The 72,089-nt window shown below is 39.1% G+C and overlaps 3 protein-coding genes across 3 annotated transcripts; 2 read left to right on the top strand and 1 right to left on the bottom strand.

The window, feature by feature from the left end:
* Positions 1-11,978: 11,978 nt before the first annotated feature.
* Positions 11,979-44,340, bottom strand: AP3S1 (adaptor related protein complex 3 subunit sigma 1). Its single transcript, XM_080362104.1, has 6 exons — positions 44,188-44,340; positions 41,916-42,007; positions 39,883-39,994; positions 32,369-32,440; positions 22,532-22,639; positions 11,979-13,264 (listed from the first exon to the last, which is right to left on the bottom strand). The coding sequence occupies exons 1-6, from the start codon at positions 44,254-44,256 to the stop codon at positions 13,136-13,138; spliced, it is 582 nt and encodes a 193-aa protein (XP_080218230.1). The 5' UTR covers positions 44,257-44,340; the 3' UTR covers positions 11,979-13,135.
* Positions 44,341-44,496: 156 nt separating this feature from the next.
* On the top strand, positions 44,497-49,021 carry ATG12 (autophagy related 12). The gene is made up of 4 exons (XM_080362648.1): positions 44,497-44,730; positions 44,887-45,023; positions 46,546-46,608; positions 47,003-49,021. Exons 1-4 carry the CDS (start codon positions 44,562-44,564, stop codon positions 47,060-47,062), a joined length of 429 nt encoding a protein of 142 aa, XP_080218774.1. The 5' UTR covers positions 44,497-44,561; the 3' UTR covers positions 47,063-49,021.
* Positions 49,022-58,686: 9,665 nt separating this feature from the next.
* CDO1 (cysteine dioxygenase type 1) lies at positions 58,687-68,747 on the top strand (the record flags this gene model as incomplete). Its single annotated transcript, XM_080362424.1, has 5 exons — positions 58,687-58,883; positions 61,158-61,235; positions 63,195-63,352; positions 66,207-66,376; positions 68,557-68,747. 5 exons carry the CDS (start codon positions 58,687-58,689, stop codon positions 68,584-68,586), a joined length of 633 nt encoding a protein of 210 aa, XP_080218550.1. The 3' UTR covers positions 68,587-68,747.
* Between the last annotated feature and the right edge of the window lie 3,342 nt (positions 68,748-72,089).

Here is a 72,089-nt window from a genome sequence, read left to right as displayed (position 1 = left end):
TTTTCTGAACTCTGGAAGCCAATTCAGGTAAGTAGGTAGATGGAGACCTCCAATTTGCTATATTAAGGCAGAACCCCTTGTTACTACATTCTCCTACAGCTGGGCAGACTACAGGCAGAGGTTTTGTCTGTGTGAAGACAGAACTTTAATGCAGACTGCTTCTCTGAGAACTTTACTGTCTGGAAATGGAAACTGCTACCTAGAAAAAAAAAAAAAAAGGCTCAAAGCTACTTTATGAGCCTAAGCTTATGGCCATAGTAGTTAGGTGTTGAAGTGCTTTTTAAACATGGCCTCACAGACCTTCTTGTCTTTGCTTGCACAGCCATATTTTGAACCACTTAGGAATGTCATGATTTGTGGTTTAATACGACCTGTGGTTTCAAAATGATACTAAGCTTGTTATTGAGGTTACCCTGGAGAGACAGACAGATTTGTTTAGATCATTTTTTTGCCAGTCTTTGCTAATCTTTGCACTCTCCAGAGGAGTTTGTGCGAACTGTAACATCTAAGAGGCTTCTAGAATTACAGAGGTCCCAAAAGAAAACAAAAGAGTACTAAAATACATGGAGCAATACTGGCAAATTTGATCACAGAGTTCAGTTCCCATCCTGCTTTCAAGACCCTTTATGAAACTTGCACAACCCCGTAGTCCAGTTAAATAAATACTCAGTTAAATAAAGGTACTCTGGCTTCACAGCAAGATCCAGCTTTCAGTTTTCATTGTTTCTGTCACAGTCTCGTGCACTGAGGTGCAACAATGTCAAGGAAGCTGCTCAGTCTCAGAAACGTAAACCACAGGTTTATTGGTTTCCTTCCCAAAGTTCGGCTATACAGACTGATGGCTGCCACTGATACTGTGTGGAGTCTCCAATGGCTGGCACTGCTGAAAAGTTCAGCTCTACATTTTGATAAAACTAGCACGATTTTTTTGAAATCCACATTCTCTATGGTGAGAACTCTGGATTTCCTAATCCCACCACTTCCTGGTACCAAAGATTAAGGAAGAAAATTCTGCAGATGGTATGAACAGGCAACATCAATAAAGAACCTGGTATGTAACCTCTCTCTACAACCTTCATAACCTGGATTAAGTTGGATGGATATGAAGGGTGATATAAGGATATAATGTTTTAGAAAAACAAGGAATGGTAATTATAAACACAGACACCTTTCTCCCTGTACAACATTAAACACCACCTGAAATTAAGAATCTTCTCTATCTTTTGAAAATGTTGGATTTTACCATTGCATTATACAGAAAATAAAAATGCCCCACTTGTATTTGAGATGTTACATACTGAAACAATAATCTTTTATAGTAATTTTAATACAAGATAAATGAATGTGTTGGATGTTGTATGTTTTCAAAAGGAGAAAAAAACCATGCACATTAAGTGAAGGTAAAATTTCTTGTGGTTGAACCCATGAAATAAATGCAGAACATGTTTTGTTTGGATCTTAGGGAGAACAAACAGTTTTTATGATGGGGTAATCATATTACGCTAAAGAAAGCACTGTAATGTATTGCATTTCAAAATCACGTATTTATAAAATCAGGAATGTACTGACATCCAACATAATCAGTCTCAATCACAAAAACTGGAAACAATTCTGGAAAGTGAAAACTTTAAAAAAAATACACCTTTATTTTCAAAATGATTAGAGGAGGAAAAAAGCCTGCACTGAATGCTGATTTAAACCTTTATATCACTAGGGTCTAACAGTGAAAATCTGTTTACCATACATGAGTTTCTGATGTTGAGTCTAATTCACACTGCCCATTCAAAATTGTTACACTTGCAACATCCTGTATTGTTAAACCCCATTAACCTCCTCATGATCCAGGTCTTCATGATGCCGTATTTTATCTTAATTCCCATACTTGTGTTTCACTAGGAAAACATACGACAAAAATAGACATTGTACATCATCTTTATTAAATATGACTTGGCAGGTATTTTGCATGTTTTACTGGTAAAATTAAAAAAGATGGTATCTTAAGACAATTACAGTTCCCAAGTCGCTAGGAGGAGTGTCCGGCAACTTTTCAAAATTTGAAAATTGTTCCTGTCCCATTCAGGGAGAAAACAAAGATCTTCTAAAATCTCCTGCAAAGAAACAAAGCATGAGAAGCTCAGAGAATAACATTTTGCTACCGAACTACGATTTGACTGCCGGGCAGCAGTCCATGCACAGGTGCTGCTTTGGGAGCTCCTTTGGTCCTAGACAAAGATTGCACGCAGTGAACACCCTCAGCAAGAACTCCTGTCAACTGACTCACTCATTAACAGCTGTGGTTGCAACTAATCACCATTTTACAAACCCCTTGTTTTGCAAAATTCCTAACCTGCTGAATTGGTGCCTCTCTCCCAAGATAAACAAGCTGCTCTGTATTGATTTATGAGTGGTTGCATTTGGGAATTACTATGTGGTAAGGAATTATGACATTTCTGTGTAAACAATGATGCTGAGCATGAAAATGCTAGCCTCTGTTTGTGATCCACTGAAACACAAGACGGATCTCAATATTCCTAAAGGAGGAGTAAGCTAAGCTCATTAGTTTCAGGGATAAACAGTGTGTTTTGAATTATATCAGTGAGTCACAGTAGAGTGTGAATTAACATGATACTTTTGTACGCCTGAAGGCTGTTAACCTCTTCAAAAACCAGTGTGCTTGTCCCTCTTCCTTTCCTCAAACATCACTAAGCACACTAGTCCATCAGCACAACTGGGGACAATTGAGGTCACAACCCTTAAACTCCTTCATACGAGGACATTTATACTGTCACTACATAAGTGCTACATGAGGCAGTAACACAGCCTCTTTGCTGGTTGTGCAAAGTGGTATGAGTGCTGTGTGTGGTGGAGCTTAAGAAGTGTGTTACTACATAAGTAGTATGTACGTACTACATAAGTAGATATGAAAACATCCCACTCACACCTACTCAGAACACTTCAAGCTCAAAAACATTTAAAAATCTACTTTTCAAGGCTATCCTCATAATAAAATGGCCAGAAAAGGGTAGAAAAGAGTACATATTTAAACAAAACTGAAACTTCAAAACAGGGATTCAGCTATGATGGCCTTCACAAACTCTTTCTTGTGGATCAACATTTTGCAGCCTATTATTTCTTCACTAGGGGCATAAGATTTTTCATATTAGAAGTGCACTTTAGATAGCTACAACTCTAACTTCCTGATTGCTTAACTTTTGTAAAACTCTGTTCATTAAGAAAACAGAAGAAAAGGAACGGAGGTTACCTAAATATGAAATTTTGTGTGGGTCTCTGTTTTTTTGGGGAGGTTGTTGTTTTAAACTGGAGACCCACCATGATAAATTAATTATGACAGTTGTGATGATTGCTCAATCGCCACATAACAGTAGGCCATGTGTACAGTGCATAGTCATCTTGGCAACACTGCCATGTGAGTAAGGCTATGGTTTATTCAGCTTGGACAAAGTACCTTTTCATAGCTAGAAAAAGAGTTTAGGGAAGTAGTAGGAAAAGAAATTACTGTACTTTTATCTATCTATCTATCTATCTATCTATCTATCTATCTATCTATCTATCTATCTATTCTTTCCCCCTGAGCCCACATCCGCATGTTAGCTTAGAAATGTCACAAATTAACAACTTTCTGATAGATATTTGATCCCATTTTCCTCCATAAGCATCAGCAAGAACCTCCAGATCCCTTCCTTGATTCACATGCCTCTCTCTGCTAGTGCCTCCACACAAACAATTCTATGCAAGAAAGGCACATGCAATACCATTTAAGTGTAAGATCATACTAAAACAATGCACTAATAAAAAGAACACAACTTTTATGTATTAACTCCAAGACCAAGACGTTTTATAGCTCTCATTTGGATCTGTACCCTTTGCCAAATACATTAGCATAACTCATAAAAATTCTCTAGCGTGATTAAAATTAAATTTATTCTGGAGCAATTACTGTATTCACAAAACAGAAAAAAAAACCCAAAAAACAAAACAACAGCAAAAAAAGAACACCACCAAAAAAACCCAAACAAACCCACACAAACCAACAATGGGTTTGATATTAAGATTTCATCTATGGTGGAAAAGTCTGTGCACCTGGAGAAAACATTCCAGAGCAATCTGAAGAGAAAATTTCCCCCAAATTCCTCCCCAGTGGCTTGATAGGATCCACATAGTTTACTGAGCCAAATGACTCTGCATCAAAGTCACAGGCCTTCCTGATTTTCTCATCTGGCAGTCCTCCAGCAAACTTCAACCTGTGCAGCAGAGTCTCCCAGTAGCATCTTGATTCTTACTCTCCCATTCTGCATTTGTCAGTCACCTCTCTGTTTTTTTTTTCCTTCAGAACTTTCTTTGTATGTCCTCTCTGTGCCTGTCTTCCTTCCCATTACTTTCTCCACCATGTCTCGTGAACTTTTTTTACCCAAACTGTCCTCAACTACCATTCTCTCCTTGCCAAGAAACTTCCTTTCTCAGTTTCTACTCCTACCCCAAAGTATTCTATTTCTTTCTGTTGAATTCATTAAATTAATGGATTTTGTCAAAAACAGACTCTTGCCTGATTCCAAGCAAGGAAGCCGAATGGCCCCTCATGCAGAAAAGCTGAAGTTGCAATTGCCTTTCCAGCCAAACGGGGAATCTGCAGCTCCTCGTGTATGCTGCGATCCAGAGGATTAGAGGATCTGCCCAAACACGAAGCTGTGAGCCCCAGCTGCCATTAGACCACCTATAAACGAAAGCTCCTCCTGAACTGCCCCCTCAAACTCTCACTGAATCTTTACAAAGAAGAATAGGGTCTCTACGAAAACTCTGAAGGAGAGGATAGATTTTTTAATATATATACTGAAACACAGAAACTCTAGGGAGGGGAAAAGAGAACAATTTTGTTAAGGCAAATGAAACATATGGTGTAGTAATTAACTTGAGGACAACATAAAATCATAATCTAATATATTTGCACCGGCCTTGTGCTGAAACTCTTTGTGCTAAGCAGGTCTGTGTTTGGCCATTAGTCACTGAAACTCCCAGACCTTCAGCACAGTGTTTAAATGTAATAAAAAGACTAAATAAGTGGAAACCCACTGGCAGCACGTCTTCTGGCAATAGACGGTCTTTCCTGTTCTCCCTAACTTGAAACCTCCCACATTCAGCCTCCCCACTGCTGTGCAGACTCAGTTCTGCTTTTGCCATCTGCTGTGGGGTGGGTGTGCAGCCCAAAGCCCCAGCAGCACATCCTCAGCCCTTGCTGGGCTCTCGGCCTCGCGGGGCTGCACGCAGACCCCACCCGAACTGGAATGGGAAGGGGAAGGAGGGCAATTGCATGGCTGAGGCACAAGAAGCCAACGCATGCATATGTGCTGTGCATCGCAGGGCTCATCGGGGGCTGCAGTTTCCCCAGGTCTTCTGATGAGTCCAGGTGTGGTGTTAATGGTGCCATCTCCAGCTAAGGGAGGTATAGTCCACAGGATCAGCCTGGGAGGAAGTGTGTGCCTTCACTTCGACAACTCACTTATAACCCTTCCCACCTCTATTAGCGCTTTCAAATGGTGCCATCTTGCAAGCATACTCGAATATCTTCTCAGAATTTCATTGCTAAACAAAGATGAGGAAGGCCAGTGGGCACAACAAGCAGAGGCATTTGAAATTCCACAAGCGTGTCCTCCTAAGTACAGGTACGACTGCTACAGCACACATCAAACAGTGAATGGACATTACATGTGTATACAGGCAAATTTGGAGGAACACACAACAGTGGAATTGCTAAATACACCTCTAGAGTATGAAACAACCTGTTATTTCCACTCTAGTTTTTGATCAAGAAACTTTGCGTTGCCTACATGCTTTCATATTTCAGTTCTTGGAAATAAAATATCTAAAAATTTAAAAAACCGGATACCAAGCAAACTTACTGATTTGAAATATTGTTCATCCTTTTGGTAGACAAGAGAGAAATTTTATTAAAAGGCAATGTCTCACACTCTTGGCGCTGAAATTAACATACACACTGAAGAAATCCAACCCTCCTGTCCTCTTGGCCTGTCATTTACTTAATAGGTAGTACTGCTAGAAGGGCGCTGGAGGAAAGGGGAAGCAAGGGAATTCACCTGTTACCATTATGTACCTTGAATACTCACCCCACTAGCAGCTCTATTAACTGTTTTGCATCAGAAAGCACACAAATAAAAGTAATTTCTTACATTTGCAAACACGTTAAATACTATGTAGCACTTACTAAGAAAGAGCAAGTTTTATCTTTTCTTGTAAGCAAATCCATTTGCTTCCTTCTTGTGTCTTTCTCTTTTACTGCTTCCTTAGCACTCACGCCAGCTTTAGATAAATGTTTGTCAGAAAAGTAAAATTAGACCAACTAGCAACTGTCAGAAAAAACACACGTATTTTAGAAACAGTTTAAGGCTTCCTGCCTTTGTCTTTACCTGTGAAAGATCTGGTTTTGCAAAGACTTGTCTGTTTTCCAGTATGTGTCATTTAATGGGGTGATACCTTTGAGCTTTTGGAATCTGTTCCACAGATGGCAGGAGGAAAAGGAAAAGCACTAACCATTTCTTATCATGCTACAGATTTCCTGGGTGACTCTAAACTGTACAATGCTCCGGCTCTTCCTATGTGCTTGTTTGGTTTGGGTTTTTTTTTTGTGTGTGTTTGTGTTTTTTTGGTTGTTTGGTTTTTTTTTTGTTTTTGTTTTATGGGGTGGGGAGTGGGGGCGGGGGTGTCGCTGTTGTTTTTTCCTGAAGATCATTTCAGTGATGGCACCTCTTGCTGGAGAGCTGCAGTTCAGGCCTTTTGTGTAGCCTCATACTGCCCAGGAGAACTGTGACCCCTCATGAGGCTGTCTCTGATAACCAGTCCTGCACTACAAACTCAGGTTACATGCTGGCAAGAAGGTCTCATATTAACTTTCTCCCTCCTTCATCTGTACCACGACTCCAGCATGCAGGTCTGTACAAAGGCTTGTCCCTAACCAACATTTATCTGTCCATGTTTCCAAGTGAGCTAGGGAAACCTGAACCAGGATGCAGGTGCTTATAGTAACATTTATCCACGTAGAAATATATTCTATATATTGCCAGCACAATCACATCTTGAATGAGTGCACAACAGTTTGCAGAAGGACAGCAGCCAGGATGTGGGCTGCTGGACTTTGTTGGAGGTATCTGTGATGACACCTGTCCTAAAAAGACACAAAAGAATGACGGACAGATGGCCTGCACTTGTGAAGCAGCATTTGTACAGAGACACAGGCAGGGTAGTCTATGACACACGGGATGCCATGGTGTCTCAGAGAGAAACAGGGAGAAACAGAACCATGAATTCATCCTAGGATTTCTGACATGAAGTAAAACAGCACCTCACCTGCGAATGGGATGGCTGTTTGAATCATAAAAGATCTTTGTTGTCCTGACACACTTCAGCACAACAAATTATTGTAAAGACTATTTTGAATGCAGAGCCCATACCCATTTTGCTTCTCTACACAGTTTTGCAGACTGATTGGTCAAATTTGTGGGGATGGGCCTCTGGTGGAGATGATGTGAGTGCCAATGTTTCTTAGATGTATACACAGAATATTGGCCATGCAGGTATCCTGCCATACATGAGCCACAGGGGTACCAAGCAAACATCTAAAGCAGGAAAATACAACTTATGTCCCACAGTGACTCTGCTGGGTGGGCGTTGAAAATCACACCAGAAGAAGGTCCCTGGATTGGACTGTGAAAGCCAAAAGAAAACAGGGAGACCATACACTCGTCCATCCAAGCAGCGTGTGGTCATCATTATAGGCCTGCTTTTGCTCCAGCTCTGGTGATGCACCTACAGTCCTGTTCAGAGAGAATGCAGAGTTATTTGCTCCACTGCTGGTACAGTCCTGTTGGCTGGCCAGACAGCAGAGCCAGCCCAGAAAGGGACACTGGGAGCCTATGTGTACTGCTGAGTTTCAGAAGAGCCAAGCTGGGCAGGAGAGCAGTGGAATATGGCACGTGTGCCTGTTGCGCAGCTTCATGGATGGATCCTGGATCAACTCAAATGCCTCTAGCACTCCAGCCCCAGGCATATGCAGTCTGCACAAAGAGCACTTGATCTTCGGTTCCTCCCCAGTCACACTGCACTGCCACAGCACTCCTAACGCACCACAAGGCCAAAGCTTCTGCAGACAAGACATGTGGCTGCTAAGCTGACATTGCAGCTGGCTAGCTCTGCATTTCCACCTATGGAATGGAGGTAATAACATTACCCAAGCTCATTGAGCATTTTGGATAAACACTGAACACTAACAATTGCAAGGACTGATCATTTCCTTAAATGAAGAGAGGAAGAGAGATTTACAATTTGTTATGCTAACCATAAAAGTAAATAACAAAAGATCTTTTTTTTTTGTAAAATTAATTGTTCACCTTTTGTCAGTTTTGGCAGTACTTGGCTGCTTCCCTGGTTCCTAGCAGAATTATGAATACTCTGTGCATAAGCTAAGAAATACATTTTGTGCAAGACTTAGGCTCTGTTTTTCTTTAACAATTAAAAACAGACAATGATTTGATTTGTGACATTTTAATTTCAAATTCTTTCAGTATTTTATGCACCATGTACTCTATAATTCAGTATCAAGGAGCTTTATGAGGTAACCCTTAGAAGATCAGCAAGTTTCCATTCAACTGTCAGCACAGCCCCAAGTAAAACTTAGGACTAATTTTTGCATGTATTGGAATGTGCTACTAGAAAGAAAAGGTCAAATGTGCTCACGGGAAGGCAGCGCCAGTTTGAGTTTCTGGTTTGAACCTGTTTCTGCCTTGCAATAAGTGACACTTCTCTTTTAGTGAAAAAGTCAGAAGATTTTTTCAGTAATACTCATTGCTGCTGTCCCAGCAGGAAAACTAGCTGCTCTGTTTCAAGTCTGCGGATGCAGCTGGGAATGTCCACTTACTTTTGATACTTTTATCCTTTCTGCCTTTTCTCCATTTCTTTAGCAGCATCCCTCTTGCAAGAAGGAAGAAAATAATCTGTCTGCTTCACATGGTCCTTCAGAGAAAGTCTTTGGCTTCTGAAAGGAAAATGCTTCCAACACCTTTCCTCTTAATACTTGAGAGTCTCTAGCCCAGTACAGATATTTTCTTCTCAAAGAAAAAAAATTACTTGCCAGAACTAGTGGTTGTTCTCACAGGCTAATCAGACTTAATCTTCTCCCCATTATTAAGTTTCACAATAAATACATCTGAATTTGAAAGACACAATTCACAATGAGAGAAACAGTCACAGTTTGGAGACAGGCAATGTGAACAGCCACTACTCCCAAGCCTCAAGCTTGCTTTCTGAGGGCACTTCACCCTGAAACCCCAGAATACAAACAAATATGGAAAACACTTAACTTGTGGAACATTGAGACAAGTAAACACCTGTGATATAGGGACTTTCAGACAATAGAAAAACAGGAGGTGTGGGGAAATGGAGGAAAAATAGATTAGTTAAGACATCCTGAACATTACTGTTTTGTATTACTAGTGTTACAGTCTCCTTAAAATAATCTCTGTGTGATTTATCAAGGACTACAAAAAAGTAGTACAGAAAATACGTACATCATTTAAATTGCTGTGATCACATGAAGAGGTTTCTCCCTACAGAATTTCCCCAGCAGACAAACTGAATTGAATAGGAAAGAAAATCTGATGTGGTAAACCAACACAAAGTGTTGTCTTGGGTACCATAAGTACTGAATAGTCTAAGCTACTGTTTAATAATGTTTCATTTGTAGTTCTAAGAAATGCCCAGGGTCAGGAAAAATGGCTTTCAGTGATTCATTTACACATGCTGGCATCTTGATAAACATTACTGAAAAGGCAGGCCCTATGGAGTTGAGTATTGCAAATCAGTTGCCTGGCTTCTGCAGCTATAATGTGACTCAAGATGACCTCGTTTCATTTTTAACAACAGCTAGAGCAAAAAATTGATGCTATATATACATCTATACACACACATATATATACATACATATGTTAAGGTTGTTTTGGTTACAAAAGCATTAAGATATTTAAATTTCTAATCAGAAGCTTAATCATTTACAGCCCACACTTATTTCCATTTTAAATCCTATGCAGTAATTAAGAGGACACTAGTGAAATAGAAAGAATTGAAAAGGCACATTGTTCTTATGATGGTGATGAATACAAGCAGATCAGCACTGTGGAAAAGCTTGGAATATCTGCAATATAAGGCAAGGCTTAGAAGGTCAAGAGTAAGAATACAATTTCCATCATTTCTGTCAATCGAGTATCCTGTATCTTCCTCTGACTGGTTTTAGTTTAAGTCTTGTCAGTGGCAAATGACATAGTAAGAGGATATCTCCCCTGGCAAATTAAAGATGCTCCTCTGGCAAAGGTTTGGCAAATAGACAGGTTCAGAGACCCTGAAGAAGCTGAACCACACTGTCATACCATCTGTTTTTATTTAAGAAAAAAAACACTACCATTCAGGCTTTCTGTATGGTACCTCTTCTGTGTGTGAGAAAGAATTTATCTTTTAAAGGAATGCAATTTTGCTGTGAAAATCTAAGAATTTCTTCCCATTCAAGAATCTTCCGAGTAACGAAGCTCCAGTTGTTAGTCACAGCCTTGCATTAAGTATTTGCTGGCCAGCCACAGACAGAGAAGCTTCTTGAAAAGTCTGGTGTCTATGGAAGAGCTGTCCAGAGAAAAATCCTTTCCAGCAGAAGCCATGTTGACAGGTAGGAGAAAGGTAGTATAAACAACAATAAAGCAAAACACAAAGCTAAAAAAAAAAAAAAGCTTTATAATAGTCATATCACTGCTAAGACCTAAGATGTAGTTCACTAAAATGAACAAAAGCCTGTTTATTGACAGATAAGAGGTTAAGAAATTAATCTGAAATATACTTCGTGTCAAGATGCATCTTAGACATACTATTTTCTTCAAGGATTTGGAAAAATATTTGAATAAACCCAGCAAAGATTTCCCTGTGAGGAATGAGAAACGTTTTATCTACATAAGCTTACAAAACTGAAAACGAAGCAGAGGAAAAAAAGAGACAAAAAACAGAGGACTAAGAAGAACTTCTGAAATTGTGAGCTCCTTTCATATATAGCCAGAAAAACTCTCTGCAGGTCAGAGCACTAAATGTTTCAAAACTTCCCATTTATCCTTTGGCAGCAGCACTAAGTCCTCACAGGGGAAACAATGCCGATAATTTTCGAGATCTTTACTTTGAATCCCACATGGTCTATACCTTAAGTTCAAAAAAAAAAAGTTGGCAAAAGTAGATGAAATTATCACAGTTTCAGATTTGTACTAGCGAAGCTGTCTAACTTGGGCATACTAAAGAATACTCCATAGAGAAAAAAATGCTGCACTTTTCATTCTTTCAGTTTCTTCAGTGGAAATGAGAAAGTGGCAGTTTTCTACTTAAGCCCCACCTGAAATTTCCTGAAGTCTCAAACCTAAAAGCTAACTTGGAAGAATAAATGTTCTTTTCAAGAGGCATGGAGAGGGCAACACTGTTTTCAAAAGCATTTATAAAATAGTGTTACTTGATGCTTATTAAGTGTGAGACCAACAATATACATTGGTGTGTGTCCCCTGCCCCCCCGAAGTACATTTAAATTCCTTGGATTGTATCAGATTTTCTACTTCAAAAGTAATTTCTCTTTCTGCTTTTCTCTCTCAAATGCTCTCAAAAGGTACCAATGATAGTCACTATGGATCAGCTGGAAAATGTGATGTGATTCTAAGTTTATCCTATGGGGTATGTCTTAACGTTGAACTCATAGGAAAAGAATGCTTCTTTTACACCACATCCAAATTTCTGAAGTAACATGGGACCTCTCAGGCTATTCCTGAAGTGTTTGTCCTTAAAACAATGTTATTATATTTCATATACTTTGTCAACTGCAATTCCTTTGGAAAACAAAACAAAACAAAAACTTCACAAGAATTCTTAAATATCTCAATGATATTTTTATTATTTATTTAAACAGACTTGTACATCACACAGAGCTTAAGAGCATGATTATAAAAACCAGTCACTATCCCCTTTTATTTTTTTTAGATCACAGAAGAGTTTAAGAGCTGAGTAACTTACACAGAGGTGATAGCACAGATTCTCTGAGGTCTTAACAATACTAAGTATCTCATGAATCTAATTCTCAAAGTAGATAATCACAAATGTCACCAGGCACAGAAGCCCTATTAAGGTGTCCTCATTTATCTTTCCAGAAGTCCTTTCTTATCACATTACTTGATACCTTCATGTTTACAGTTCTGAGTTGCCCAGTCTCCTCAGCCCACTCTGTACTTTTCACAACACACAGGGCAACTGCAGAGACCCTTTTTTTCCAAAGCAATGTCAGACCCTCAGAGAGAGTCTATCAGATTGTGTAAGTATCTTCTCAACACCTATGTGTAAACAGAAGTAATCAGATCTTCAGTAAAGGCAGTTTTTCCTTCAGAATAATAATGAACAGCTTTTGTGACAAATGTAAAGAGCCAATACGCTCAATACAATACCACCGTGTAATTCCTTCAGAGATTAAACTACAACATTAATGCTTGCTACAACAGTATTCATATATAGTCAATTGGCTCAATGAATAGGAAATTACATGATTTATTGCAAAGAGTAGATTTCTGACAAACAGGTATTCAGAAGTCCAGTTTGTTATTATTTTATTTAAACAAAACAAGAGTTTAATGTTTTCATGCAACATTTGCACTTAAATAATCATAACTAACAGCAGAAGTAGTTAAGGAATGCACTAATTATAGACCTTAGTGAATATACAAAAAACCTCAGCATTATAGGTTATACAAAGTAAAGAACATCTTAAATACTTTCCCAAAATACTGCAGCAGCCGAGACACAGTGATATGCCTTACAAGGGCATAGGAATGTAATTTAGAAATCACACGGGAACTACCCATTTCCTTTAATTTCACAAACAAGACAAAAGCAACATTCAACTCCACGCACTGATTTTTTCAAGTTATGTCTATACAGTACCTTGAGTTTTATCCAAATAGTAAAAGTACAACATGTCGTTTATTTAGTAAACAATTATGCAGTAAATCTCTATTACATTTCTTCCTTGGTTTTACCTGAAGTAGCCATGTTATTTAAAAGAGGGCAGGTTTGGCACTTTTATACTGATGTCACCAATATTAATATTTCTTGGGATCTCTGGCAGATTCATATTCTTTACAGCTGAAACAGCCCGGGCTGGAGCTCCTGCTAAACCAGCCTGTGTATAAAGTGAGGGAAAAATGCAAGTGAGACAAATTGGTCACAAGAAGTTTCACAAGCAGTATACACAGACAACTAACTTTTCAAGTATTTCAGTGGTTACACAATTAGAAAGACCAGATGGTAATTGTGTTTGGGATGAAATGGGTTACTTGGAAATATTAAACCATAAAGAGAAAACAGTTCACACATTCCTTTTTATATGGCAAAACACATAACGTCAACTTGATGAAAAAGTATGCAGGGACAGGAGGCTTATCCAAGCATGTGTAATGTGTAGGTTATAGAACACAGAATCTAGTGGTATTTGAAGTCCAATGTGCTGTCTTTGTCTCTTACCTATTCTGAAAGTTCACATGGTTCACAGTTCACTAACAGCGGTCACAGGTTCAGAACATGTAACCTCAAAGTAACAAGCTACTGAATGTCAGTTGTACCATATTACTAATCTAAATGAATATATACATGTATATGAAAGGTATTTCAAGGTGGCTTAGCTGAAACTGAAAAGGATAAACAGCTTACATTTGTGGGCGATAATGAACACGCAGACAGATCGTTCCTACAGACCAACTGGAATAATCTGCTGTCCCACAGTATCTAATTATATGCTAACATATCTGCACCTTCAGGCACACCACAACAACATATAATAATCTGGTTATGCCAAATTAAATGTTGAAGCACGTATTTTCTATTAAAGACCTCTACAGCATGTAGTCTCTCTTCACTTAAAGCCAGAGTCTTTCTGTATAAATATGCAAGTTCTACAATACAGAACAATGTTCATTACCGACTTCCATCTAGTTCTACTTTTTAGATAAAATAACTGCCAAGTTTACACACTAGAGTATATCACTGAAATGCGAACAAAGATTATTTACAGCTCAGAGGCCTGAAGACATGCAAAACAAGATCTTTACTTATTACTTCTGAAGAACATCTCTTCAAAACCTTTCCATTTTAAGGAATATTAGAAAAACGCCATTAATTTAGTTACTGTATTTGATGCTGTGTAGAAAAGGTACTATTCGTTTTAAGTATAGAAATGTTTCTCCTAAAAGTTCAGATTTTCTATGGGTATTTAGAATTAGCTGTGTGGTTTTTGATCAGGTTTGCCACAAAAGTGAAAAAATAATTTTGTTCTTGCTGGGAAAAAAAAAATCCTCAAAAATTTTAAAAACAGGGCTCTTATTTGCAGAAAAACACATTATATTCCAAATTCTGTGAATATGTTAAAAAGCTACCTTTTTATGTTGATGTTTTCAAAGTAGAATTAAAAATATTCAAAAATAAAGAAAAGCACAAAGTGATTTTCAGAACTACTACAGTTTTAGAGTGTGGCATATTGCAGGCCCAGTAAGATGGAAAAATTCACACAAAACAAAGCAACATGCTAAGCACTGGTTAAATGAAAGGCTAAACCTGTAGAAATTGAAGGACTTTCACTACAAGAGTGTCAAAGACTGAATAAACCAGTGCATTTGTAGATAAAATAATTCTGAGCAAGAAATACAGCAAAACAAAAGAAGAAAAACTCCTGGAAAAGTTTGTATCATATCTGTTAATTAAATAGTGTTGGTAGGTGACTATTGTTCAAAGCCTTTGACTTCCATGGTGTCGACCTGCACTACTGCAGAGAAGGACACAAACACCCCATATACTCCTCAGATAACAACTCCACTTATTGAAGGACGTGTAAATAAATAAATAAATAAATAAATAAATAAATAAATAAATAAATGAATAAGTAAAATCTTCCTTTTACTACTCTCCTGTAAGAAATACATCTAAGATTTCCATCATAAATCCCTAGATTTTAGTCACAGGAGGATTCCCAGTACCAGGAACTGAGACCAGAAAGCCACGAGTCATCCATCACAACACTCCCCCTGCCAGACACTCACACATGAGACATGCCGAAGTTGGGAGAGGCATGTGGGGGTGGAGGAGAAAGCTCAGGAAATCTTAAATCTCTAATGCCACCAAGTAATTTGCTCTCACTTTGGCTCCAACATAATCTAAATTAACAGTTCTCAAAAGTGCACACTAAATAAAACTCTAAAAGTGCAAAAAGCTATTTTCAAAGCCTCTTTTCCTCGGTTTCCCTTACTACCACCAAGACTGTCCGGTCATTCACTTCAGAGGCTGTTTCAATTGCAATACCTTCATGAAGGGAAAAATCTGGACCTAACATTAGTAGTATTAAGAAATGCAAGTACCCTAAATTTGCATCCCTGAATCTGCAATATCTTAAAGTAGCAGCATTAGACACTGCAATTTGGTGCTATTTATTAAAAAACAGTGCAGAAGACATGAAGCTGCCCAACACTGTCCTTTTATATTTGAGAACTAGGAAGTACTAATTTGAAATCAAGAAGTAACTACCAGTGAAGTTTCATCACATGAAGCAGTAAATGCATTTCCATTTTATTTGGTTCTATCCTTTAAATTTTTTATTAGGTAACTGGAGAAAAATTATTTAAGCAAAAATGAAAGTGGGGCAATGTAAACTGTTTTCCATAGAGAAGATGAAAATACTAATAGAGTAGTAACAAAAGCAATGAATTATACAACTTGTAACTGAAACAATGGGAAACCAGAAGAATATCGTTAAGTGATAGACGTGGTCCACACAAACAAGCATGGCTGGCAATTTGAAAGAGAGATGCCTTCTAGGTGACTAGGATGGAGATTCCTTACCCTAATTTAATGGAAATTAATTATTCTTAATGGACAAATAAAAGTTTTAGTATAACCGGTCATTATTTTTACCTACCTGCAGCTATCCTCTTTACACAGACTTACAGTCCCTGCCTCCCGCCCCAATGGCAAGGATACAATGGAGACACAATTGAGAATTATTTAAAACACCACAGTTGACATGACCATTGCCCTTCCACCCCCTTATGCAGTCACAACTTCCAACAGCCACATTTCACGAGGACCGTTCTGGATCAGGATCAGTGAAGATCCCTGACAAAAGTTCTATGAATTTTGGATAACTTTTTTTTTTTTTCTTTCTTTTTCTTTTTCTTTTTTTTTTTTTTTTTTTTTTTGTCCCAGTCAGATTGTCTTTCACTATCATTTGCTGGAGTATAAATTTTTAAACTATTACATTCTCTTCTCCTATAATTCTCTGTATTAAGTGTATTTGTAATTAAATGTATACATAATATGCATAGAAGAATGCTATTTATCAGAATGAATGTCAACCCTATCAAGCACAAGACAGTCATATAGTATTTCTAAGACAAAACAAACAGCCCGTAAAAATATCGAATAGATAAAAAGTACTTAAACTCCCAAACTGTATAACTAATACATTATTTCAAATTCTATTATATCTGAATGTCTTAGCATTCCTTTTTAGCATGTTGAAGAAGCAACCAGTATTCAGTCCTTCCATTTACTTATAATTTCTTTTACAGAAAGTGAACCGTATTTACACATACAAATGTACTAAAAGAAGTACTTCCAGCCCAATGTGATTTAAGGAGTTTTACTTAGGTACCTGATTAAAAGAGCCATCACTGTAACAGTGAACTGGACAAGTTTCAAATGCCTTTTTTATCAAATAATTCAGCAGGTAAGTTGGTGATGTGCAAAGAAAAAACTGTTTCACTTGGGAAAACAAACCAAAACAAAACCCAAAACAAACAAAAAAATCCCACCACAACATCCATGTAGCAAGTTTTAAACATGCAATGAATGATGAATAGTCTGTCACAGCAAGCAAATGACTTAAGCAAGTGAAATGAAACTTCTAAAGACATATTAATGAAATTCTGGAAATACAGTACGAATTGCATAGAGGTGGTATTACAATAAGCCAATACAATTTTTTTGCCACAGCTGCTTTGTATTCTCTATTTCATTTGTTATTGAAAGTTGTACTTTAATGTTGAAATGCTGTGTGTTAAAATTTTAGGTTCAGTTACCACAAAAAATTCTTCTAAACATTCTCATATACCTTTAGAGTGAAAGAGCAATGGCATATATGCAAAACAATAATGCTATTTTAAAAACTCAAATAGACACATTTAATAATAGAACTTTTATTCTCCTGATTCTAGTCTATCAAGTGAGAAATGTGAGCTGTTCCTTTACTTGGGTCATTATTTATCACTACAGGAATTAATTTCCTTCATTCTTATCATCACCCTTTCTCATAATGCCCCACTGATAATTCTACAGGAAAGTGATCCCAGAAACATTGTTGTACTCTTTAAAAAGAAATTCAGATCGTTTGGAGAAAGTATTGCACATCACAAATGTAGTTAATATGCACATACAAATAGGAAAAAAAAAAAAATTCAAACTGTCATCCCCAACAACACTACACAGAGCTAGCTATCGCTAAAACAAATATATAAAAATATACAGGCTACTAGAAAACAAAATAATGAAGGCTAACGCTTTGCAAAATAAGCCACCCTTTTCCAGTTATTTCAGAGGCACTAGGACCTTTCTGCTGCTGATGTTTCATACCAACGCTTCTTTCCAGAACACGTATGACTTCAAAGCAGCAGGGTTATGAAATCATGAAAGGATGCAATACGTAATATAAAGGAATGATCATGTCCCCTACTTATGAAGTTAAATAAATGAACATAATTAGAGAAAAAACAAAATGAAGTCTGCAAGTATATCAAAATGAGGCCAAACAGATAAGAAGACTTAAGACATACTCTTGGAAATTTTAAGCACTTGAATCACAAAGAGAGTAATGGATGGGAATGATTAATTATTTGTTTCTTTGTTTTTAATTGCCAGACCCAAAAATAAAAACAGAATATGTGTGAGCAGAATAGAGAAAAAGAAAAGTAGCTTTGCACAAATAAAAATAAAACAAACCTGAAATCAAGCTCCCTAGTGTTATGATGAAATACACATTATATGTTAAAAGTACTGACATATTAGGCAGAGGAAGGTCATTTGCTTGTTTTTCTTCATGTGCTATAGCATATTTCAAATTTAGGTAAAATGTTTCATACTACCCAAAAATATTTTTTAGCTAATGCTTTACAACTTATTGCTACTAAATCCAATTACAGAATTATATTTGTTAAATCTTAAAGCTATTGCATTACTTTATCCTAGAAAGATCATATAAAAGTAAAGAGCAAAGCTATTAATAAATTAAACAAACTTCATCTGCTTAAGATTCCAGCTTTTTAAAATACCTGCAGTTTGAATACACAGATACTTAAAATGAGTGGAAATGAATTCTGAAGTACTGCTACTAACGTTGACTAACCTTGCAAGTGTTGAGCTGAATTAAATGTTTTAAACAGGAAATGACAGCGGACAATGACCATAAGCTGAAATTCAAACATAAATTTTCCTCCTCCTTTTTCAGTTTCTTGTTAATATTCATGTTCAGTGACAGCAGTTAGCAAGATTTCTTAAAGCAAAATCAGTGATCCAGATTGCAAGGGCAGCAAATGCACATCTGAAGCTGAGTACATGCTGACAGCCCTTCTCATTTTATGTTTGATATACTTAAGGTTCAAAGATCAACTCTGGTATTTCTGCATAATTAATACAAATTCCACTGATAATTTTATTCTGTATGTAGAAAACTATTTGAGTTGCCTTTGTTGATTTTGATGTTGTGGGCTTGTTTGTTTAAGTTACATTCACCTGAAACTTATTCTGAAACTTGTCTTTGTAAGCAAGTAAAAGTTCTTTGTTTTCACTTGGAAATACTAAAAGGTGATGGTATAGAGTTCATATTACCTATCTTAGATTATGAGGTACAAAACTCTCCCAATAAGGAACCTATTTCTGTTATGTCATCAGATCATATTTTGTTATCTGTGTGTTCAATTTTTACTCAGATTAGTTTTGCAGTTTTTTTTCTAATATTCATATAAGTTTCTGAAACAATGATAGAAAGAAAAGTTAAATTCTAAAATGCAGGAAGAGAAATAAAAAAAAAAAAAATATATGATGTCAATGGAATGCTAGTAAAATACACTATAGCCAATAAAAAGATGAGGGAATTACAAGAAGAAACTAGCACAAAAAGTAGGCTACAAGGACTAGTATGGGTATTTTTACACATAATTTTTGAGTCTGGCCTACATAATTTATTGCCTTTGACATCATTTTGCTTTCCCTTTTTGTTAAAAGTACATTTTTTTCTAAAAGTCAGCAATACCTTTGTCTACCTGTCCTGTCTGGGAGACTGAAAGATAAAGGTCTGTAAGAGAGAAGAATGGAAAGAGCTAGAAAAGATCAGGAGGTTCGGAAAAAATGAGGTCCAACTTAAAAGTCTAAATCACACACAGTCGAACACTCCAAATAGAGAAGAGGTAGCCCAGGTTCACCTATGAAACTTCAGGAGGCTCTGGATAAAATCCCAATGACCCCTCTCCCAAAAATTCCCTCCCTTAATTGCAATGATCCTTTGGCTTCAGGAGGATTGACCGCAAATCCATTCATAGATAAACACTAAACTGAAAGGTAGGGAAATGCATTTAAAACAACATTTCTGAGGGTAGAAATAAAATTTACTTTGTAGCCCATCCAAGCAATGTAAGAGCTGAATCAGAAATCAAAGCTAGGGACTCCCTCATAGTGGTTTAAGTAATTAATCTTTGTTGAAAGCATTAACAAATTGTTTGACTTGATAGCTTTGCTCAAGTATTTGTGAATTTAAAAAATGCATTCAATCTTCTTCACTGAATTCTAACTGAAAGGCTGTTTAGAAACCTAATACATAACTAGACAAATACCTGATGTCAAATGGCTAAACTTCTTATATTAAGGGAAGCCAGGTGGGCAAAATACAAAATTTAAAACATTTCTGAAAATGTTGCTTATTACAACTTTATAAGCTTCATCATTTCAGCTACAAAAGGCAATTTTAAGCAGCTATTTTAAGGATGCAAAAACTATGACGGAGTCTAACTAGGCAAACAGACTAAAGCAAGAGTGCTGTGGCATAAGTGGCAGCCCTATAATAATACAATACAATATATAATTTCTAAATATATAACATAAAGGTTCTAATTTTTTTTATTTTTTTTATTTTTTTTTTTTTTTTTTTTAATTAAAGAAAACTAAGAAGATCCACTAGTTTTGATTTCTTAGTGACCAGCATTCAAAAATATTATCAACTGGTTTGGAATTACATGAACTGGATTTGCTCGTATCTTGAAAATACATGTTCAGGAAAGATATGTTCAAAGATTTACAATCTTGATCAAAAAGACAAAGGGAAAACAAATAGCAATCAGGAAACTTCTATGGATATACATGAAACAAATGATTAATGATCTGAGGAAATAGTTACCAGATATTATGAAGTATCTGAACACTACAGTAACTGTTACATTTGAAAAGAAACAGTCACTGAACTAACAAAAAAAATGTATTTGTGGTGAGCAGATTGTGAAATGTTCTACTCCATCCCAGCCACCAAGTGTTTTAATTTATCACTGCTACTTCTTTACCTTCTATAATTCATTGCTGAATGTAAAGGAACAAGTTGCTATTTGCCTTACCAAAAGCACGTAGAGCTCAGAGCATGTGTATCTCCTACCACCTATTTTTATACTAGAAGCTTCTTAAAAGAAAGAATGACTGACTGATGAAAAATGGAAAACAGCAAGTATTGCAGCTGGCTGCACTGAAACAATGAGTTTCAGATGACTAGTCAGAGACTGGTCTACCACTGACTTGGCAGCAGAATTCACATAATTAAAAATAAATACTTTAATGAAGTATTTTTAGGTAAAACGGATATGCACATAATACATGGTAGGACACAGCTGGTCAGTAAGTTCAGCTTTTGTGACACTATGTTACCCTTTCATCAAATAAAGAAAAAAATATGCATCTAGAATTATTCAAATATAGTAAGAAACTTATGAGAATAATTCCAAATACTCATCTCTGTGACCAATGGTTCATTCTGAGTTTGAGAAAAATGTTAAAATGAACGTTTTGGACACCTTCATAATCTACAATATAATCCTTTTGGATTTATACTGCTATGCACTGTATCATATCATACCTAGCTTTTTCCTGTTTTTCACAGTGTTGTGCTGTTGTTGGATACAGTTTGGAAGTTGTGCAAAACAGACAATTAAATGTATTAAAAGACTTGAGGTTGTGCAGTCGGTGTGAAATTGCAGCATTAGCAGAACAGTATGAATTGTACTACAAAAAAGCTGAAGAATTCATTTTTCTCTTTGTTGCAGTTTAAACTAGGAGGTTCTCTGGGTCTTCTAAAATGTCATTTAGCTCATATTTATGCCACCTGCAATATTTCAATCTACTCAGCTGACTTCAACTTTGGAAACAGTCTCCAACTCAAGCAAAGGTTTGTTTAGAAGTTCTAATATTACACTTCAAAAATCAGATTATGTGTTCTTCTGTGGAATGACTCTCATCAACAAGAATTAATCACAGACTTAGCTAAGATGTACTAGTAGTATTTTGGCTTACGAGGCGTGTCTGGTGATGTTAAAAGAACAACAATAGTCTGTGTCATAGCTGAAGTTAATTCTAAAATCCTAGCCTAAGTTTATTTCCTAAATACAAATTCAACAATTGTTGAAGTGAAAAAGGATTCCTACAACTTATGTGAGTACCCCCCAGACTGTTACAGGCACACACAGAATACCATTTCTCACTGTAATCTGTTTAATTGAAGACCCAATGTTCAGATTACCAAAATGGCAGAATTCATTTTTACTTTAAAGGGTCTAAAACTGGGCTTTGAAGTCTATCTACTCCATTTCAGTCCAATTTATCATTTTGTGTTGCAGCACTATTGTGACACTAAACATGCTGCGATTTATTTCAGGTGCTAGAAACATACTAGCAGACAGGAATAGGTAGTCTTTGTATACACACTTTGGTTCTTTACCTGATTTCACTTAAGTGTTACGGTCACTAGTCCAGCATAACAAATACACTGGAAATAAGATGCTTTCTGCAAGAGAAACTTAGAGAACTACAGATGTATCTCAATAGCAATGGTGCACAATGCTATTAAACACAAATAACAAAAACTAATCTGTAGCAACTCTAATCAATTATTACTTCAGATGAAAAGTACAACATCCTAGCCTAATGATACATTGTCAATTTTTAGCATTATAAGCAAGCAGCTGTATATACTTTGCTACTGAAGGGCAAAAAGCATTATATAGCATGCATTAACTACAACCAGAACTACAACTGTACGAACTACAACTACAACTACTACAATTTTCAGTTCCAAAACTACACAGTGCATCACTCTTACCTCAGATTTCTCCAGTTTATTTTGAGCATCAATCTGAGTGACAATTTCATTCATGTTCGTCTCCAAAACCATTCCACCCATGACCATTTCAGCCAATATATTATGGACCTAAAAAAGACCAAAGGAAGATTTAAAAACGCAAAATGTCCTACACACATGTGGACAGACGATATCTAGATTTGTAAATACAGAAACACATATATTCTATAAGTCATTTAAATGTTAGCTATTATTTAAAACCATTTGGGAACAAAGTTCATAACTTGATGTTTGTTAATTCAGTATCTAGTTCTGTTACAAACTCATCAGAGACACCACTTTGCTTATCAATGCTAGAAGAAAATTCCACATTCATAGTTCTTTCAGTACCTGTTTTCTGCCCACAGACTATGGACAAGAGTTCTAATCTGCATCAATAGTGGTAATACCTGTAAGGAGCAAGTTCTACAACATTAAACAAATTGCTCACAAACAGATGTGTAAAAATGACTTCAGTGATATTCACCCACCAAGGGTACCAGGACAAAGCTTAGAAATAGTATTAACATACCTTACCCACAGCCAAGCTACACCATAAAAAGTAAGTCTTCAGCATCTAGGACTAAGATTGAGAGCTAGGACTCAAACAGAAGGACTATATAAGCCATCTGGGGATATGAATTAAATGGGTATGTCTAAATATCCCTCTTCCCTGCAACCCCAGTTTGGGGATGGAGCTCTGTTTCACATACCTCTATTTCACAGTCTGTATTAGTATTTATCTAGAGACTATTTCTTTGAAAAAAAACCCCACATGCTTCCACATACTTTCTAGTAAAAATCCAAAGTTAATATGTAACGTATAATATTTTAATCCCACTACAATTCCGAAGACAAGGAACACTTTATTGCTTGTCTGAAATAAACACATGGTACAATCTGATACTTCAAAGCATAGTTCTACTACTATTTTGGATATTCTTGCAATTTCCTGGTGGATTAAGGATAGAAGTAAATCTCTAAATCAAACATTTCTAAAGATGAGTTGCAAGTAGTATATAAAAAACCACAGCACTTTCCATTTTTGTGCCATATCTCAAAAACAAAACTGAAGAGTTGTTTCTCTGATAAATCATTAGCATGTTTCAGTAGAAACTTAAAAAATGAACTTGTTTAGAGATGCTAAAAACAGCTCTTCCTGCCTATTGCTCCTGAGCAGAGCTACAAGAAAGACTACTAATCCTTACTGAGCCACTCTCTTACTCCTTGCATATATATTTCCTTTGCAACATACCAAGCTAAAAAGCAAAATATTTTAGTAAAAGAGGTGTCAAATAATTAATACTCCTGGTTTCTTATTAGGTAAATGTAGAGGCTTTTCACTGTCACAATCATTGGTAGTTATTATTCCCCCTAATAGGTACAGGTAAACAACTACAGTCCTGTCAACACCACTCATAACAGAGATCATGTTTTCCTCTAGAGTGCTACTTACCACTTCTCAGGTGTAGTAAATGCTTTAAAGAATAACTGTGGAAGCATCACAGGATTTGTGTCCAAATAAATCTCCAAATGTTTTAGAAAACAGTATCATTGTCTATCATCACTTGGATTGAAAGAGGTACTAGACTTTACTGAACATCCTACTTGATGACATACACCTTCAACTACGAATTCACAGCACATGCAGCAGCATATTTGCATATGGTTTTAAAATACTGAAAGCATGAACAAAAAGACTGTGGACTGGATTTGGTGCGTGGGGGGGTGTTGGTTGGTTGGTTCAGGTTTGTGAGGTTTTTTTCCAACCTGGTAGAAGGTGCAGAGATATTACTTAATAGGTGCGAGTAAGAGATCCAGTTGGTAACATAATCTTAAAAAAGCAGTGGTGGAAGGTCTCTACAATGTGCACATTATATACGACAGCTCAGGGAACAACACTATGACATGACCTATCTGATGCATCTTGCATAATATGGAGACAGTCATAAAATCAAGAAGTCGCCAAGCTTGGGTAGAAGAACTAGGTTGCATGGCCTCTAGAAGCTCCTTCCAGTGTAAATTATTTTATAGTTCTAAGAATAAAGAACTTGAACTGTTTTACTATTTTATAAATTAAAATGAAAAAAAAAAAAAGGCTTCTTGAGAACAGAGACCACTGATAATAAAAGTAAGGTTGTAGCTCAACCACAGCAGCAAAACAAGGCAACCACTGCATGATACTGAGAGAAAGAACCCAGTTTATAGGTTCAAAGAATGCACCTGACCAAGGCATCAGTTCCCTTGGTATAAACTCTGAAAGAAGTCTGAAACATGCCAGAAAGCTACAGATTAAGAAGCAATTGACAAAGGAGCACTGTCTGCAGATAAAGTGCAAAAGGCAAACTTCAGTTTGCTGGCCAGCTCTAGCACTGATGGCATAACTGTACAGAGCAGCAGTATACTTGTACAACTGGTCTTAATATCCGGCCTTTGGAAGTTATTGCCATTATTCTTATTATGATGGATGCAGGGAAGAAGCAGAATGAATACAATTCTAAATACAGCTTCCTCACCTAAAAAAAAGCTCATAATTGAGACTGTATATGCAGATTTACAAATACGACAATAACCTTTACAGATAGAAAGAACAATGGGGACTTATATTATATTATATTGTATTGTATTGTATCGTATCGTATCTCTAAAGCACATTAGTCCACAGAAGTCTTAGTATTCTACATCAAAACATTAAGAAAATACCTTCCTTAATATTTTTAGTCATAAAGAAACTATTTAATTACTGTTGGTGTTTTAAAAGATTGCTTTATTATCATCTTGCTCTCAAAAGTCCTCTAGTTAGTATACAGTACAAACTAAAGCATCGTGAATTACTGCTGAACACTTGTTTCAGTGTTTCATGTTCAGTGTTTCACCCTACAGAAGATGTACATCGTAACATTTACCTTTCTGACATGCAAGTTGCTTTAAGGTTAAGATTTCTATTTATGCTCAAACATGCTTAAAACTTTATTCAGTCAGAGGCAAAATCCAACTAGTTCGCTGTCTGGTTTCAAAAATTCACCAGTTGACATTTAAAAAAACTATGCAAGAAATTTTAAAAGTGGTATTTATCTTGACATAAATTCTCTGCTTCCAAATATCTCCAGCTTAAGGATTCCTGAAACACAGATTGTTTACTGTGTCTTCTGTGTCTTGCTATATTTATTGTATTTTATAGCCCTGTCACATTTTCCTTTGGTTAATATGTCTAATCACTTTTGAACCCATTTAGAATATTCTTGGCATCCTATGATAAAATGGGACAATGCCATTCCATAACTTAATTATCAGTCATGAAAAATACATTTTCTTTGTTTAAAACTTACCTCCTGAAATTTTATCTGACACACTAATGTTCTTTAGTTGTGAGACACACCATTGTCAATTTTCTTCAGGTCCTTCAAAACTTTATACACCTCTTAATCTCTGCCTCCAGTATCTTGAATATTCAACTACTTTTTCCAGGCAAGGTGTTCTGTCCCTTGGATAATGTTTCTTACCTTTCCTCTGTATTTTCTTCCTTCTTTTAGTAAGCAAAATGCAAGTCTAATATACAGAATTTTAAAATATTTATAAACCATGGATTAACACAATGGCTTAATAGATTTTTTTTTTTTAACAACTTTTATTTATGATTTTCTAAGAAACAAAATACAATGATTTTTACTTGTTAATCTGTAATGAAAGGAAATCGTGACTATGACCAATAATATTATGTAAATATTGTAATCCTTTTACTCCTTTCTCTTAAATAAACTGCAAGAATAAAACAGTACTAGCAAATATTTGCCCAGATATGAGCAACAGCAAGACATAAATTTTTAATATTAACTATACTTCTTTTTTCTTTGCAAATACATATTAACAAATTAACAAATATGCATTATCTTCTCTACTTTTCAAATTAATAATTTCGCTAATTATTTTCCTAAAGAAACAAAAAAAAATATGCTGAATTTAAAAAGCATTAAGTTGCAATGAAATGCAAAATACACTTCAATAGTTTATTCAAAATGGTATTTAAGACTGAAGGCACATGGAATATACCTCTCACATTTATATTCTAAAATGCATCAGACTGTTGAGAACTTCAACTTTTCAAAACCTGAAATTGCCATTTTGTAGTAATAATTTTGAAGTGTTTTTACAAAAATCAAGCATGCTTCTTATGTCTGCTCCATGCGCTAAAAGTATGAATGCATGCTTTAACAAATGTGAAGGAATGCATCAAGAGAAAACTCTCACAGGAAAATCTTGCAAACACCGTTTTTCTTATCTTCAAGCTGCACCCTGATTCTGAAGAGTTCACTGTTCCAGACAGATAATAAACTCTCGGAAGAAATAAAGATTCTCCCAGGGATATTTCAACAGATGGCAAAAACTTGTGGAAAAATAAAAGTATTTCCTTACATCAGTTACTGAATGTATTCTACTATTTTAGTTGTAAAAGATGCTTATGAAGTTTTCTGTGACAGCTTTTCCATCACAAAGTTCTGTACTCTTGGACTGTGTAGGAATCAGCATAGGACTGAAATAAATCTTCTCAGTCTCTGGAAAATGTAGTAAGTTTGGTTTGTTCTAATACAGCTGATCTGTAAAAGAGAAGCCCAGTTCTCTCCTGCGTGAACTACACTCCTTGACACCACAAGTCCTCAAGAAACACTATCTCATTCTCACATTCCATTCTCCAAATGTATTTCTAGTACTATAACAATATTCTTCTTGAACAAGTATGTATCTTGGCTTCAGGTTACTACAAGCCATCACTGGCTCTTGTATTATGTCTGCCTGATGAAGGTAATGTTTCCATGTAGAAATTCCACATAAAATGCTACTAAAGAGGCAAGAGCTCTTGAGATTGCACAGTTTAACTCTTCTACATGCTACGTAATTTCTTACAAGAGAGGCATTGCTTTTTTTTTTTTTAGGCAGTTCTAGCAACAGGATTGGAAGAAAGTTACCTTCCACAACTCCATTGAGAACAGAAGACACAGATAAACTTTCACACAAATTAGTCAATCTTCACTTTTCCCAACACCAGACCACTCAAAATAAAATATTTGAAATGTTCCACTCCAAACTATAACTAAGACTATGTCTAGAAGAAACATCCAGCAGGAGTTGCTGCTTTTCCCTAGTGAACACTTGGAATCTATTCACAAGCCAGGCTGCAAATACCTGATAAGAAAAAGTAAATGTGTTGCAACTCAGAAGACTTAATGCATTTTGGTTCTTGACAAGGTGACCTTATCAGCAGTTTAAAGATAATTTAATTCTGTAATTTCATTCTCACCTTCCTGGGTTTTGTTTGTTTTGTTTTTCTTATGGTTCTGCAAGAATGCTAATGAATTTGACCTGCACTGAATCAAAATTTTTGATCCTATGTTATGGTATAAAGTCTTACAAACCAATTACACTGGGGGGGAAAAAAAAAAAAAAAAAAAAAAGAAAGAAAAAAGAATGAAGACATCAGATTAGTCACAATTGCACAATTAATACTATTGCACTGCTGATAGTAGCCTTGCACTACTGCAGAATTTAAGCTTTCTGTTGGCTTATGTTCAAGTTAAAAAGTACTGCACTGGCTAATGACATGTTCAAAAATTTTTTAACTCAAGGGGTTTCACTGATCTTTTATTTTGGAAATGGGTTACTTTTGCTAAAAAACCTTATTAGTATTTAGGGTTCACATTTTCCTCAGAGTTTGAAGATTCTAGCCTAAACATTTAAAGGGATTCTCATGCAGTTCTTTATTAAATCAAATTAAACACTTAAATTTTAGCTTCTGTTTGACAAATAGTTTTAAAGAAGAAAATACCATCTCATATCTGATAAAAAGTAAAATATTCTTCAAAAAAATTACTGCTTTGAAGTACCTAAGTTCTCTACAATTTATTAGAAAGATGTTTCTCATACGAAGTGTAAAAGACTACTCACGTTAAAAAGTGCTACTGAATGAAACATGATACAGAGCAACAGCTTGGACTTCACATCAGCCAAAGCATTCTGCAGCTAAAGACCAAACTCCATGCCTCAAAACAATTGCAGTATATGGGTTCTTCGAGCTCAGAAGCCAATATATAAACCACTCATTAATTCTTTTGTACTTTAATCTGCTGGTTTGGAAATGGCAAATGTGTTCCAGACAGGCTACAAATCCTAATGATTTGTCATGAGCATGGTATCAGTTGAAATACCTACTCAAAGTCATTTGCAGTCCACTGCCTGATCAAGGTACAAGTGTTTCTTCCAAAAGAACTTCCTGATTTTGAAACAAACTAATTCAGTTCCAAATATTTCAGATACTTGTTACTATTTTTAGTACACTCTAGTGATTTTTGTCTTATTTTCTTTTTGCATCTTTTGCTGTTGATGCAAAAAGATGTTCATAGATGGGGAAAGGTGACTGCACAGAAAGCAACAGTAGGCATAAAATGCAACTGAAGACATAAATTCTGTATATACCTGAAATGCTGAGAATTATATAACATCAAGAGGTGCAAATGTCATTATAAATGAAAGATTACTGTAATAACAGCATTTCTCAAAACTAGAGCAATAAATGAAACAGTTGTTTCTTATAATTGGGATTATTCAAACAAGATTGTTTCTAAACGTTTGAAAAAATACATGTCTGTTTGAAATTCAGAAAAGAGAGATCCACACAGCATTTAAACTACATAATCATAACATTTGAAAGGCAACTGCCAATCTTAACTGGAAAATCCTATAACAATTTCAGTTCTGAGTAATATAACATCAAACCACAAACAAAATAAAACAAATTACTTCTTGAAACTAAGTTCTACTCTGAGAATATTCAGATGTCTCAGATTTTGCAATTATATTTGCAAAATTACTACGCATATCTCCCACCTTATTTTATTTTTCTTCAGAAATACATGTTCCACCTTAGCTTTCAAGTCTTAAAAAGAATATGTTTTCTTAAAAATAATATGTACTCCTGGAAAAAGAAGATGGGATTTGGAAATGGGGTATTTCCCAGGTGACGAATGAAGAGAAACACACTCAAAGATCTTTCTCACTCCCTTTCCCTTCACTACCCACGTGTTCTCCCTTTTCCATTAATTTTGTGTCTTGCCAGTAACTTCCTGAGATAGTATTTCCCAGTGAGCTAATTACAACTAATTGAGTCATGCTCACTGTCTCTCACCAACTCTTCTTGCTACATGTTGGCCTAATATACATATCAGCAAGATCATAGTCTAGATTATGCATACTACTGCACACACAGTCCAAACCACATTACTAGTAGGGAATGGTACCCTCACTGAAACAATAAAACAGGTTTGAACTTTATTCCAACTATTCATTAAACTCCTGTGGATACTCTTATTTGCATGTTCAAAGGCAAAGAAGTCTCAAAAGATGCAACATTTTAAAAAACAAGAACCAAAATACTGTTGTTTAAATCCAGACAGGTTTTTAGAGCAGTCATGAGAGTCTTACTGGTTTTCTCTGCCCTATATATTAATGATGGTTTCTTAGGGGAGGAGTTAACTTCTCGTTATTTGATATGACTGAGATGTTTATTCCTGGAATAAACTTTGGAAGTATTTGTTCCTGGAATAAATTCTCAGACAGTTTTTAGAAAAAGCAATTTCTCCAAAATACCCCAATAATATTTTAGCTCCCAGAGATTTACTAAACTAAATATTCTCCAGTCAGGCCTCCTGGTATGTTGTGGGGCTTTTTACTATCAGAAAGTAGGCATATGCCAGTTTTGCCATTTCTACATCACTATCCCAGTTCTGAACTGAATCATGGAAGATATGTACCCTTCATAAGGCACATGGGAGTGTAAAACCCTGAAGGGCACTGTAAAGACCCCATGAGTCATACTAACTGCACAGCAAGAATGGGGAAGGCCAGCATTCAGGTTCCACGCTTGCTGTGTAGCATAAGAATGTTCTCCATAGGTGATACAAAGAGAGTAGGTGTGAGCAGTGGCACAGATCTGTGAGGCTGATAAGGTGGTTAGAGAGGTGCTGCAGTCTCTCCATAAGCAATGCCTCTTGTGAGACACATAGACTCCAAAGCTGTTGTATCAAGCTTTTGAAGAACTTTCACGCTCTTTTGCACACCCTTGTGCTGGGCAAGAGAAAAACTTTGAAAGATCATGGGCCAGCTGTCCTTCAGGAAAATATCCAAATGCAGCAAAGAACAGTTTATTTTTAGGCAAATTGCCCTGGAATGCATGATGTACATCTAGTGTTTTCAACATATGTATGTCTTTTCTTCGGTAATATGTTTTGAAGGAACTGACTAATTTCGTCCACATGAGAAAGAGGAATGGAGTTCCTAAGGATATTAAATTTCCCCATATATCATGAAATAGGCAGCTAAGTGAATGGGTACTTTTAAGGATTTCACAAAGAGAAGGACTGCTGATTACAAAACAAAGCATCCACACAGGAATATTCCCCTCAAAATATAAATTCTCAGTAAGCTCAGTTATAATTTGTTCTGCTGCTGACAGGACTGTGTGTTTTGCTGTAGTTGTATAAGCCTCATCTCACTTTCCTCAGCTTCTTCCTTTCTTTACCTATCTGCCCTTCCTCTGCAAGGAAGCAGGGGGCTGCTCTTTTATTTTTCTCAGACTCCAAACTGGAAATATGGCATGTGAATAGGAATCACACACACCCTGAGCCAAGACAGTGACAGCACCAGTGTCAGGAACTGCTAAAAAGCTTTAAGTTTGGGAACTTCATAGTGACAGACCTGAGGGAGATGGGATGTGGGTATCTCCAGACATGGACAAGCAGCAGTAGGGAGCAAAGGCAGGTGGTACTGACATACTATGATATGTGCTTTGAGACAATCTAGAAGTAGCAAAGTGGTCCAGGTGTGACATAAAGCAAATGGTACTTGCCCAGTACTAACACAAACTAGCAGAGTGTAAGCCCAGAGACCAGAGGTGAGTGTTTAGGAAAGTCTCTCGGCAAGGCCAAGGGGCTGCAGCTCTGACGCTTCAGCAGTACTTGTATGGTTTTCAATAAACACCAGCATTGCAAAAGACCAATGTGCAATGACTTATATGTTGGACAAACCTAATGAAGCCATAACGGCAAGGATGCTCCATCCCTGGGGAGTGTTCAAGACCAGGTTGGATGGAGCTTTGAAGCAATCTGGTTTAGTGGAAGGTGTCTATGTGGGAATAGCACAAGAATGGCCAAGAGGCTAATTGTTAATACGCTCACGCAACTGCAGCTGGGGTATAGAAAAAACACATACATTGCACTAATTGTTTTACTGACCTTGTGTGCTTGACAAGTAGAACCTCTGTGTTAGAGAACATAGGCCTGTGAGAAATTCTCATTATGCCTGAGATTCCTGCTTTATTGCGAGAAAGAGCAGAACACAGCAGAATGCTGTGCCTGCCTGAAGCCTTGAAATACAAGCGAACACAGCAGGCCCAGTGATCTTCTACAAGGGCTGAATTCTGCAGCACCTGCATCTCTACTTGTACCACCTCTGCCCAGGAGCTCAGGCTATTTCAGAGATCCCCCAGTAGCAAGGTAACAAAAAAAAATTTGCTCTTTGCAATTGCATTCATGGTCTCTGGTTGTTTCTTGCGGTCTGCCTGCACTGGCTCACACAGTGCCCCTGCCCATGGCAGGGGATTTGGAACTAGATCTTTAAGGTCCCTTCTAACCCAAGCCATTCTATGATTCTGTGTTGACAAAAACTGTATATATCTGACTGACAATAAAGTAGAATAACTGCAGAGTTTAACACCAAGTTAAACTAAACATTTTACTTGACAAGAAATATTGCAAAAGCTCATCACAGTACCTTGTCTACATGGAAAATTAAATCCAGTTCACAGACATTTTCAAAACATTTGTCTAGTGTTTCCACAAATACCTGCGAAGATGAAGAAAAAGCCAGAGGTCAGGCTTTAACAGGAACCCATTTGGTGTGAGGTTTAACAAAAGCAAATATAGGAAAAACAAAAAAAAACCAAAACAAACAAAACCCCCACAACAACAACAACCAAAAGATCAACACACTGTGTAGATTTTAAAGCATTAAAAGCAACTATAGAAAAGATGTGGTTAACATTATTCCGTCAACAGCATGTTATCTGTAGAGGGCAAAACTGTATGAACAAGTCAGTTTATGTAATAACTCCGCTAAGTCACACAGTTTTAAACAATAGTTACATCTTGAAAAAACAGTAACATTATCTATGTTACATTTTTCTCAGCTGTGATTCAAAGTGTTCCTTCCCATTTCATTAGAATCCAATTATTAAGCAAATATCGGCTCATTTTTTCATTATTATTATTAACAATTACTACATTGCAGGTATCTCCTGGTTACCAGACTACTGTTAACTTTGCTATACAGAGACACATGTTCAATGCAAACGCTTAGCATCATGCAAATTTGTAAGCATTACAGCTTCCAGCAACAGTACAGCAGCTTTCATCTGGCTTAGACCTGCTGAAGTCAGGATGGACCATGGAAAAAGGTAGCTGTCTTAACATCACACATGCTGATCCTGCCAGGAATACTACCACGTAAATTTAGAAAAGTCCAGCAGCTTGTACCCAGGTAAACCACCCCTCCCTGAATCTTGAAGGTAAATTCACAAAGCAGAAAAATCGAAGCAGCTGCTGAAGTCCAGCCACTGCCAGATATGGACTTTATGTTACTCTGCTCTGGGTGCTTCTGAAACAGATTCCTTGGCACTGATGTTACCGAGCTTTGGTACACTAGGAGCATCCCACCATCCAGTTAGGGCAGATAATTAAAAGATTACTGTACTTGCAATCCCAAACTCCTGAATGCCAGTCACCATGTGCTTGTGGTGAGTGCTGACAAAGTTTTAGAGAGGTACAAGCACAGTTCCCTTTGTGCAAGGGATAACTCCTACTGACTTATATGAGATGTGTCAAGATGTTCAAGCTAAACACATGCTTGAGTTTGAGAGCTTAGGGTCCTCAAATTTAAAAATAATTTCTGCAAGAATTTAAAGATCATTTATTAATGGCTAGGAAATAAGCTGCAACTTGTGGAAAATTTTAATTGCACGGTTTATATGTTTCAAGGCTGTTTCGTCACAATGTGTGTTTAACATTATTTATTAAGTTGTCACTGTATGTATTTTTTTTTCCAATTCTAAACTCAAACTCTAAAGCAGCAATGTGGAACAAGTTAAGTTAAGCATCTGGTTTTGATTCTCCCCCTTTTCAACAATGTTTATTAATCCCATTTTAGTCTTTGAGAGGAACCAGGCTTCAAACTGCCTAGGCCCAGAGAAAGAAGATTGAGAAGCCATGTTCCACTGACAAAAATAAAGTGGATAAAAGGCCTGCTTCTATAGGTACATATTTATGTCTACAGACCCACTAAAACAAGTCTACTTGACATCAGCCCCTTACAGTTGTCTACCTTGCATATCAAGAAAGATTACTTTTACATCTGAATAACCAGTCTCAGATCCTGCTTACACAATAAGATCATATTCTGCTGTTGCTATTACAACTATTATCAATATGCATTTTAAAGTCAAACTACATCTAACTGATGTTCCATGCATTTAGAACAAGGATTATTCTCTAATATCAAATACCAATTCATAACAAACTAGGAACACAGAGCATTTTCACAGGTAGACTCAAGACAATAAGGTTCACTGGCAACAGCTAAATAATTAATATGCTTCTGTTAAATTATATTGAAGCTAAGTGAAGCAGATCTTTATTTTTCCTTCGAGTAGTTGTTAATTTGTTGTGATAGTAACAGTCTTCTATAAAGATGAGATGCAAGCAAACAAAAAACCTTCTATGTTAAGCAGAACTACACAGTTCATAACCATGTACAGCCAAACAAATGACCAGAAATACTGTCGTACTTTCCTTGTACCTTAGGAGAATGCGGTTACAAGGACGGTGCTGTTTGATATTAGCTGCAGGCAGAAGATTGGAAACAGAGTGTAAACAAAACCTTTGTTCAAAGATTTTAGTTACAAGAGCTAACAGTTTGACACTATTTTTGAAACAAAACATTCCTCATATACATCACTAAATTTGCACATGAATTTACGTACTGACTTTGACATCCATCTAGTTCCTTGGAAAATAAAGGAACAAGTTAAAAACAAAACCAACTCAAAAATCCCCAGAAAAGGCCCCCCACAGGCATGTGTATTTAGTAGCAGTATGTATACCCACAAATCAGAAACACCCAAGTTTCATCTTTGTGATCTTCTTCCAGTAAGTAGGTCTTCTCCTATTACAACACTTGATTCATCGTTACTACAGTAACTTCCAAACCTTTACCCATTACACAGTGACAACACCACATACTGAATGAACTCACCGATTTCTGCTCAAAATGCACAACCAATAATGCACACCAAACATTTATTTAATCTAAGGGAAATCAGCTGGCACTGAGTATTCTTCAGAGAGATTTTTCACCATGATTTCTCATGGGCACTTCCTCAATCCTCCATTCATGGTGGAGCGTTCACTCAGAGCAACATCAGCACTGACAAGCTAAACATCTATTATGCATCTAATATGAATAACTGGTCTTTACAATTATTAATCTGCACGGTAAACTACATTTTTCACACTAACATTCTTTCAGCAATTTTAAGATGCCTTCAAAATAATCAATATGGCAAATAAAATTAGGGCTCCTTTCATCACAGTTTTAGTTGAGAGTCAAATGAATTGCACACTATGGCATGCAGTGCTGGAATTCAAGTACTTCAGTAATTACCTCTGATGCTGCAGACTTGTTGATTAAAATAACCAGAAGAGAAAACACAAACTGTTTCGGGACAACCCCCCTACCCTCATGTCAGTTCAAAAGCATTTTGTGATGTTATTGGAAAAGAAACATAAATGAATAAATTAGTTAAATAGCAGGAAAATAAGGATATGTGCACAACGAACTACGAGCTCCCCCTTGTGCTTTATTTTTGAAATTGCAATCCTTTATAGTTCAAAGAAAAACCCATTCACATCTCTATGCAAATAAACAGGAAAACAAACACTACACAAAAAATAACCACACCTTTCTTTTGCAGTAACTATGCTTTAATAAAGACAGATACACACCTGGAGAGTGAAGTATAGGAACGAAAATACCACATTGTTAGTGGAATAAAACATACACTAATGTTGGGAAGACAACAAGGCTAGCAGAAAAATCAGAACACCTTATCAATTACATGCCTCTGATGCCAGGCAATGTCAAATACTAACAAAAGCAGGTACAAAAAATAAAGGAACAGGAGTAACTCATATCAGGAATATCCCATCCTTCTTCCTAGGCTAAACAGCAATGGTAAACTTTAAGACAGAATTAATTCAATCTGCCCATGGAGAGTCCTCTCCATCAGTGCTTTTGACTGTTCAAATGCTACTTGAAACTCCAGCTAGGTTAGAACATAATAGTCTGATCATATAGTGTAATCAGGCTAGGGGCTGAAGGGATTGAGAGCAGCCCTGCAGATGCCTTGAGGGTGCTGGTGGATGAAAGATTGGATGTGATCTGACAATGTGGGCTCACAGCCCAGAAGGCCAGTGGTATCTTGCACTGCATCAAAAGGAGCATGGCCAGCAGGCCAAGGGAGGTGATTGATTCTGCCCCTCTACTCTGCTCTGGTGAGACCGCAACCTGGAGTTCTAGGTCCAGTAGAGGAAAGACACGGACCTGTTGAAGAGGGTCCAGAGGCGGGATGGTCATAGGGCTGGAAAAGCTCTGCTGTGAGGACAGGCTGAAGGAGCTGGAGTTGTTCAGCCTGGAGAAGGCTCTAGGGAGACCTTATTGTGGCCTTTCAGTTCTATAAGAAAGATGGGGACAGACTTTTTAGAAGGGCCTGTTGTGACAGGACAAGGGGTAATCATTTTAAACTAAAGGAGGGGAGATTCGGGCTAGACATGAGGAAGAAATTTTGTACAATGAGGATGGTGAAAACACTTGCACCAGTTGCCAAGAGAGGTGGTAGATGCCCCATCCCCTGAGACATTCAAGGCCAGGCTGGATGGGGCTCTGAGCAACCTGATCTGGTTGAAGATGTCTCTGCTCATTGCTGGGGGTTTAGACTAGATAAGCTTTGAAGATCTCTTCCAACCCAAAATGTTCAGTTAATCTATAGCCAGCTCTCCATAAACAAGACAGGTTTCTCTTACAAGTGACCTTTAATAAGTCATCATTCACTACCACTGCAAGCGTATGAAATCAATTACAGCATTTCCACAGCCTTTCTAATTGGGAAATCCTTGGGGCAGCCACTGCATTTTCCCACACTTACACTGACAACCCTGTTTTCTTTCAATATACTTCTTTTAAAAGTACTCATAGATTATACAGAGAATGCCAAAATTACAGCGTAAGGGAAAGACTGTACAAGTCCTGCTAATTAGTCAAAACAGAAGCGTGCTATGTTTTTCAAGTAGACCTACCAATAGACTTAATGCACTACCAACAAGGCTTTTTAGGGCAAAATGTTCTTTATTCTTAATTCCTGCCCTTTACTTTCCACCTAACCCTAAAATAAACCAGTAGTGATATCAGATTTATTCAGTTCACAAGACAGAAAACTCTTAAGTGCATGAAAACATCTCAACATTTCTCAACAAAAACCAGACAAGCTTATTTGCTTGAGTAAGTGTGTAGGTGTATATACTGCCAGTCTGCATTGCACATGGGATTGAGATGTAATAATATACTTTCTGAGGGCACTTTTCCAGTGCAATATACGTTTAATTCTGATTGCTAAGAGGATTAAACAGATCCTTCTTGTGATACAAACTGGAAATTAAAAAGGTTTAATTAATCTCCGTGTACTTTCTACGATAATCAGCAGGTTGAATTATAATGATCTAGAGAAAGAGGAATACTGAACAGCTGCAGGTGCTGTGGCATACAGGTCAGAAAAAAGTATCTGTACTAGCATGTAATTAATGCTCAATGGAAAAGCTGTGCAATATAAAGACTGAGAGACTGAAATTCATCAAACTACTTCTGGCAAAAGAAACACCACCATTTTAAGAAAATTTTAATATCTCCCACATTCAGAGATTTTGAAGGCTGTACAAATATAGATAGTAGTAAGCTGAAGTAATTTGCTTCAACACCTTAAAGTAGAATCTAGACTACACTGTGTAACTGGAAATAACTGGAAGTAACTGATATGAAGTTTTTAATATACCATAATGAATAAATCATAGTTGAACTAGCATAGTAGCCCTGCAAAATATAACAGGTCAGACTGACTGACCTAAATAGCCTTTCCTATCCTTTCCATCTGATTAAGCATAAGATACTTATTACATCCACTTGATGTGAAAAACATCCGAAAGTCACATGAAATATTAACATATTTCTTTTCCCAGTTCATAAATATTTTAGCACTTCCAAGTAAAAAGACACACTATGCAACATGCAACTAAGCAACTGTACAACAAACTGCTAAGAACAGGCAAGGCCATTGTATCCCTTACTCAGTAACTTGCACTGTGCAGATATTGAAGAATGTTTCTATGACCAAAGACAATATAAGAATCTAGAAAAATGAGATTCCTTCCCTGCTAAACACACAGCCACTGTGAAAGACAATTTGGATCTACTGTCCAGAAAAACACTGTACACTGAAGAGCTGCTCTGAACACTAACAGGTAACTATGAGAATCCACTTAGCTCCACAAAAGGTCTGCAGGGAACTATGAGGCCTTTAAAGCTCACAATGCTTTCTGCAGTGAAATAATCAATAGATACAGACCCATATCTCAGGATACCACAGAATTTACTTATGCAATAAATCAATTATCTTGATGTGCAAGCTTATATATATATACACACAAGACCCATTTTATGTAATGACACAAATCACTCATGGTGTGAAACTATTTTTTGCCACATTTGACTACACTAACAATCATCAGTGAAATTGTTTATGTGCAAATTAGAAGTTGAAAAATCCCTGGTGTCATCAGAGTTCTCTTGACATACGTGTGTTTGTATTACCAGACATGATTTTTGTTGCTGAGTTGACACAAGCATATATAACAGTTTAAACCATACATACTGTATTGGAAACCTTGCACAAGACATTGTATTTGAGGAGTCAGTGATCTTGAACAGATCATGTCTGCTCTACTGGGCTTGAAAAGACTATATCTTATTCATGTAATCTCTAACTTATAATGTATTTGGGAAAGGTACACTGTAGGTGGATCAAGGAGTAAAGTATATTGATCCTGACTAAGTGGCTGTTATATGTTTAGGAGTTAGTGATCCACATAACACTTAACCTGAGTAGATACAGGCCTATGCTGCACTGCACAAATTCCTTGGCTGCAGGATAAACCCAGCCAACTCACTGTAACAGAGGAGCCTGCAGGCAGCTCCCACTTAGTACTGGTGATTACACCACCCACATGGCCTTGCCTGTACCTCAAAGTGCAGCAAGAGGTTCCCATGATAACATTCTTTAGGAATAGAGTTGCTTTCTTGTGAGGAAATTATAAAAGAGCTCAAAGGTCAAGAAAATAGAGATAGTTTCTCTCTGTGGACACAATATACTCTGTACAGCACACTGTGGGAAAATCCACCTGGGCTCCATTGGATGCTGTATGAACATGGGATGCCTAGCACCTGAAGGGATGAAAGAATTACTTCCTACATTTCTCTTCCTATTCTGTTTTATTGAACAACTATTAAGGCATTTTGCTGTTGAGCCTTTCTTACTAAGATCCAGAAAGAACTTGTACTGGCTGTCTTCCTCCACACCTCCCTGCACCCACCCCATGGTGCAGAACATATTCCTAGGGCAGCATTTGCATTCATTTTCTAGCATAGATCTGTCCAAAAACGCTCATAAGTCACAAGCAAAGTTTCATCTAAAGCAGTTTTAAATGTGTTAATCCATTATCTGCTCATAGTGAATACATATATATATACACACACACAGACAGAGCTTTACATATCAAAGTTCTCATAATCTAAACTTGTCTAGGAAATGTTTGAACTGCACCATTTTTACCTGCAGCCAAAACAAGGCCTTGAAAATGTGCAGAAAAAGTAGCTGGTGATTGTTCAGTGCATTCCAAACAAACTGTTTCTGTACTCTCTCACTAACTTGTGAAACAAGTTTTTCAAAGACAGTCCAGAAAACAGCAAACAGTCTAAAAGTAATACTCAGCACTTGGGGTGTGTTCACAGCATGAAAGCCACCTTCACTTCCAAATATTACAGAAAAAGGCACAGCTAAATATGGGAGGTCTAAGGTACTTAACTGTAAAATTCCACTTATTAAAAAAACAAACAGCAAAAAAACTTACTTGTATGAGGTCTAAAATCCCAAGCTCACTTTCTGAAGAATCCACACAGAAGACAAAATACAAGGTGGCATAGTGTCGGTAAATGAGCTTGTTATCAGACCCACCTATTAATCTAAACAGGAAAAAAAAAGAGGAAGGCTTAAGTTCACATCTCAGGATAAGCTGAGCAAATCCTCACTGTTATTGCAGTTAATAGAAGGCCTATTGTTAATGGATGCCTGGAGCTTTCCCAAATACAACTGTACCATGATTTTTATTTTGTGGTATAATTACAACAGAATATTTACCAAGACAGCTCAAGTTACATTTACTAGACAAGCAGTTATTGTTACCCATATGGATAATAACTGCATCAACATATGCACCTTTTTCTTAAAATTACTTCAAACAGATCATGCAGTTTCATCAAAAAATGAGTATTAAACTCAATTCCATTCACACTAGTGGGCACTGTACAGGTATTAATCTGCTTTACACACTAACAGAGCCTTCACTGCCGTTCTCAGAGGAGCATCAACAGAAAAATAAAACTATAAAGCAGACTGGCATTTGGATTACAGAAAAAGCCTTAAATTGTATTTATGGTCCACTTAAAAAGGAAGAATATGTAACACTCTTGTGCTATATAATGTCTGATACCTTCAGAAATGAGACTATAGTATAACCAATAGTTTGTGATGCAATGTTAAAGTCACAGAAGCAATTAAATTTTTATGGACTCACTATTGAGTTACTGAATGAGAAGAGGTCTCAACAGGTATTTCCTTCCACTCTTCTGCTACATAATTCCCAAAGAAAGTACATAAATCATAAGAAGATATATTCTTCAGATGACTGACATTTGCTTTGAGCAGCAGGAGGCCCACTCAAATAGAAATGAAGATATTTTGTAACCTAGACCTACATGGCTATGAACATCATAATTCTCCCTTAATTCAATGGCAGAACTGAATCACCTGTTTGGTAAACTGTAACTCATCCCTTCAGTTTCTGCCTTCATCACAGAGAGATAATGTACAATAAGTAAAAATAACAATAAATCTTTTAGGTCACTTTTGCTTCAGCACATTGCTTTGCATTAATGCTTGGGTGTAGGGAGGAAGAACCTTTTGTTCCTAAAGAGCATGAACTATGGTTAAGAAGTATCAGACAAAAACATTACAAACAAATATAGAAGTGGAAAGGAATGGCAACTGAAGCTTCCTTTTTTGTGCTTTGTTTACCAATTCTTTCAAATTCTTCAGTATACAGGTTTAGTATATTATAAACTGTTGAGGTCTTTGGGTAAATGGCAAACTATAAACCAATCCCTGCACTGAAAAAAAGACCAAAAAACACTGAAAAAATATATTGAAATGGAAACTCCAGAATTGAGCACTAGGAGGAAAGAATTGTGTCCTCTGTCTTAAGTTTCTTTCTGTTGCACAGTTGTTGGTTTTTTTTAAAAGGTTCCAAATGGCTTCTGTCTTTCACTTACAAAACTCAAGCCAGCGTGTTTCCAGCTTATAATCATCTCCAAGAACCTAACAGTAGAATCACCAGTCAAGTAGTTGGAAGAGAACTATTTTAGTTTCAAAAATACTCAATAAATCGGGAATCATCCTGATCAATAAAAAGACATCATACCTGACATGGTACACCTAAGCAAATGCCAGTGCCTCCTAAAATGAAACCAGAAATCTTTAGATTGATTATAAGGAAACTGATTAGACATTATCTGCCTGTTTTTTCCCCCATCTTGTGGCTGAAACGATTATAGCACTACATAGGATGCTGTGTCAGTTACAGCACTGGAAAAAAATAGTTTTATTGCCTAACTCATTTTGATACTTATTTATTTATTTATGCTCCAGTTAGTAAAGAATATGTATACCTGGTGGAACATATTCTTCTTTGTGTATTACAATATCTCAAGTTACATTATCAGTTATCTCAGTTACATTACAACTGTAAAAACAGTTATATTACAATCAGTAGTAATAATATCTGTTAGCCAATAAGTATTGGGCAATTATTTCAAACTTGATACTTACAGTCCTCCTTCTAGGAAATTACAGACATTTTCGTCACGTTTTGATACTAAATGGAAAGTTTCTCTGATAATTTGTTGCTGTGTATCTTCACTCTATGAAAGAAAAAATATTTTGGTATGAAGCTAAAATGGATTAACAATGCACAGCACACACAGCTAACAAATAGCATACAAAGTATATCAGCACCCTCAAATTATCTACTTCTGAAGCTTTAAATCTGTCACCTAACAAGCTGGATATTGTTTTTGTAATTTCAACCCAAAAATACATTTTTACAAGTTGCAGAAGAATACATTACTGAGAAACAACTGTGAAAAAAAAGTGTGTTTATAAAGCAAATTCTGAAAAAAAAAAATCTAAAATAGTTTGTTCAAGTAAACAGGAAGTCTTCTCAAGTATTCTAAAATTTTTCTATTTCCACCATAGCCTGAACAGCTACAGACATGCTTTGAAACTACTTTAACCCGAGAACAGGAAAAACAAACAAACAAACAACAAAGTATCAAAGGCTTGAAAGGTTTGGGCACAGGGAAGATAAAAATCCCACGATACATAATTCTTACAGAAGTAATTTAAAATACACCAGGTTCTCTTAAGCCATTAACTTTCCATCTAGCAGATTAGTGATATCACTGCTGACTTTGAATTTGCTTGACTCTTCTTGGATCCCCACTGCGACTCCATCATTCCTGCACACTTGCTTTTGCAACTCTTCTTAAGACCAGACCCATTTTTAATAAGTCTGTACTTCCATAGTAAAAAAAACTTAGATATCACTCCTAAAATCCTACATTTGTTTTATACTACAGAACCCTAATCAAGCATAGATAGCCCTCATCCCTGGACAAACATGTAAGTCAGCATTTTAAACAACTATGTGAAAAAACACTCTAAGCAAAACTCATGCATGTATCTTAAATGATTTCAGCTAGAACAGTGCAGTACTCTGCATGATTGCTAATCAATCAAAGCCAGGCATCGGTGTAGTTCATGTGTTCTTTTACAAACAACCTCTAAAAACCACCAAAAAAAATCAGCAAAAAGTTCCAGCAACAGAAAATTGTTCCATAAAACACAGAATAAGAAAGTACAGGTTCTTCTGCTCCTACAGTTTGTGTTCTGTAAATTGTGCCTGCCTTACACCACTGCAGTTACCTCAGTTTCACAAACACACATATTAGAATTTCCCAATAAAGCACTTCTAAAAGGGGATCAAATTCAGTCATCCATAGCAATGACCTGTATCAGTTACAGTCTCTTAAAGGCCTGACACTGCAAGCTGAACTATCAAAGTCACCACTTCTGCTCTGAGATGTAGAAGCAAGATACATCCCTTCCCATACAGTTAAATATGAACACAGTAATAGCCAGAATTGCAGTAAGTGGCCACAAATCCATGTAAGTAATAGCACTACTGAAAAATAATATTTTGCTTATATAGTTCTGAGAAGCATCATTTGTTTTCTGATGTTTTAATACCCAAGGTCAGTCCAAGCAAAGCTTAGCTTATTTGCTCAGAAATACACAATCAAAACATCACCTTAAAAGCTCTTAAATCCTTGAATTGAATCAACTGTTCCCACTTTGCTTCTTAATTCCCTGTGGCTGCACTCTCCATTCAGATCAAGTGCTTGTGCTGCATTGCTCCTTGCCTTTTCCCACATAACAGAGTATACTGCCCTGTTTGATCACATTACTTTTTCATGTCAACTGTATTTTTACAGTATTCTGAAAGTTTCCAAAGGAAACTCTGCTTATTGAACTTGTGAGACTCACAAAACTCATCTTCCCAATTCCAACACCTCTGCCACAGCATGATGGTACACAGCCTAAAGTCAGGCTGGAAAGCCTAGCACAGTTCAGAGTGCTGCTTCCACAAATGAGCTCGGTGAACCGACTTTGCCGTTGGACAAGGCCCCCTTCCTTCATCTTCAGCACTAATAAAGGACAGTTTCCAGTGACAAGCACACTGGCTGGGAGAAGAGTTTTCTTCGAAATCTCGTTTTCCCCACTGAGGGCTCTCACAAGGTTTCAGCACCCTCCATTTTCCCCCGCTCCGGGCCCACGCTCCCGGCCGCGGCACTGCGCGGCAGGACCTGCCGGAGGCGCCGGGGCAGGCCCAGGCCGGCGGGTCCCCACAGTCGCACCGCCACCGCCGCTCCCGAGGAAGCCCGCGGGCTGCACGGCGGAAACACCCGCCACCTCAGCACCGCCGGCCGCCCTCCGCCCCCGCCCGGGAACCAGCCCCCGCGTAGCCCCGGCCCGCCCGTACGTAGCGCTGGTAGAACTTGGAGAGCCGCGGCTTGCCGTGGTTGTTGAAGATAAGGATGGCTTTGATCATGGTGGGACGGGGGGCGGCGGCGGCCGCCGACCTCGCTGCGCTGCGCCCGCGCCCCTCCTCTTCCTCTTCCTTCTCCTCCTCCTCCCCGCCCTTTCCCCCTCACCCCCCCCCCCCCACTCTCGAGGCGGTGGCAGCGGGTCACGCGCACCACGTCGCCGGCGACCCGCAGCCGTTAACGGCGGAACGGCTCCTGCTCGCACGTGACGCGCCTCACGCCCCGTCACCTGACAGGAAGGCGGCGTCCCGCAAGGGACAAAACGCCTCGCGGAGCGCCCTGGCGTAACTTCCGCCAGGCGGGGAGAAGCATGGCGGAGCTGGAGGAGCAGCCGCCTGCCTCGCCTCAGAGCGAGGGCCGAAGCGAGGGCGGGGAGGAAGCTCCGGAAGGCGGAGCTGCAGCGGGGGCTGCCGACGCGCCCCCCGCTCCGGCCGGCTCGCCGGGCACCGAGGAGCCCGCCTGCGACACAAAAAAGAAAAGTAATGGGGCGAGAAGTCACCGTCGGGGCTGGCGGGCGGGTGGGCTTGTGCGGTGATGGGCAGGCCCACTGGCCAATGGGTGGTGGGAGCGAGTGGCTCTGGCCAATGACGGGGCGGGCGGCGGCGGCAGTGTTAACTCTGGTTGGCCCCCCGCAGTTGACATCCTGCTGAAGGCCGTGGGCGACACCCCGATCATGAAGACCAAGAAGTGGGCGGTGGAGCGGACGCGAACCATCCAGGGCCTCGTTGACTTCATCAAGAAGTTTCTCAAGCTGATGGCCTCCGAGCAGCTGGTAGGGGCCGCGGCGCGGCTCGGCCCGGCCCGGCCCGGCGTGCCCTGCGCCTGGCGGGGGAGGCCGGGGCCAGCCCTGGCAGGAGCACTGTGCACCCTGGGTCCCACTGTCAGCCTGGCAGGGACACTGTGTGAATCCAGGCCATGGCTTTTAGTAGAAAAGTTGGTGTAGGGGCACCAGCAAAACTCTTACAAGTACATGCTGCAGTGTAAGGTGGAGACAAGCTGCAATGGCACTGTTGGGTGTGCTCAGCACCAACTTTTCGCAGTGTCGCCATTTCTTCTGGTCTGATGCTGATGTGCAGAGCTCTGTGCATGCTGTGCAGTGGTGTATTTCAGTGAAAGGTTCATATGCTCAGTGTAACTGAATGGAAGGAGTGTTTGCTAGAAAACTCTAAAGCGTTTGGGGTTGACTTTCTGAATATTGGTGTCAGTTTCCTGCAGAACTTACTTCTCAAACAATTACTGTCATAGGACTGATTTCTAAAATGAGTACCTTGGAATGTTTGCAGTTTGGCAGCACACTACCAGTACTGGTTATGTGTTCCTTCCTGTGAAGCCCAAGTGGCCTTCTGATAATATTGCAAAGCTGGAACATTCAGAAATAATGTTGTACTCATTTTGCAATTAGCAGTAAACTGTTAAGACCCATACAATTCAAAGTTTTCATGTAAGATATAAACTTAAAGCTAGACTCATTAAAATAGTCAAATATGTAGCTACAGTGTAGGTGAAATCACTCTTAAATCATAGGATCATTTAGCTCTTCCTGGTGTGGAGGCTCTTATTTAAGCATATAGGTATAAACAGTTTTACTAACCATCTCTTTCACCTGGAAATCATAAAGGGTTTCTTTTTCAGAAGGCTTAATATGTAAAAGAAGATTGATAGTTCAGGTATTTACTGTTCATTGATATTCTCAACAGTTTAATTCATTAACTGCCATCTCATTATCCCAGGAAAAAAAATATATATATATATAGGGGCATGAAGTCTTCCAGTGTGGTTGGAAATAGCACATGGTACCCTAGTATGCATTGACACCTCACACTGCAGAACCCAAGGCCTTCTTTGACATTATGGGCTAGCTACTGTATGCATATTCACATTTGGAGCAGGAAGTGAGAAGGGTGACTTTAAAAAAATAGTTACTAACTTTTATTTCTGTGACTGTTCATCTAATTGAGCAAATTTGGAATAGTGAGAATGGTTTGGAAACTTGAAACAAGAGTGAGAACTAAAACAGTGAGTGCATTTTGTGCTGCTGTATGGAAGACTAATCGGTCAACTTGCAGGAGAACACAATCACCACGCTTTCTTGGTCTGTTTTCCCAGAAATGAGTCTTGGAAGTCACATTGCCTCTCCATACTGAAGTGAAAATATTAATCTTGGTATTTTGGTGTGTACTGTAAAGATTATAAAATAAATGTTTAACAGAGGATGGATTTACCCACCTCTGGCTGCAGAATGTTTCATCTGAGATCTGCTGGAGATCTCTATTTTCTATTTTCTTTTCTTGCAGTTCATTTATGTAAACCAGTCTTTTGCTCCATCTCCAGACCAAGAAGTTGGGACCCTCTATGAGGTGACTATTATCTTAAATATCCTTTCCAAATGTGCTTAGCAGAATTTGTTAGTACACTTCTGGCACTTGAAATCTGTCACTGCCCCTAACTATGCTGGTAATAGCTTGCATTCAGTGTAATGTATTTTATATTGACATATTGATTCTGTGATATAATTTAAAGAGATGTGATTTCATGCAATCTCTGGAAATGCATTGTTTCACGTGCAGTATATTGCCATGCTTCGCATTACGATGGAGAGTTTTGTTACCAGTAACAGTAATCCATGACACAGTTATCTGGTGGCAGGGGGGTGGTTTGTTTTTCTTCATGTATGTGCTAGCTCATGAATAATCGAATGACTCTTGGATTTTTCTTTTTTTTCTTCTTTTTTTTTTTTTCCTTTTCTTGCAGTGTTTTGGAAGTGATGGCAAGCTTGTACTGCATTATTGCAAAACTCAGGCATGGGGATGAATTACAAGCAATGAAGTTGTCTAGGTGTTGTCTTCAAAAGTGGAGAAGGGACTAACTTTTTTAAACTCAACCTGTAAACACACAGAAAGAATGGTTTTTGCATTTCTGCTTATCACTGTACATTTATAAAAAATATGCAGATGAACAGCGTAAAAAAAGAGCTACCGAAGCTATCTGATCAGGTAGCTTTTTTCCGATGTAAATATAGGGTACAGAAAAAAATCTGCATCTGCCCCCTATAGAGTACAGCCAGCTCTCTTGCTGCTTAGTTGTCAGTTGCTGCATCTGAAGGGAAAGTATTTCATGGTTGTCTGGAGGTCTGGGCAGCTCTGTCATTCTATATGCTGTATTGAAGATAAAAAGTTCCTTTTTATTAAAAGGGGTACTTATTGTACATGTAGCCTGGTATTCTGTTAACTTCTGGTGTATTGTACATCTGCCATATGTGTTCTATTCTTTTTGAAGTCTTCATCTTGAAAATGCATTATCTCATGTCATTTCAATACAGTATTGTGATTTTTTTTTTTTTTTCCTCATAATTAACATGTAGGTTTTGGTATATAATTACTTCACCCTGTGCCTTCATTGTGTCGATAGTGTTATGTACATTGTTTATATGGCACAGCATAATGACAGGCCTCAGAAATGCTTTCCTCCCACCTGAATTGTGTAGTGATTGGTTGAAGGCTGAACACTTCAGCAGTTGCTGAAGTATTTCTTCTGGCACTGTTTAATGATAAGAATCATTATTTGAATGGTCCAGCTGGCTGTTGCATCTTTCAGTTAATGAGAAAATAGGCATAAGATGGTAAAACCCTACTGTAATCTCCTTTTGGCTACTGTTAGTTTCCTGTTTCACCAGCTGAATGTTCCATCAATAAAATAGAATGCACTTTAAGTCCTTTTACTAAGCCACATAATAAGGATTTTTTTATTTTTCATCCTGGAGAGGACTTAGTGCCTTTACTAGGATACTGACCTTTGCTTTTATTTATTGGATGGTTTGGTTGTGGGGTTTAGTTTTTCGTGGGTTTATTTTAAGTGTATTTTGTACAATCTTTTATGTTTGTTTAAGTTGAACTACATTAAATGTTAGCCGTTTGCTTGCAGAGTGTTCTTATGCTGCATGACAGTTTTGATCCCTGACATAATCCACTTCTTCAGCACATACAGACCAAACAGCCTATTGTAGTTTAAACCAATCTTGTATGATAGTCTTGAGCTGTTCATTGCGGTTCTGTGTATAATGGCTCTTCTGTGCTTTTTGCAACCTGTGTATGAGATTGTTTCCACCCTTAGAGGACTTCTAGAGAAGAAACACTCCGCTAGAATAATGATTTTGCTGCAGTTTGCATGTAGCCTGCATTCGTGGCTCAGTAACATGGGCACATTCCCTGAATGCTCCCTATGTGAATAGCTTGATACATTTTACCATCTTTTAATGGAAACGCAAGATTCATTGGATTATGCTAAAAGGCAGAACTGGTTATAAGCTTAAACACTTCAAATAATCCATACTTTTGCCAGATCAGAACCCTGATCTCATGTGTCTTTGCCTATTTAAGAGCACTATTGCAGAGGTAACACTCTGATTCTGTCAGTTCTTCAGGAGCTTGCCCGCTCAGTTACTGTGAGGCCAGTGTCAGCTTGCGCGGCCACTAGAAGGTACACAGGGACAAAGGTATTTCCATAGTTTTTCCTAGATGTTTTTTTTTCCAATCTTTGTAATATGTCCACTTGCTGGCCTTACAAATATTAAGTAGCTTGTCTCCTGTGTGGCAATATGTTTACCTAAGATAAGTTACTGGCCTAGCTCTCTTTAAAGAGTGTTCTATTGGTGCCTTTTACCTCATTTGACCTTAACAAATGAAAACTACTGATGTACTGCAAATGTTCTCTTCTGAAGTGATGCAAGAAGGTTGGTCTGTTTGGTTTTGTTATTTTTGTGGGGATTTTGTTTTGTTTTGGGTTGGTTGAGTTGAGTTTTTTTGTTGTTTGGGGTGGTATGGTTGGTTGTTTGTTTTTGGGGGGGGGGGGTGTTTGGTTGTGGTTTTGTTTTTTTTTTTTTAAATAAAAACCCACTAGGATCTTGAGGTGAAGGAGAACTGTAGGTCATTATATCTTGCCAGTTAATGATAGGAGGTTGTCCTTCATGTTGAATCTATGGATAATTTTTATCCTCTGAAGCTGGAAAAAAAAATGGTTTGCCTCAATCCCTTCGAAGGTGGTAGTCCAGTAATGGAAAACCCACAGTAATAATTTGCATTTCTTTTATTCGCCACATGCATTTTTGAACTTGGATAACTCACTCATGCAGATTTTTATTATTTGTTTATTTAGATTCAGCTTGTTCCTTTAACAATATTTATTTATTACTGTTTGCTCCAGCATTTTTTCTGCTCTTAATTTTTCTCCAAGCCAAACTAATTATTTCCTGGCCCCTAGTTTACCAGTGTAGTGACTACTGACCTGATCAAGCTCTTGCTGTCTGTTTCCTGAATGCTCTAATAGGATGCCTTTATTCAGTTCCTTTCCTTTTAACAACTGCCAGTTCCAATTCTACTAATTCCCCTGTGTAGCTTCTGTATGGAGAGAGTCCTCCTTTTTGCCACCTTCTCCTGTAGTTTTCTACTTTCTCACATTAGGGAGGCAGCCAGTCCTTGTTTATCTCTGGTAACTCCTTAAGGACCATATGTGCTCTCTGTCTGGAGCCAGGGTGTGACTGTTTTAAGTGTCAGAAACATTTCCTTGTGCATATTCTTAAATAACAGACGAGACTGCAGGCATCTCAAGTAGATGTATCAGGTGAAAAAATAAATTATTAACAGCACATTTCTTGTAGAATTTTCAACACACAAAGGTTGTGAAAGACATGTTAAATCTCGTATTTTAAAAAGTGACAGTTATAGCGTCAGAAATCATAGATGATCCTGAAGTGCTTTAAAATGTATGTGCTAATCTCTGAAAAGAATAATTCCACTGAACTGAAAACATCAGAAGCTTGAGTAGAACATGAAATATGTTCTTTGTATTCAGCCTGCCTTGAGCAAAAGTGTTGACTGTCTAGCTTAACTGAGTTCAATTCCCACAGTGGGAGGAAAAAGGATATCAAAGTAAGGGCTGGCCTTCTAGGCAAGTCTGTGAAAGTGGTACAAGACAAAAAAAAAAAGTGTAGACTTACTTAGAAGCATACTGTGGTCCACCCAAAGATGCTACAGTACTGAGCTACCAATATTTGTAATACAATTTAATTCACTTGATTTTATGTAATTGAATTAAGAGAATAGGCAACTTAGAAAAGAACAGTTTATAAACTTATTTTTATTTCTCAATCTTCAAAAATTAAGTATTGAAAAGAAAAAATATTATACCAGTTTTAGGAAAGACTCGGTACTTCACAGCATCCTGGTACTAAAAAATAGTGCTATGCAAAATTCAATTATCCTATTTCCAAGGTAACAATTACCCAACCTCTAAACTGGGAAGTGTCATTTATGTGTATTATTATTCAGACAATGGTTTAGAGACTAACTTTAAATTTCCTATTTGTAGCTTGAACTAGTCTTAAAAGCACATGGAACACATGAAGGAGATAAGTGAAACTAGACTTACCTTGAGAATGAAATGAAAGAATACATAGTCATGTCGCCTATATGCATATTGAGCAAATGTCATCTGTACTTTTAAAGTCCTGAAGAGCTACTGTAAAGGTATTAACAGAAAATGTATCTGTGCTAATTATCCCCACAACATAATCTTGAATGTATTGATCTACAGTAAATTCAAGGAGAGCGGGGTGGAAATTCATGCATCCATTCTGCAAACCCCCTCTCAACTCTTAAAGCAGCTTCTGTTTATCCATTGCTGCTCTTCATGCTCACTTTGCAGATCAAATTCTGCTTTTTGTTGCACAAGCTTTTGGCTTACACTGTCCTTGACTATCCTGAAGTCTTAATTACTCTTCAGAGATGTTGTACTAAGGTTAGTCAAGATATTATTGTACTACAGCATCTTCCTACTTGGAGATAAGACAAAAATGGGGGAAAATACCTGTCGCTCTGGGTTTTTCCATTATGATTATGACTCCATTAAAAACTTGCATAAAATGCCATGTGCACTGAAAAAGCATATTCAGCTTTGTTTTATATTGGATAATCAAGAGGAAAAAAAAGTTTGACAACAAAGCATGTTAAATGAGTTTGTTCTTATTTGCAGAGACCACGCTTCAACTTTGCTAGCATCATACTTAATATGCTCCTAAGGCTAATAATCATAAAATGCTACGTATTTTTCTTGTCCCTGCTTTGCACTTGCTTCAATAGCCATAATACCATAAGATGTCAGGTGCATCTCACTGTATTTTAGTCAGAAAACTTTTTACTTGATGGCAAAATACCTAGAGAGACAAAATCTCATTTAGAGGTTGTTTAATCCTAAAATAAGTGGTTAAGGAAGGTTGAATGAATCACATTATCGCCTAAAGAGAGACCAAAATGAGCATGTTAAAATCGTAACATTAAGCCAGTCACATTACATCTATGTCACTTGTCTCAGCAGTGGCAAGAAGTCTTCTGGGGTGCTGTAGCTCAGTCATCTGTACAGTTAGTTGGTGTAACAGTCACAGGCACATATTTCAGCCTATGCACATTTCAGGAGTTGGCAAGGTGCCATTTCTGGTGGGCACTTTGAACATGACCAGCCTGCTCTGAAGGTTGAAAGGCAAATAATGTGGATGGAAGCTGCTCTTTGCAAGTTGGCCTCTGTGTCAGAGGGCAGTGCTTGGGAGATCTTTTAGTGGATACACAGTCCCAGTTTCAGGTGACATTTGATTCCCCTGTATGCACATTCAGAAAAAATAAACTTTGGGGAGAAAAATATTGTCCCTCTTTGAACTTAGAAGCAATCTCAAAACTTTTTAAAAATTGCTTTCTAGCTTTTCCTCTGTGTAATCATCTCATATATACTTGCGCTAAAGCCGTACCAATAGCTAGATTCCACAATGTTTTTTGTTAAAGATGCATATTATAGATGGTACTATTTGTACTTCAGTTCACTCATACCTTTCCTTGTTAGAAGCAGATGACTGAACACAGATTAATAAGATTTAGGACAAAGTACAGGAATCTCAGTGGCCTTGCCCCATATCTTCTCATGGAATAACTCCACATGAAAATTATTCATGTATATGTATGATATGTATCAGTAGAACTGAGTACAGTGTTAACATGCTAAAGCCTTCCATGCAATTGTATGAAGAAGGAAAAAAATAAAAAGAGGTTTGAGTTCCATGTCCCAATTCCAAAATCAATGCATGATGTTAAAGCAGCCAAAAATGCCTCAAATGCAGCTTGGTAACAGAACTAATACCCTAGCAACTCTTAGGAACTAAAATACATTAAGAGCTCTTCAGCTTTGAAACAGGAAACCTCAAGGAAAAGAAGGGCTCCAAACAGAAAACTAGACAGTAAATATTGTCAGTGCAGAGAAGACTAGCCAGCACTTTAGCTTTCCCATATAAATACCACAAACTGAAAGAAACAGAAACTTATTTTAAAGTGTTTTCTCTCAGAGAGAGCAATGTCAATATTTTATATTTTATTTATAACATATGCATGTTATAAATGCTGAGAGGGGTCGCTGACACACCAAAAGGCTGTGCTGCCATCCAGCGAGACCTGGACAAGCTGGAGAGTTGGGCAGGGAAAAGTTTAATGAAATATAACAAGGGCAAGTGTAGAGTCTTGCATCTGGGCAAGAACAACCCCAGGTTCCAGTACAAGTTGGGGAACAACCTGTCGGAGAGCAGTGTAGGGCAAAGGGACCTGGCGGTCAGGGTGGACAGCAGGATGACCATGAGCCAGCACTGTGCCCTTGTGGCTGAGAAGGCCAATGGCATCCTGGGGTGTATTAGAAGGGGGTGGTTAGTAGGTCGAGAGAGATTCTCCTTCTCCTCTACTCTGCCCTGGTGAGTCCGCATCTGGAATATTGTGTCCAGTTCTGGGCCCCTCAGTTCAAGAAGGACAGGGAACTGCTGGAGAGAGTCCAGCGCAGAGCAATGAAGATGATGAAGTGGAGCATCTCCCTTATGAGGAAAGGCTGAGGGAGCTGGGTCTCTTTAGCATGGAGAAGAGGAGACTGAGGGGTGACCTCATTAATGTTTGAATGTCAGGAGGATGAAGCCAGGGTCTTCTCAGTGACAGCCAATGGTAGGACAAGGGGTAATGGGTTCAAACTGGAACACAAGAGGTTCCACTTAAATTTGAGAAGAAACTTCTTCATGGTGAGGGTGACAGAACACTGGAACAGGCTGCCCAGGGGAGTTGTGGAGTCTCCTTCTCTGGAGACACTCAAAACCCACCTGGACACATTCCTGTGTAACCTCATCTAGGTGTTCCTGCTCCAGCAGGGAGATTGGACTGCATGATCTTTTGAGGTCCCTTCCAATCCCTAACATTCTGTGATTCTGTGCATAGGGTACTAACCTCCCACCAAAAGTACATCAAATTGATTTCTTCCAAGAGTCCTTTCTGTGCTGTGTGGTTCAATGCATCACAGCTCCTCAGTGCAGTTTATTTTTTTTCATTCAGCAATACACATGCTGTTTAGTAGTTGTTAGCATTTTCAGTGTGTGACACGAATTAACATATGGTGCCCTTGTTTCATTCATTGATTACTGCATTTTGTAGTCCAGTGATGTTTCATTGAATAATCTATATTTGATATGATTTGTTCTCAGGCTTCCTTTTTTTTTTTATCCCAGTGAATCACTGTGCAAGCAGCAGGTTCTCGTGCAAAATCTGTTGTGTACTGACGAATCCAGGTTATATGACTGAGTAACAGCTGCAGTGCTGTTCCACAGCCCCAGAAGGTGTCATCGCACCTGGATATGGGGGTTCATAATCATTTACCTTCGTGTTGTAGATGAGAGTTTGGGAACTGCTGTTTTATATGGTCCATTGCTTCCAAACAGCAATCCGATGTTTGCAACAAACACTTACTTTTCCTCTTGATTGTAACCCAAAAGGTCTCTTCTGTGCAATTGGTATCCTTCCAAGACTTCAAAGACCTTCATGTGAAATAAAAGGGACAGAACTGTGGGCATCATAGACTGAGGCATTTCAGGTTTTCAGATGCAGGATGCAGTTCTTAAATCATACAAAGCTTAAAGGAAAAGATGATAATATTTTTGTAATGCTTTGGGACTACACAACACAATGTTGTATTTCAGTAAGGTGAGTTTCTTTGGCACAGGTTATTAACAATTTATTGGTATTTTGTGTGACAAAATGTTCTCTTAAGCCTCCTCAGAGAGGTATTGCCATTGAGTTATGTGGCCCCAAAGCCTGCACTCCAGCTGCAGATACAGATTTTCTCTTACAAAAGCCCTCTCTGCAAGCATAAATAAACTTAGGTTAACAGAAACTTAATAACATTGGTAAAGGGGTGAAAGTGGAGGTATCTGGAGGAGAAGATGTTAATGCTTATTACTGGGTTCAAGTGCTATCATCTGTCTAGTCTAACAGACCAAAGAGTTACAGAATAGTTGTTTGATGCAACAGTTTGAGGATTCAGACACTTTGGATCCGGCTTTTGACTTGCCCACAATTTTAATTTGAAATGACAAGATACGTCATAAAATCTTCAATCCCAAGCTACAATTCAGGCCAAATACATGAGTCAAAGTGTATTAACATGGGAGTTCATTAGTTCCATCAATCTTAATTGAAGGTTTTCCTTAAGTCAGAAGAAAAGCACTGTGACCTGCACCACAATAGGAGATGCTAGTATATGCTCAGGCACTTCAGCTGGTAAGTCTCTCTTGGAGTTACATGTCATGTCCAGTGGTTGCTTGAAGTGCTTACACTTGTTTTTTGGACAATAGTGGAGTGGTTAGGCATTTGTCCATGAAGAAAAGTTTCTGTGGTTAAAGCCCAAACTCCCATTTTCTAAGACAAGGTTTTAGCTGTTGGGGTAACAACAGGAGCGGTTAATTGGTTTCCTCTCTACCTTTCAATTAAGTTATGTCATGAAGAATGTAAGAAAGATTCACTTTCTGTCTGAACTCTCTGAGGTTCTGTGCAAGCACAAGCACTATATAATGTGAAATACAGGAAAATACCTTAGACTTTTATGCTTCTTCCATTAAGCTGCATGCTTGCTCTTCCTCTGTAGCCCAAAGAATGTATATCCACTTTAGTGAATGTGATTTTAGAACACCTGAGCATGAGGTACCCATGTGTTATCCTACAGATGTCATAGCGTCATACAGACTCAGGAGAACCAAATGTGAGTATGTATCTTGTCCAAGAAACAGTAAGATGTGCCATCATTAAGCAAAGCTCAAGAGCTCATTTATCAAAGAAACAAGATACAAAATCCTGATTACAGTAACTAGCAAAGGTAATTATTACAGAATTATTTGATGGGAATGTAGCACTAAGTACTTGCTAATCATGAAAAGCCAAGGACTGAGAGAACTGGTGCTACCCAAAGGCAGGATGAGAGACCTAATTTATGAGGCGTGTTGGTACAGGAGAGTTCTGATCAAAAATGGTTGTTTCTGTAGTTTTTTATTCTTCACTGATGTGTGACTATCCATGATACCATTACCCTCGTGCAGTCCAGCACCTGAAGAACTGAACACCAGCTGCACTGTTGCACCCTGCATTGTAAGATACCTAGATGTGAATGACAGTGCGATTTGCCTCAACTTTGGACTTAATTTTTCAAATAAGCTTTAAGTAATTGGTCTTGAAAGGGACCTAAGCTTTTTGCTATGAAATTGAAAGTAAAATCCCTTGAAAATCCCTTATGCTTGTTGGAGTAAAGCCTCCCACAGATTATTATTCTATATTATTGAGACAGTTAAGAAATGCATGCAATAGTTATTTTCTGCACGCGTATAAATAGATGATTTTCAGAAAAAAAAAAGCAGCACATAAAATACTGTACACTCCCTTATAAGAAACACAAATGAGAATGTGAAGACAATTACCATGCTGTGTGGATTACAATGCTCTCTTTTTTTTTTTTTTAATTTTCAGTGACAGATACCCTCAGTGACTGAGGCTATAGTCTTCTAATTGCTGTGTGTGCTCATATCCTTGCACCATTTCTGTCAATGTAGTATTAGCCAAAACACAAGCTGGAGAGCCATAAATACTGTTCCTAGTGATTTTCATGCAATCAGGTAATGGACTTCTATAAAAAAGATCGACAAGTGATATTGAACAATTCAAAATTTAAAACTGTGTGAACACTTCTGAATAGGAGCAAATAAAAGCGTATGATTGTCTATTACCGCAAGAGAAAATTAAGGTTTTGGTATACAATGAAAAAACTTTGACAAATGGATACAGCAATTTGGGTTTATTGCTATAGTACACAAGAACAGCAGTTTGAAACTGCAATAGGTAGATCCATCATGATCCCTTAGCCATAACAGAGAAAGGTATAAAATGTCCTTTTGTTTTTACTAGCAGTATTTACAGGCATCAGTAATGATCCCATCAACATTGTTCTGAGGTTTCTGGGATTAACAGCAGAAGCCTAATTCCGTTTTGTTGTTTGGTTTTTTTTTCCCCCCGAATTTTAATACCAGAACATTACCAAACTTATAGGTGTACAAATAAGGAGAGAGACATTGTAACTGTTGGAAAATAATTTAAATCAAATCCTGGGAATACCAGAGTAGACCAAAAACAAAACAAAAAATGTTTAGAAAGCTTATCTCACTGTTCATTTGACAATCCATTTTGGTGATCTTTACAACAACTTCTTGTTGTAAAATATTTTAATCCTTTGGGCAGTGTTTCCAACAACCTGTAAAACAATGTGAATTCTTCCTTTTAAATAAATGGCATGGGGTGTTTCACACTAATTCTAACTGTTTGCAACCTACAGCAGTTTTAATGATGCCCATATGGGAATACTTGAGCAAGTACTGAAAAAAGTGCCACTTGCCCATACAATATTTTGACACTAACCAGTAGCTAAAACAGACCTCAGGCAAATTTCGTTAAGAAATGAGGCACTCATTCTCAATGTGAGTTTGAACAAGTTGCTGAGGGAGGTGATGTGTTTGTTCACTACCTACAGTTTCTCCCAGGAAGAGTGTGTGTTTCCTGCTTTAATCACACAATTGCTGTTGATACCAGTGCTTGGGTATCCTATTTGTGTTTCAGAGAGTCAGGATGGTCTTAGGTTCTTTCAGACCTTAAAAAGTCTGCTTGCATCACAGTTCCCTCACACACACAAACACAACTTGTTAAAAAAGTAGTGATAAGGTTGGGTCTGCTTTCTGTCTGCCAGGAGAGGTTCTGGACCGGTGCCTGACAATGTACATTTGTTTGTATTTCACTCCAGTGCACTAGCTCCCAGCCCTATTTAAATCTGTGGGAATGTATTCCCAGTTGCAATGGAGCCAGGAGTCCATCCAGCCTCTCAAGTTGTAGCTGCTGTATTAATGGTGCTTCTTTTTCTCACATGTACTTGATGCACAGGTCAGGAAGAGGGAAGAGAAAGGAGGCATGCTAGAAATCCCTCAATGTGACTGTCTCTAAGGGAAATCCCAAGCTGCCAGTATTGTAACCATCTTTCAGCCTCAGAGCTAGAGCAGAGCACACCACCAATCTGCTTACTTCTAACCCCCCCAGTCATCAGATAGATGTAAATAGCTAACTCTTTCCTTTAGAAAGAAAAAAAGGGATTTTTTTAAAGCAAAATTCGATTATGGATAGTGAATTCCGTTGCCAGAATTCATGACTAAGAAACATCCTATTAACAGTTGAACTGGAAATGAAAACGGTTGGCATGGCATGTGTTTGCTCTGCAGTATATAGGTTTGACACACTGAGGAGTGGAAGAATAGTGTGTCATCTTAGACTGGCCTCCTTTCTCGTATTTGTTGCATTTCCAGGTGTCATGCCGAGTGCTAAGGGTCACAGCAGCCCTAAATTTGACTGTAGAGTGCACGATTTTCAAGGAACAGCACTTTCAACAGACAGGCTATAAGAATGTAACCTCCAGCATTTAAATAGATCTTCTACATCCATGTTTGTAAATCCAGTCTCAACATTTCTTTGCTGCAGCTTATCTGCCTGGAAGCTTGTTCCTCTATGGTCTAAGTAACGGTGGCACCAGCGGGCCACGCTTCGCAAGCCGCAGACCTTGTGCAAAAGGGCTGAAGATGGAGACGCAAAGAGGCCTGGCAGGGAAAGCGAGAGCTGCGTGGAGGCTGCTGCCGGGAGAGGTGCTTCCCGCCCGGCAGCGACAGCCACTTCTCTTCGTATTCCCTCCACCGGGGATATCAGGGAGCCAAACGCCTGCTCGCCTGCCGCAGAGGTTAGAGCGCGATCTGGCCGCACCGCCCCGGCTCGCTGAATGGACTGACGGCGGACAGGCAGAAGCAGGCGGTGCGAAGTATGCCCTTGCAGGCGGCTCTAGCTGCCCCCGCCCGCCGGGGTCGGTGGCCCCCCTACCGGGGACGGGCACGCGTGGCCAAGGGCCCGCCCGCCGCCGCCGCCCAGCCCCTCCGCCCGCCGGGGCGGTGGTAAGCTCCCGCCGTGCCTCCCGACGTATAAAGGGAGGCGGCGGGGGCCGGCTGCGGGCAGCGGCTGGCGGTGATGGAGCAGCCGGCGGTGATGGAGCAGCCGGTGCAGACGGAGATGTGGAAGGCGCAGAGCCTGGAGGAGCTGATCCGCATCCTCCATCGGATATTCGCCGAGGACAAAGTCAGCGTGGAGGAAGTGCAGGAGCTGATGGAGTCGTACGAAAGCAACCCGGAGGAGTGGCTGCAGTACGCCAAATTCGACCAGTACAGGTACAAAACACCCCGGAGCGGGGAGCCCCACGCACCGTGTAAGCGAGGCCGGCGGCGGAGCAAAGAGGCGGACGGGGAGCGGGGACGGCCGGGACGCCCACTCCCCCTTCCCCCCCGCTACACGGCCGATAGAGCCGAGGGGTTCGAAGGACAAAGGCCCCTGGGGGGAGAATGCGGTGCCCCGCGGCGGGGCGGGCGGGGAGCGGGCGGGACGGCGGTGGCCAATGGCGGCACCGGCGGGTGCGGGCGGGCGGGCAGCTGCCGCCCCGCACCCGGCATTGGTGGTTTCCCGGCTGCCGTCGTGCGGGGACCTCCCAGGCGTGTCGCCCCTTAGTCCCGCGGGAATAACCCTCGGAGCAGACAGAAACACGCTGAAGCGACAAAAAAACCCTATAACAACTGGAAAATAAATTTTTAAAAAGGCAGGTAGGCAGCAGAAACAGCTGCGCGGCGGGAGCACACCGCTCCAAAGCGGGGGGTCCGTGTCTGTAGAGGAGCCGGTGCGTGTTATTTTTTTCCCAGCTTTACGCTTCAGTCTTTTCCCCCTCCGCGGTAGTGTGGCTCGAGGCTCTTTGCTGCCTGCGAGAAGGAAGGAAAATACTTGTTAGGGATTTGAGTTCCTCTGACTTTGCTGACAACTTATTTACTCCTGTCATTGGTGGCTTGTCTTAAATTTCAATATAAATACATTTTATTTGAGCACTTTCTTTAAAAAAAAACAGTACCCACCCCCCTCCAACTTTTCCTTTTAACCTTGCTATCATGCAAGCATCACTCTGACTTGACTTTTTTTTTAGCCTCCTTTCACTTGGTGTTGACTATCCTCTATTCAGAACAAATCACAAAATTTGTAATGGAACATAAGAAACTAAGAATAGAAAAACAAAGTGTGCTAACATGAAAAATGTGCACGGCAGCTTTTTTTTTTCTTTTTTTTTTTGCCTTTTTTTTTTTTTTTTTTTCCTGGGCAGCCAGACCTGCTGTACAGAAATAACGGCACTTGAAAGGTTCGGTTGAATGCCAGCATTGATTGCTTATATTCTGACATCACAGGAAAAATATGTCTACGTAATAAACACACAAAATGTGGATGCATTGAGAGGCAGCATATAGCTACATGTTATGCTTAGAAAATAATTAGTTATAAGCATCCTATCTTTATTAGAATATAGTGGATTTATGGGGAAACTATTTTAAAAGCATTCAGTTGACATCAGTGCACTTTCTGTCTGCTTTTCTGCTTGCATCTGTTAGGCGAGAGCTGGGCATCTTGTCATTGGCATGAATATTTGCTTTATTGGCAAAGTGCAAATCATCATGGCTAAAGCTAAAATGAAACCAGAAGGTTCCACTGGGTTACTTGCACCATAACAGCTAGAAGCACCAGCCCTGAGTCAGAAGAGACCCACTGTGAAAAGCAATGTACAGTGCAAAATCCCAGTGCCTTCCATAGTGAACATTTCAACAGGATGAGATGAGCAGCAGCGCAAGGGAGACTTGCAGGAGGCTACAAGGAAACAAACATAAGGTGTTGCTATTACAGTTGTTTTCAAGCCCTGAGGCCAAATCACGATTTAGAACGCACATATTGATAAAAAACCTTTAGGAGCAAGCTTATTCTGTGCTACCTGTAAGCTAGCACTTGAAAAATATTTTTAATAACTTTGGTCTGATAAACTTTCTTTACAAGTAGATGCTGGCAGAAATCACCACACAGGTGTTTTATCCACACATGAACGATACAGTAGAAGACCTAGAGCTTTCATGAACAGAGTAGGAGGATCATGTACAGAAAGCCTGACATCTTATTTCTCTGTGGGTTTTTTTTGCTTGTACAAATGAGTTCTGTGTAACAGAAGGAAAGCCAAGAATATCTGAAAAGGAACTGCAGAAGAATGTGACTATGTATTTTTCTTGTTTCATTGCAGTCTTCTGTTTCTAATTATAAGCCAGCTGCTGAGGTGACTTCATTCAATAACTATTTTGATTTGATCCTGTTTACCATGCTAGTCTTAGACTTACCGTTCCAAAACTCTAATATGATTAGCAATATGATTATAAAATATATCCTTTTTTTTCTTCCCATAAATGTAACTTTTACAAAAAAATAGCTTAAAAGTACAATTTCATTTTTTTCCAAGTAAAACTTGGCTTTCAAGAAAAAGACAAAAAAGGATTTTTATATATCACAACCTTCCTTCACAGACATGTTTGTATAATTTTGCCTTTGATAGGCATATCAGTACAGTAAAAAGCAAACACTTTATATTTCAGGTATTCAAGAAATCTTGTGGATAATGGAAATGGAAAGTTCAACTTGATGATCTTGTGCTGGGGTGAAGGGCATGGCAGGTTCGTATCCAAAGACTATGGTTTTAGCAAACATATAAAGCCACTGTATCTTTCACTATAATTACAAAATACAAATAATCAGCCCTATGTGAGCTATCAGAAAAAAGTGAAAATATCTGAAAACTGAGCTGTGCAGAGCTCCTGTTGGTATAGCAGTCCTGAATATTTGCTATATCTTTTGCAAGTTTGTACCTCGTGGACACTCTCTTAAAAATGCTCTGCTCTTCTACCCAATCTAAGCTTCCCTTCTGTTAGGGAAAGTTCTAGTCCCAGCAATACAGCGGGTCCTATGGGCTGTTCAATCTGTCCTGTACAACAGACCTGTAAAACACTGTTTGCAGAAGGACTCGGTGCAGTTTAAATAGTCTTTGTTCTCCCTGGATGTTTGAATCCTGCCTCTGTGACAAAATGAGAAAAGTAGGTTCGAGTTAGGACTGCAAGCTGTGAGGAGGGAGCCCCTTTCATGCAATACTTGGGTTTCTCTAGGTTCATGCATCCCATCTCCTCCCTCAAAACAGACCACACTGCTGATGCATCCTGTGGAGTTGTGTGCACAAGGGTCTATACTGGCTTGTGAAGTCCTACAAACATGAGGGCAGGATCTGTCCCTTGCGAAGTCTTTCACAAAATGTTGGCTAAACCGAAACATGGAATAACAAAACTTGCAGGTGTTGACTGATAATTCTCGCATATAAATAGAAAACCTAAGGGAATATCAGAGCTGTGTTTTTGTTTGTTTTAATTGAGCGTACAATTGAACATTTACAGTATTCTCTAGGGGATGCCATGATGTTATACTCCAAGGGATCCAAGAACCAAACCCACAGCCTCTACTTCTTACAAGCTGTTCCCACAAAGCCTGTAATTTATGTCAAACTATTCAAGCATTTGCTAGAGCTGGACAGAGACCACAAGTTGTTTTTGCTTCCCACACAAGGAGGACCAGATTGTTCTCACTGCTCGCAGAAGGAGCATGACAACGTGGCATCTGTGAACTGTTCCGTGCCTGAAGCAAGCTCTGCTCTCTTGGCATCCCAGTTTGTAAGAAACCCTGACATTTGTTTACTGAAAACAGTAACCTACAAGTACAAAATTTTGATTGAAACTCATTAGCACTGTACTTCTGGGAGGGTCAAATTCCCCCTTCTCCCTCATCCACAGTGGGTGGAGAGCTCTCCCTTTATCCTAATCCCATTGACTTCCATAATGGTCAGTTAAAAAAAATAAAACCAAAACTAAATTACTTATCTAGCCTGCATGTCTCCAAGTGTAGCAACTAAAACATGCTTCAGAGTAATAAGAGGCATCCAGCAAGCAGACAGATCATACTAGATCCTGTTGTTTTGTGCATGTTTTATTAAACTAGCGAAAGTAACAGCTTACTGTAGTTGGTTGTACTTAGTACCATCAGAGTAGGGAGGTACATCATTTTTTCTTAAATAAATGGCTGTGCAACCCAGCAGTAAAGAGGCCATAGAAATTAAGTGGAAGTAGCTCCTTTCTCCCACGTTTTGGGAGTGAGCATGGTGGATCAGCATGTATCAGGTATCCTTGCAAGTTTATACCAGCCTCTGCCTGGGATCACTGTGGAAAGCATCATTTCATTTGTTAGCCCACAAGAATTTTTGTTTTCTGAAGAATTTTTCTGTCCTCCTCCCTCCTCCAGACCTCCTATGTATTTCTCTGTGGCAAAGTCATAAGTTAATCAATATCTGACCCTTCTCCAAGTCCTGTTGTATGTGAGCTTATCTCAGTACATTTCTGAAGTAGCAGGTTTAAGAAGGCATGCCTTAGTCACTGTGAATGTTTTGTTTTGTTTTTCCATAAGACTTTCGTGCAATGACATTTCATTCTAGGGCTATGTACAGATACAATGGGCTATGCTATCTGTCCTGTTTGCTGTACTGACATTATGTACCTATATCACACTGAGTTTGGTTATTCCTTTTGCATATATAGCAGCATCCATGATCACACTGACTCACACTGCTTTATGAAGATCCTCCAGGGAAACCTACAGGAGACTCTGTTTGAATGGCCTGAAAAAAAAGGCAATGGTGAAATGACTAAGAAATCAGAACGAGTTTTGAGGGAAAATCAGTGTGCCTACATTAATGGTAAGCTATTAAGCTTGTTTTGACAACTACACGTCCATGAGTCTTATTCCTAACAAATGAGTTAATCTGCTCTCTAGTCTCCTGACTTTAACAGCATAATATTACACTCAATTACACACCAGTGCCCCCAGCCCCACCCCTTTGGGGTTTCACACTAAACACAACACCAGCAGCCTCCGCGGTAGTGCTCTGGGACTCGAACTCAAGTGATCCAACAGAGTCTGCCTCCTGACACAGCCGAGACAACAGGCACACGCCACTGCGCCTGGTTAAGAGAGGTTCTCCTTCCCCTCAGCTCTGCCCTGGTGAGACTGGATCTGGAATATTGTGTCCAGTTCTGGGCTCCTCAGTTCAAGAAGGACAGGGAACTGCTGGAGAGAGTCCAGCGCAGAGAAACAAAGATGATGAAGGGAGTGGAGTATCTCCCTCATGAGGAAAGGCTGAGGGAGCTGGGTCTCTTTAGCATGGAGAAGAGGAGACTGAGAGGTGACCTTATTAATGTTTACAAATATATAAAGGGTGAGTGTCATGAGGATGGAGCCAGGCTCTTCTAAGTGACAAACAATGGTAGGACAAGGGGTAATGGGTTCAAATTGGAACACAAGAGATTCCACTTAAATATGAGAAGAAACTTCTTCATGGTGAGGGTGACAAAACACTGGAACAGGCTGCCCAGGGGGATTGTGGAGTCTCCTTCTCTGGAGACATTCAAAACCCACCTGGACATGTTCCTGTGCAACCTCATCTAGGTGTTCCTGCTCCAGCAGGGGGATTGGACTAGATAATCTTTTGAGGTCTCTTCTGATTCCTAATACACTGTGATTCTGTGAAATCAGTGATTGTAGTACTAACACGCAGCTTCAGCAGAATTGAAATGCTCAGATCTATCCAATCTACAAAAAAAATGTCTGACTCCACAGATGCTGGGAGATGACTGAGTCTCCACCAGTAAGGCTCCCTAGGTATCTAAATCTGTGCCATTACATGTATCTGTAATTATCACCACCTTGTGCTATGCTGGAAGCCACCCTGGAGTGACCAGCTTGGTGTGACATATTCTGGTGCTCTGAAAGACATTGCACATCACACTAAACAGCAATGAGTTTGGCAGAACAAAGGCAAAGTGTCAGAAAAGGGGGCTGTCTGCCTTTTATGCAATGAGTTAAAAACTGGAGCACGCACCTTGTGGAGCTGAGCTTGGAAATTCCCCTGTTGGAGGGAGCTTCATGTTGGGTTATGGACTGAGCCAGAGTGGGGGCATTGGGGCAATAAAAGATAAGTGCTCTGCAGCTCTCAGATGAAGGTATGCCACATTAGGTGAAAATGCAGAATCTTTGGGACAGGGCATGCAAGAAGGAGCATGACATATCAGTTGATGCTCCTGTGCCAGGGACATGGCTTCTCAGACTCAACCAGGTTTTTCCTACCCATGAGGTTGTTTCCGATGCAAGCAATTGTATCCTGTGTGCATCTGATCCAAAGCTTCCTTGGTTAATTTAAGGAAATTTGATATCCAGTTCTCTCAGGCAGTTTGAATCTCTGCAATGTTTCATAACAGATGTTTTGGTTTAAAAGAAACAGGTAAAACAAGTAGATGGAAAACACTGATAGTGTGTTGGTCGCTCTACTCCAGTAGTGACCGACCTTCATCTTTCTATTGCATGCTTCTTGGTTGCTCTTGTACTTTGAGGTTAGAACTCACTAAACAGAGTTTATTGCAGTGTCCCATTAGATAGGCATAGATTTGGGACATTTTTCCCTATGTCCACTATTTAGATAAAGTATGTTAGCAACACTTAGGGCTTACTCTTCAAATGTATCAGAGTTAAGAGTGTACTCATGACTCTCAGGCTATCATGCCTATGTTTCACAATACAGGTCCAAGTATTATATAAAATATTAATTCGAGTACAAAGGCCTGAGTTGTTTATACAGCAGGGTCATAAATTTAAATTCAAGGTCTCTTTTAAGTAACTCAAAAATTCCACTTCAGTGTAGAATAGAAATAATTTGTTTCATGGATGTGATTCTTCATACCTTACATTTTTATGTATGAGCTTGGTTTCTACTCCACCATTTTAGAAAGTGACATTAGTTCGTTAGTAACCACACAGACACTGTGTGGTCACACACTGACAGTACCTTGTTTTGTTACATGTTCACTTATGGTTACTATTCAGTTAAGGTTGGAGGCATGCCAGTCACTACTAATTTGTTGCTTTAGTCAAAAGAGCAGACAAATGAAAAGCTAGTCTCCAAACTAAGCTAGTCTCTTAAATGGGAAGGATTAAGAAACAGATGCCTGCAGTAGAATACAACTGTATCTCCCTCCATAAGTCCATGCCTCAAATACATGTGCTGACCTTCAGTGTGACCACTGTCCTTGTTACAAGTCCACGACTTAGCAATACAAAAACTTTTGCCCTGTAGAATGTCATGCTGATTTTTAGAAATACAAACCTTGCTACTTCTGGCGCATCTATAACAACAGCTTTTCCTAGGAAAGCAGATAACCTTGGCGTCCTTTGGGAATGATAGCTGGAAAATTACTGACAGCGTGGCCTTCTGTAGGTGTCCCTGGATTCCTGTTGGCCTTTATCCTGTAGCAAATAATCCAGAAGTTACGTAAGTGCAGAAGGCCATGACATTTTAAATTACCAGTGTATTTAAGAATCAGTTCTAGAGAACAGCAGTCAATTCCCTGTACCAAGTTACATGTAGCCCATAAGAGTGCGAGCATGCCTAACTGGCTTGCTTATGAGTTTTGGTTTAGAAAGCATTTTTCCAGACATCTGAGATCTCATTAAATGTTCCCACTAACACAACCTCTTATTTCATGTCCTTGCTGGTGTAGACTCCATTGGCCTGCACCGTGTGGAGAACATAAGCCACACAGAGTCTGCTGTTAGCCTGCATTTGTACAGCCCACCCTTCGACAGCTGCAACACCTTTGATCAGAGGACTGGACACAAGCACAAAGTCAAGATGACCTTCTACAGCCAGTTCGGAGAAAGGACTGTCTGTGTAAGTATGAGATAATACTCTCTCTGCTCACCCTCAGGTCCTGAGCCCTCGGTCCCTGTGGGGACTGGCACAAGGGGCTGCCCCACTACCCATGCTGCCCTCCTGCCCACGCTGCCCTCCTGCCTGCACAGGGCAGGTCGCCAGTGCCCCAGGACAGGCAGGAGGTCTGGCAGGCCCTGCCTTTCCCAGGGCATCTGCCCTTAGGACCATCATAAAACCTGTTTCCAAATACTACTTGATTTGTCAGTTTGCACTTCCTTCATATGGAGTTTGCTGCTTTGTAGCTTGCCTTCCCTTTATCAGCAGGAGATCGGTTCTGAACAGAGAGGAGGATTCATGCGAATTTTGCTACTAGCTAAGCAGCTTCAGGCAGCAAATGATGGTAAATGCAACCCAGTCAATGGAAAACTGTGAAGCAGCTGCGTTGTTTTGGCCAGCTCAAGTCAAGTGTAGCATTTCCTGCCTACACTGTTCTGCCAAAAAGCATCATATTTCAAGTCAGTTGTTTAAAACCTTGTAGCTTACTGTAAAGATTTAATAAAGTTAATTTAATTCTTTAAAATCAAAACTTTAACACAGAAATACTCTGAGAGTGAGAGTAGGCTGGTTGGCTGTTGTCTGCATTCTTGAGCAATAGCATGAGATTTTATTTAGATAGAAAATAAATCTTAAAATCAACTTTGAGGGACCAAGTTAAGGCATCTGGGAGAGTTAAATAGGGTTCCTTTTAGTGCTTTTCCATGCATTGGGAAACATAACTACTTATACAAGGAGAAAAGACAGATTCTTGGTGTTCAGCCACAGAGATTCAAAGACTTTGGTTTTGTTAAATACGGAACACTTACCTTTCACTGAAGCCAGAAATCCAGTGCCTAGGAGTTTCCTGGAGTGAGCTCTTAGTAAGATCCAGTTAAAGTTTTATATAATCAACAAGTACCACGTAAATTATTTCTTTGAAGCTTGTCACATTACGTGATTACAACTTTACCAAACAGCTGAAACAGAAACTTTGCCCTTCCAAAGTTTGAAAGGCCCTTGAGAAAGTAAACTCAAACCTATAATTCAGATTTTAAAGGGAAATTAACATGGGAAAATGTTGAACAAAATTCACAACAGAATTCAATGCTTGCTTTTTTTTTCGTTTTAAGTGCTTACTGAATATGAAGTAAGTAAGATAACAAGCGAGACTAGATGTTCTGACTTGGACTAGTGTCCTTTTATTGATCTGTAACCATCTGGCAGTATTTGTATCTTTTGTGGGAAACTGGATCTGGCTTACAGGACAGAGGTAAATCTTAGTCATTGGGCCTCTTTCATGAATTCCTGTAAACTGAATTCCAGTAAGGGTGAAAATGGTAGCAAGTCTGGGACATCCATCTGCCTGAAATGACTTCATGCTACAAAAACCTGGTTTCAGTGAGGGTTTCTGGAAAGCTGATTGGAAAATCAATCTTCTTTCTGCTTACTACATGTCAAAAAGACGTAGAGATTAATATAAATTTTACTTGTGTATCTTTTATGAGTGAGAAGATCTGCCTAGCTAAAGAACAATCAGTGCTTCCTCTTTGTCTTAAATCTTTCTGCAGGTAAAGCACATAGGTAGATTCCTACTGACTTCTGGCCATGGTGAAGTCTTAATTAACTGAATCTCCAGTAAATACATGAGAAGTTATATAGACCTAATAATTAAAATAGTATGTAGTATATCCAGGGATCTTCCTATGGAAGTAACTGTTTACACAGCTCAGGTACAAACCGTGAAAATGCCGATGTAAAAGTTCACTGAGGGAAAACTGATTTTGTCTTGGGTGTCATACCACATCAGTTCCTGCCATCACAGATTTTACTGAGGAAGGTGATTTCTCTTCGCAGCCTGTCTTCCAAGCAGTTTCTATCAAAACAAAGCAGAGCAGAGTATTGGGAAGACGGCCTGAAGGAGGAAGCACTGCACAGCTGTCCCTTCTGCTGTGGGCTTGCTTGTGGTCACATGGGTCTAATGGAGAGGGTGATTTTGTTAGGTGCACAGTGCCCTCTGTAAAACTCTGGCAAGGATTACCGAAAATAAATACACTAGGTATTTTAAGGTGCCGAGCTACTCCGGGAATGAAGGCCCATGCTGAGAACATGAAGTAGGTGGTGCCTGTTTCCTTAAACCAGCAATCTCTTCTCTTTCCTTTTAGGCAACAGCAGTGCCACAGGAGAACAACTGAGGGGTACCAGCATGCGTATGCCCAAGACCTGCTGAATGTTTAACCGGGGATAGAAGACATGCACAGCTAAGGCCAACAGCCAGCTACATTTCTGTACCTTGTACATAGAAGAACACTAGGGCAGCTTCCAGGCCACCCACAGTTTCCCTGAGCAAACACTGATTATGGGACACTAAGCTAACTAGTGCCGTGAACTACTTCTGGGGTTAGATGCCTTTTCTTAGGCTCCTGTGAGAATTAAGTAGTTTGCTTTCTGATTCTAGCCTCCTTTTAATTCCACTTGTGATACCACACTGAGAATATGAGAAACAGAGTTTTTAAACATCATCTGACACTGCTTGATAGGCCTACGTGTATGTATGGTCTTAATGTAATTAATAACTATATAAATTTCTAAGCTTCCAGTCACTTGTACGTATAGGTAGTATGCTAGATACAACTAGCAGCAGCTCTTTTTTTTAATTAAATCTATTAGGTTTTACTGCTCTAGGCCATTTTGATAGTTTTGTGCTTTTTTTACTTTTTATTTTTTACAAATTCGTTTGTCAGATCTTGTTTTAAATAAGGAGCAACAAAATGCTTCATGCACAATGATTTTCAAAATTGATTGGGCAGAGATTTGGGGTTTTAATAAGACTAATCATACTTAATTCAGCTAATGTCCAGTTCCCAAAGTATTCTGTATAGCTGGTGAAAAAGGTAACTGAAATAAAACTGGATTTGTGCACAGATGTTAAAGTTTTCAGCCTTTTTCTCTTGGTATCTAAAATACTAATCACATTTTCCCAAAATCCACATTCCTTATGAACATCTAAATCTTTTCCAAGTAATACACTGTTAAAAGGGCTTTAAAAAGTTGGAACTATTTCAAACATGCAAAGAATCCTGATCTCAATTAAGCTGGTGAGAGCTCTGCCACGAAGTTCACTAATGCTTAGTTTTATGCTCCAGATTTAGTTACAAGGAAAGAACTATCTTGAAAAAACTTAACTCTAATTAAACATACCAAAATCAGCAAATCTGTCTGCACTGAGTCTGTCCCATTCATTTAATGCAGATACTACATAAGACAAGTGGGGAATGTGTAGCAAGTCTCCTCGTCTTGTAGGTTGTCTGCTGGTTACTCAGGCAGCAGTTCAACAGTGTCGCTTTTAGATGTGTTGCCTATTTGCCTCCACGATTACAAGCCCAGAAAATACTTTATGAGACCCTATTTCCAGGGATCAGTACATGTCCTTGCCAAAAGTCCCTCTCGAAGCTTTCTTACAGGTCCCCTATAGGTACTGGAAGGCTGCTGTAAGGTCTCTCCAGAGCCTTCTCCAGGCTGAACAACCCCAACTCTCTCAGCCTGTCCTCACAGAAGAGGTGCTCCAGCCCTCTGTTTGTCTTCATGGCCTTCTATGGACTCGCTCCAACAAGTCCATGTCCTTCTTATGTTGAGGACTCCAGAGCTGGATGCAGAACTCCAGGTAGGGTCTCACCAAAGCAGGGTACAGGGGCAGAATCACCTCTCTTGACCTGCTGTTCACACTTCTTTTGAGGCAGCCCAGCATATTGTTGGCTTTGTAGGCTGCAAGCACACATTGCTGGCTCATGTTGAGCTCATCAACCAACGCTCCCAGGTCCTCCTCAGGGTTGCTCTCAGTCCATTCTCTGACTATCCTGTATTTGTGCTTGGGATTGTCCCAACCCATGTACAGGACTTCATACTCGGCCTTGTTGAACTTCATGAAGTTTGCACAGGCCCAAGTCTCAAGCCTGTCGAGGTCCCTCTGGGTGACATCCCTTCCCTCCAGTGTGTCAACCACACCACACAGGTTGGTGTCATCGGCAAACTTGCTGAATGTGCACTCAATCCCATGGTCCTTGCTGCTGACAAAGATGTTAAACAGCACCTGTCACGATACCAATGCCCAAGGAACACCACTAGTTACCGGTCTCTGCTTGGACATAGAGCCATTGACCACAACTCAGTGTGACCATCAAGCCAATTTCTTATCCACCAAGTGGTCCGTCCATCAAATCCATGTCTCTCCAATTTAAAGACGAGAATGTCATGTGGCACAGTGTCAAATACTTTGCACAAGGCCAGGTAGATGACAACAGTAGTTTTTCCCTTATCCAGTAAGGATCATGTAACATCATCATGGAAGGCCAGCAAATATGTAAGGCATGATTTGCCTTTAGTGAAACCATGTTGGCTGTCACCAATCACCTCCTTATTTCCCTTGTGCCTTGTGGAGAGTTTTTACTAGAAAGAGGACATGGGCTGTGTGCTGTGAACAAGCCAGAGCTTGAAGTGACTGAGGTGCTCTAGGACAGCATGGAAGTAAACAGAAGCTGGTCTGTCCTCGACCCAGGCTGCAGGAGGGGCACTGTCATCACTGCATGTGAACAGCTCATGGACAGTGCTCTGCAGCTAATCACCATAGGCAGGGGGGACGCATGACTGCAGAGAGTAACCAATCGTTGCCTGTGTTTGTCACGTGGCCACTAAGCAAAGAGTATATAAGGGTTGTTAAAACGTGTATTGGGGGACATTAATATTCAGTGTTGTTAAGAGTTCATTAAAGGGTATTGATGTTAAATTCATATTGAATTAGACTCATTACTCTCGCCGGCCTGCCCACCTGTGCTCAAAGAGGTCCTGCCGGCAATTTTGCATTCTCCACATCATACATCAGTGCCTTAGCGCAGTTTCCAGAAGGATCTGCTTCATGATGCAGCTGGGCACAGAGGTGAGACTGACTGACCTGTAGTTCCTCCGGTCTTCCTTTTTCACCTTTTTAAAGATGCAGGTTATGTTTCCCCTTTTCCAGTCAGTGGCAACTTCACCAGAATGCCCTGACTTCTCAAACATGATGGAGAGTGGCTTAGCAAGTTCATCCACCAGTTCTCTCAGGACCCGCAAATGCATCTTGTCATGTCCCATGGGCTTGTGCACGTCCAGGTTCCTTAGATGGTCTTGAACCTGATCATCTCCTACAGTGGGTAGTTCTTCCTTTTCTTAGTCCCTGCCTTTGCTTTCTGTATCTGTGTTGATGTGGCCAGAGCACTTGCCGGTGAAGACTGAAGCCAAAATGTCATTAAGTACCTCAGCCTTCTCCTTATCGCCAGTAACCAGGTCTCCCATTTCCTTCTGGAGAGGGCATACATTTTCCCTAGTCTTCCTTTTATCACTGGCATGCCATTAAAAGCTTTTCATGTTGCCCTTGATGTCCCTGGCCAGACCTAATTCTATCAGGGCTTCAGCTTTCCTAACCTGACCCCTGGCTGCTCAGACAATTTCTCTGTATTCCTCCCAGGCTACCTGTCCTTGCTTCTACCCTCTGTAACCTTCTTTTTTGTGTTTGAGTTTGTCCAGGAGCTCCTTGTTCACCCATGCAGGCCTCCTGATGTTTCTGCCTGACTTTCTCTCTGTTGGGATGCATCGCTCCTGAGCTTGGAGGAGATGATCCTTGAATATTAACCAGATTTCTTGGGCCCCTCTTCCCTCCAGGGCT

This window comes from Nesoenas mayeri (genome assembly GCF_963082525.1).
Source record: "Nesoenas mayeri genome assembly, chromosome: Z".
NCBI lineage: Eukaryota > Metazoa > Chordata > Aves > Columbiformes > Columbidae > Nesoenas > Nesoenas mayeri.
The sequence above is the reverse complement of the archived record's forward strand: the minus strand, read 5'-3'. Positions and strand labels throughout refer to the sequence as shown.

What these genes read in the sequence shown, in the direction of transcription:
- ATG12 (XM_080362648.1), top strand. Translation starts at nt 44,562, where the DNA reads ATGGCGGAGCTGGAGGAGCAGCCGCCTGCCTCGCCTCAGAGCGAGGGC. An exon ending in CTGCGACACAAAAAAGAAAA is followed by an intron (nt 44,731 to 44,886) that starts GTAATGGGGCGA and finishes GGCCCCCCGCAG; the next exon opens with TTGACATCCTGCTGAAGGCC. An exon ending in TGATGGCCTCCGAGCAGCTG is followed by an intron (nt 45,024 to 46,545) that starts GTAGGGGCCGCG and finishes CTTTTCTTGCAG; the next exon opens with TTCATTTATGTAAACCAGTC.
- AP3S1 (XM_080362104.1), bottom strand. Translation starts at nt 44,256, where the DNA reads ATGATCAAAGCCATCCTTATCTTCAACAACCACGGCAAGCCGCGGCTC. An exon ending in TAATTTTCCATGTAGACAAG is followed by an intron (nt 22,640 to 32,368) that starts GTACTGTGATGA and finishes GGTCTTTTTTAG; the next exon opens with GTCCATAATATATTGGCTGA. An exon ending in ATAAACTGGAGAAATCTGAG is followed by an intron (nt 13,265 to 22,531) that starts GTAAGAGTGATG and finishes CTTTATACACAG; the next exon opens with GCTGGTTTAGCAGGAGCTCC.